Source organism: Mixophyes fleayi, chromosome 8, assembly GCF_038048845.1.
Source record: "Mixophyes fleayi isolate aMixFle1 chromosome 8, aMixFle1.hap1, whole genome shotgun sequence".
Classification (NCBI taxonomy): Eukaryota; Metazoa; Chordata; class Amphibia; order Anura; family Limnodynastidae; genus Mixophyes; species Mixophyes fleayi.
Window position 1 is genome coordinate 11,689,489 of NC_134409.1, and position 72,089 is coordinate 11,761,577.

General features: G+C 40.0%; 2 protein-coding genes and 1 long non-coding RNA gene across 3 annotated transcripts in view; all 3 read right to left on the reverse strand.

Annotated features, from left to right (window-relative positions):
* Positions 1 to 7,307: 7,307 nt before the first annotated feature.
* On the reverse strand, positions 7,308 to 14,455 carry LOC142100004 (uncharacterized). The gene is made up of 4 exons (XR_012678649.1): positions 14,280 to 14,455; positions 14,125 to 14,154; positions 11,722 to 11,818; positions 7,308 to 9,482 (listed from the first exon to the last, which is right to left on the reverse strand). It is a non-coding gene; the product is annotated as an uncharacterized LOC142100004 (long non-coding RNA).
* Positions 14,456 to 42,746: 28,291 nt separating this feature from the next.
* PTGER3 (prostaglandin E receptor 3) lies at positions 42,747 to 56,309 on the reverse strand. Its single transcript, XM_075181903.1, has 2 exons — positions 55,144 to 56,309; positions 42,747 to 43,408 (listed from the first exon to the last, which is right to left on the reverse strand). Exons 1-2 carry the CDS (start codon positions 55,993 to 55,995, stop codon positions 43,118 to 43,120), a joined length of 1,143 nt encoding a protein of 380 aa, XP_075038004.1. The 5' UTR covers positions 55,996 to 56,309; the 3' UTR covers positions 42,747 to 43,117.
* Positions 56,310 to 68,734: 12,425 nt separating this feature from the next.
* ZRANB2 (zinc finger RANBP2-type containing 2) overlaps positions 68,735 to 72,089 on the reverse strand; it is a 10,562-nt gene continuing 7,207 nt past the window's right edge. The window contains exons 8-10 of the mRNA XM_075181904.1: positions 70,900 to 70,974; positions 70,395 to 70,556; positions 68,735 to 69,872 (exon numbers count right to left, since the gene is read on the reverse strand). Coding sequence (XP_075038005.1) covers positions 69,806 to 69,872; positions 70,395 to 70,556; positions 70,900 to 70,974 — 304 coding nt within the window. The 3' untranslated portion in view covers positions 68,735 to 69,805. The remainder of the gene's footprint in view (positions 69,873 to 70,394; positions 70,557 to 70,899; positions 70,975 to 72,089) is intronic.

Below are 72,089 nucleotides of genomic sequence, written 5' to 3' on the forward strand. Positions count from 1 at the left end.
CGAGAACAGGAAGGGACAGATGCGTTCCACAGTGGAACGCAGGCACCTTCCTCTCCAACAATAACAAGCACGGACCACGAGAAACATCCTCTGATTTCAGCACACTGGGTACCCGGCTACCATCTCTATATACATCGAAACTGCAAGTACACAAAGTTAAATTTGAAAGCATCGCACCAATAACCATGTGATATATGTGGACAGTGATCTGAATATTTATATTGCACTAGCAGAGACCTAAAGAAATACCAATTCCCATCTACTGGACTTGTATGCTATGAACATTATTTTATTGAGATATCAGTGACTGTGTTATATCTGGATCAATGCAGCATTTATACCCACTGCCATTTACCTCCCAGTAGCTAGACTAGTCCAGGTCTATATACCTAGGTTTGTCTGATTTTTTATGTATGTTTAATTGATGCCATACCATATGTATGTATATAGAAATCAATGCCTCATAATATAAATACTGTGGATTATTTGGAGTATTTTATTTGTCTATATTAATGTATTTTTATGTATTTTAACCAGGATTCAATAAATTGTGATAAAACTAACATTAAATGTTATCCCACTAATTGAACCAAGCCTCTTGCTCACAGCCTAATACAAGATATAGAAAAATACGAATTGTATTCTAGATAAAAGAATACAAATTTTATTATTAGCGGTACACTTGGAATAATACATAAGTCAATGAGCGCTCAACTTTCAGTATATTATTAGATCGTAGAGAGGGATAACCTGTGTTAATGCTGCTCTTGCAACAGTAGGGGTAGAGCGCAACTCCTCCCCCCCCCTCCCCGTTTTTGCCAAACACTCCCGTTAAACACACTACCACACAGGTGTAGAGAGTCGCATCTGGGCTCTCTGAACCTGCGCGGTAGTGTGTTTTTTTACTTTGAGCAGAGCAGATGAGAGTAGGAGTTCCGGATATCCAACCGTCCAGAAGAGCATGAGCAGGTTAGTAACTAAGTGTGCAGTCAGCCTGTCATTTTAAAAGAGAAGGATGAGCACACTACATTCTTTATATACTACACTATGGTGCTAGCTGTCCTTCGTGGGCTGACCACTCTCCCTTTAGTGTCTGGTCTCGCCTCTATGATGGCTGGCCACACCCCCTCTGGTGGGCCCCTAGCGTTGCAGTCCCCCGGTGGGCCCTTCATGCCCCAGTCCGACACTGGTCATGCCATATGTTTGGTTGTGGGCTTATGTGGCTCGATGTCACCTACATCTTAATACTTGCAGTAGGCTAGCAAAACTTATGCATCCTAGTGACAGCACGATGCCAGCATATGTCAAGGATTGTAAAGAATTATTGAGAGGACATTTAGGAAGGGGGTAGTGTGCATGTGAAACATAACATCCTTTCTGACTCATGACACCCCTCCCCCTTCTTTCAAAGTTCAAGTTAATTTGAGTTTTAATTGTTAAAATAAAAAATCCTGGGCCCAGCGCTCACCTGCAAAGGTGGAGAGGTCGGTGGTTTGTGGGAGTTGATTGACATGGGTGGAGCTACCAGCAGTAAAGGAGCATCCGATACAGCCTCTGGCGCTGAAAACTACAGCTCCCAGCATGCCCAAGGTGCAAGCACAGAATGTAATGTAAAAACATGGCAAATTGTGGCAGAGCAGGTAGCAGGCACAGCTGATGCTGGGTCAGACACCGTACCAGGAGGGGTCATGGTGACCAATGTATGTATAGCTGGAGAGCCTGCTGGCGTGGGAGAAATGAACAGTGAAAGTGAGTACTATGTGCATAAGTGCAGCCAGATGGGCAGTGAGGGTGCACAGCACTTAGAACGTGCAGTAGATGTGATCTGTCCATCTGCTAGACAGAGCTACAAATCTGACCTTGTATCTGGGCTCCTGCACCTGAAGACTGCTGCTGACTGATCTATTCTGGCTTTTGCTCTGTGTCTAAGTTAGACAGAACCATACTCTTGAATTTCTAGCATGTTCTAGCTCCACCCCCAGACTTCCTAAATAAGCCCCTGATGCTTCCTCCTTGCATAATTATAGATCTCCTGAGAGTAGTCCAGTTGCTGCTGTTTGCTGCTACATTCTGCCTTTTGCTAAATTGTGGACCATAACCGACTTGTTCTCGACTTCGCCTCTGCTTCAACCTTTTGCTTTAATCATCATCATCATCATCACCATTTATTTATATAGCGCCACTAATTCCGAAGCGGTGTACAGAGAACTCACTCACATCAGTCCCTGCCCCATTGGGACAGTCTAAATTCCCTAACACACACACACACAGACAGACAGAGACATACAGACTGGGGTCAATTTGTTAGCAGCCAATTAACCTATCAGTATATTTTTGGAGTATGGGAGGAAACCGGAGCACCCGGAGGAAACCCACGCAAACACGGGGAGAACATACAAACTCCTCACAGTTAAGGCCATGGTCAGGAATTGAACTCATGACCCTAGTGCTTTAAGGCAGATGTGCTAACCACAACGCTTTAATCTGCTTAACTATGTGCCAACTGTGTACCATTCTTGCTTTCAGTCAACCTATATTGTAAAAACAACAAAGAGTATTGGGCGCTAAGGATCATAAATCAATAGTATGTAATGTTGGACCATAAATCAATAGTATGTAATGTTGGACAGATATCAACCTATATTGGCCTGCCTTCCTTTCCAGCCACTGAACTCCAATTCTGATTCTAGACTGTTACACAGAGCAAGCTGCACTTTTAACAAGTAGAGCTGCCAACCTTCTAGACAAGGCTGTCAGATTAATCACAAAGACTGCCAATCTAACAGGAAGAGCTGCAAGAGGGAATTATCAGGGCCAGAAGGGAATCTTTCAGAGAGTAAGCTGCTAGTGGTCCTGTACAAGCTACCAAAGAAGCAGAGGGCATCCAGTTCCAGCCCAGATGGGCAGATGTAGTCCAGATTCAACCCAGAGGAAGAGAGGGAGTCCAGGTCCAGGCCTGTGGGACAGAAGTAGTCCAGGTCCTGTTAGAGGAAGAGAAGAGGTTAGGTCGAGCCCAAGGATCCCAGGAGAGTCCAGAGGTGTGCAAAGTGCCTGTTTTGTCTCTTTGCAGTGTTGCTGCTGTTGCTGATACCACATCTATATTGACTTTTGGTAACGAAAGTCACTGGATGTCATTTTAAGGCTTTTATAGTTGTGTGTGTCTATGTTTATGTGTGTGGATATATAGATAGAATTTACAAATGTTTTTTATATCCTAAAATGTTTTAGCATTGTTTAAGGTTAAAAAAAATATAGCAGGTATTTTGCATTTCCATGTAGTGGCTTTTCAAGAACAACAAACTCGATGTTAACAGGATTCAAGTCCATTCACATCCTGTCTGAGAGTGCAGCAGAGTCCCCCCCCCAAAAAAAAATAAAAAAAAGGCCCATATGAGTAAACCCTTACAAGATCACTAAACATAAAATACATGTCTACATAAAAAAAGCTACTGGCCACAATTATAAATATACATGTAAATATTTCTCAGAAAAGTTAATCACAATGGAAAATAATTGAGATAAGGTTGTGAGCAAGGGGGTGATATTTTCCTATACACACCAGACTTCCTGTCCATTTGAAGGAAATTGTAGTCAGCCTTTCATCAACCTGATATAGATGATAACAGAGGTTAATAGTTTGTAGTATACTAAATAGTATAATAATAAACAATGTCGAACCTATCAAGTTCTGACAAAGTACAGGAACTTTTAGATGTAAGTAGAAAACTCGTATTTAAAGTTTATTGGTCCTTTAAAGGGAAATTATGCCAAACATACTTCAAAGAGGCTAATACAGTAGAGCAGTTTAAACATACTTTGGATAGACATAAGAATATCCTTATAAAGAATAAATGATCAAATAGAGTTTAAGGTACCATAGGTTAATAAAAAAAATGAGCAGACTAGATGGGCCAAACAGTTCTTATCTGTTGTCAAATTCTATGTTTCTATGTTTAAGAGAGCAGTATATATATATATAAACAGGGTGATTCAAAAGTCGCAGTACACCCTTTTATTTCAAAAACTCTACAGGAAATTGGGAAACCTGAATACTCCAGTAAGGTATGGGTGACGTGGTCTATCTTTTACGGTATGTACCAAACATGGGCGCCATCTTGAAATCGGCCAATTGGCCCAATTCCTGTAGAGTTTTTGAAATAAAAGGGTGTACTGCGACTTTTGAATCACCATATATATATATATATATATATATATATATATATATATATATATGGGGCCTGATTCATTAAGGATCTTAACTTAAGAAACTTCTTATTTAAGTCTCCTGGACAAAACCATGTTACAATGCAAGGGGTGCAAATTAGTATTCTGTTTTGCACATAAGTTAAATACTGACTGTTTTTTCATGTAGCACACAAATACTTGATAGCTTATTTGTACACTGAAATTTAAAGTTGATATTTGTGTGATACATGAAAAAACAGTCAGTATTTAACTTATGTGCAAAACAGAATACTAATTTGCACCCCTTGCATTGTAACATGGTTTTGTCCAGGAGACTTAAATAAGAAGTTTCTCAAATTAAGATCCTTAATGAATCAGGCCCATGGTCATCAATTAGGTATTTTTAACCAAATTGGAATCAATTAACAATGTGTGTTATCAGAATCTGTATGATCAAATCCTAAACCTTTTGAATCTGGTTTGGCCAAGCAGAATGGAAAAAACACTATCCATTAGTCATCAGCCAACCAGAGAATAGGAACTACTTGAAACTCTTTGCAATCTGGTTCTTCGCTATGCTGTGTGAAATTATCTTTCAGATCTGGTAGCTTAAAACAATCTAGAGCATCTACTTTATTAATTATTTAATTTTGCTCAAAATTATTTTTTATCTGCATTTAAAATCATGAGAAATGACAAAACCAACACATAGATATTAGAAGACACTGTACTGTTAAAAATAAATTAGTATTCATAAAGTATCAATGATGACATTGTGCAAAGACATTTTGACTGATTTATTGAAGGATACATATGTTATTATTATTTTTGTGATGACTATTGGCCATTATTTATATGTCATAGTAATAGAGCAGGAAGAAAGGGAGAAAATGATGTTGCAATCCTGTGATATTGCAAGAATAAAATGTATTTTTGTAGATAATAGAGTTTCCTTTCTTTAATTGTAACCTCGCACTTTAGCAAATGTCAATTACTTTGTTTATATCTGTAGATTTCAAATGCCAGATACTGCAACCATTTATTACATAAAATATAACAAATTGCTCTAATAAAGAGAGTTTTGTTTCAAGGGAAAACATAATAAAACATTCCGTTAAGGCTACATTTTCTATATGTTATGTTAAAAAAACTAATGTATCACTTTCCCCACTCTCAAACTCAAGAGTTACATTTAGTTTTAGATGACATAAACCTTTCTTGATTTTAGGATATCTTTATATATTATTGTGATGTTAAATACTCTTTTGTGTCAAAAGGCAAAAGTATTATAGGAGTGATATTTTATTGGCTAACCAAAAAAAATATTATATTTGCTATCTTTCAGAGCACAGAGGCCCCTTCATCAGGCTAGTTTACAAATGAATGACTGAGAAAAAGGCACAATATTTAAGAGCTGTTACATCAATAAATTTGTACAGGGGGGGAGTACATCATTAAGATAAGCTAAAGTAATGAAAAGGAGGTTTTCATTACGGATGGAAGAGCAAAAGTCCTACAAGTTCAAAGGTCTGGAGTCACTCTGCTGTGGGGTGTGAAGTGTGTCCATGTAGTGGGTCATAAATCCAGGTGTTAGATTGAGTCCTTTAGTCAATGACTGGAATGTTCTTATCTCGGTGGTGGAGAATGTGGCCGGGTAGCTTGGAGTTTGGCTTATTCCCATATTTTTCTCTCCCTGTCTTTTTTAAAAAGACCTTTCAGTATTAGGACTTCTAAATCAACCTGGTACCGCAATAATAATAAAAAAATATTTTTTGCTACTCATTTTTGTATATTATTAAAATATATAGATATGTTTTAAAATTAGAAAAAACAACTGTGCTATTTTTTGTGTTTGTAAAATCACATAAATTAGCCAAAATATTTCTGTGCAAACATGGAAAAAATATGATATGTGAACCTGATACGTTGCTTAATAAATAGAACAAATTATATGCATATTCAAAGTAAAGTATATGTGTATAACTGTAAAATGCCTAATTAAAAAATACCATTGTTGAAAACTGGTCAAAAAAAGTAGTGTGGTAAAAATAAATATATTTTTTTTAAAGGAGGAATAACACTCACAGTGAAAGCTAAAGGCCTTAAAAGAATACAGCAGGTGGGGCTGCGAGTACGTATTAAGTGTATCCGGACCGTTTTCCTAATTTCTGCAGTGCAGCAGGTATTTAAGATTTCAGTAGATAAGCTAGTCCCAGCAATTCATAATACTATTACCAATTTCTCAGGGATGGATGTTTTTAGTAACATATGGCCCCTTATATACTAATTACATAACAACGGTAACCAGGACATGCTTAACATAAAGGGCATCATTTAGAGTTCAGTGCAACTTGCAGCCTAAACATACACATAAAATATGGACCACAAGAATGTGCTCTTACTTGGTTATTTTGAGTTGCACGTATAAGATAAGATACTTGCAACTCAAAATATTGCGTTAGGATGTAGTCACATCAAAGTATGTTTAATGGAGATGTTGACTGGTGTCTTAACTGTGTATAAAAAAATAGACAATAGGTAAATAGATAAAAGCAGACACCCCCCAGCACCCCTGCACAACTCAACCAAGCCCCAGCTTGGTTACCACTATGCAAGGAGGCGAACAGCATCAGATCTTCCCACAAAGCCACTTCCAGCACCAAGCTACAACAGGCTATAAAAGTGGAAAAATAAATTAATGTTTTATACTATTTGAACATTGGGATCAGTTCACACATATACATAAGTAATTGCAGCATTTATAGGGGGGTATTCAATTGTTGCTTTTAACGCGCTAAAACAAAAAAAAAACGAGCGCTCTAAAAATATTAGCGTTAATACGGTAATTACTCCCTGAGCTGCGAGATGAAATTCAGCGAGTACACAACCGTATTAACGGTATTTACGCGCATATTACCGTATAAACTAATTTTTCGAGCGCTCATTTTTTTTGTTTTAGCGCGTTAAAAGCAACAATTGAATACCCCCCTTACAATGTTAAAAAAAAAAGTTAATTATAATTTGCAATAAGTTCTTTCTCCCTGGGCGGATGAAATAGTCTTTATTTTGATCCCTCAGGCAATGTTGACATCTGGATCTTTGGTCAATTAATCACATTAGTGACATTTTCCAAGACTGTAAATCTTTTACTTAATACTTATCTTATTATTAAGATATAGAACATTGATTGTGGTCTATCTCAGAATGTTAATCTGGGCCTGGTTCTCATAAGCATTGTTCACACTGCTTTGAACTTTACTTTCCACACCAGTCTGGTAACCTATTTATTACTCTGTTTACGTATCATCATCATCATCATCATCATTTATTTATATAGCGCCACTGATTCAGCAGCGCTGTACAGAGAACTCATTCACATCGGTCCCTGCCCCATTGAAGCTTACATTCTAAATTCCCTAACATACACACACAGACAGAGCGAGAGAGAGACTAGGGTCAATTTTGATAGCAGCCAATAAACCTATTAGTATGTTTTTGGAGTGTGGGAGGAAACCGGAGCACTCGGAGGAAACCCACGCAAACACAGGGAGAACATACAAACTCCACACAGATAAGGCCATTGTCGGGAATTGAACTCATGACCCCAGCGCTGTGAGGCAGAAGTGCTAACCACTTAGCCACCGTGCTGCCCATACGTATGACTTGTGGATACAACAAAAGGCTGTGTTTATACTAGATATATGTGCATATCTAGTTTTTATATAGAGAGATTAGGTTTCACAAGTAAAACATGAGATTGTAATTAATATTCAAAGTACACTATATAGACAAAAGTAAGTATTGTCTTGACCATTGACACTTGACCATTACACCAACAGGGACTGTAATGACATTGAATTCAAATACATATACATTAATATGGCGTTGCTCACCCTTTTGCAGTGATAACAGCTTCCACTCTTTTTGGAAGGCTTTTCACAAGATTTTGGAGTGTTTCTGTGGGAATTAGCGCCCATTCATTCTGTAGAGCATTTATGAGGTCAGGCACTGATGTTGGACGAGAAGGCCTGGCTCGCAATCTCCGTTCCAGTTCATCCCAAAGGTGTTCGATGGGGTTGAGGTCAGGGCTCTGTGCGGGCCAATCAGGTTCTTCCACACCGAACTCATAAAATCATGTCTTTGTAGTCCTTGCTTTGTGCACTGGGGCACAGTCATGTTGGAATAGAAATGGGCCTTCCCCAAACTGTTGCCACAAAGTTGGAAGCATAGCAATGTCCAAAATGACTTGGTATACTGAAGCATTAAGATTGCCCTTTACTGGAGATAAGGGGCCTAGCCCAAAACTCTGAAACACAGCCCCATACCCTTCTCCACCAACCTTCACAATTGACAACATGAAGTCAGGCAGGTAATGTTCTCCCAGCAACCCCCAAACCCAGACTTGTCCATCTGCTTGCCAAATAGAGAAGTGTGATTCGTCACTCCACAGAACATGTTTCCACTGCTCCACAGTCCAGTATCAGTGTGCTTTACGCCACTCCATCTGACGCTTGGCATTGATCTTGGTGATATGAGGCTTGCATGCAGCTGCTCGGCCATGGAAACCCATTTCATCAAGCTCCTGCTGAACAGTTTTTGTGCTTGCATTAATGCCAGTGAAAGTTTGGAACTCTTCAGCTATGGAAACAGCAGAGTGTTGGCGACTTTTACGCACCATGCGCCTTAGCAGTCGTTGACCTCACTCTGTGATTTTATGTGGTCTTCTGCTTCGTGGCTGATTTGCTGTTGTTCCTAAACGGTTCCACATTCTAATAATATCACTTACAGATAACCGTGAAATATCCATCAGTGATGAAATATCACGAACCGTCCTCTAGCAAACCGAAACGTCCAGGAGAAGAACAGGGAAAACAGACAATATGGGGTTAATTTGGGATTAACTATAAATTAAAATTGCAAACATATTTTCACATGTTAAAATACACACTTCGTACAATTTAAATTTTTACAAACCCAGTGCATGAAAGCAACTAACCGATGATTTAACGCGATAAATCTTATTTAATAACGATTATTTAAGAGATTGCAGCCATAACAAGACTGCTTAAAAAGATTTTCTAGTTCACACAAACTTTCTCACCCACTGATTAAATTTTTCCCAGCACATGATTATTTTCAAAGATTATTATAATAGACTTTCGCACGTACAGTTGAGCTTATGTTTATCTGTGGCCTTGTATGAAAAAATGGAATGTGGTGACCCAGCAAGACAGGAACATATAGACCACCTTCACCAGCCCCCGTGCGATGTCGGTCTTCAACAAACTTTGCTTATACTGCCAGAAAGGAAACAAGTCAGTAAAATGAATTTCTCTTGATGTGATCATGCTACAAAAAGTAATGTTGAAAAAAACAGTTTAATGGGAAAGAAAAAATTGCTGAATTTTCATAAAAATTACCAGTTAATATAAAAATTAAAGTTGCACTGGGAGCATTGATTCAATGTTTTATATGGCAGAAGAAGGTTATATTAGAAGCTCCGTTACAAGAGCATAAAATTCATGGCGAGATTGGCTCGCTGCCAGCGGAATCTTGTCCTTTATTCAATTACACAATACTATCTTCAATAATGTAAGCATTTAGCTATATGGAGCAGTCTTAATGTACACTGAGGACTAAGCATAGTTAGATCATTATCTCTGTAATGAAGAAAGAGCATCCACAAATACATTTTTAATCAGTTTATAATTGTTACTGTGCACAATATGATATTTATAGACAACAAAGAGCAGGGGGTAAATGTATGAACATGCGAGTTCTTCAACACCCGCGTGTTCAGCGTGTGGGGCAATTTAAATTTAAAGGGAAACTTCCCTTTACAATGCACCGCCGCTTGAAATTTAATCGCCGAACACGCTGAACACGCGGGTGTTGAAGAACCCGCATGTTCATACATTTACCCCAGAACTTAAACGTTACAACAGTTTGTGGACAGTGGATGCAAATGTACTTTTCACCTACAATAAAAATGTCCACGGCTGTATATTTTTCCCTCAAATGTGTGTAATAGGCTCATAGGGCTGATTCGTTAAGGAATGTAGACAAGAATTTGAGTAAGTTTTCTTACTTAAGTTTTCTGGACAAAACCATGTTGCAATGCAAGGGGTGTAAATTGGTTTATTATTTTGCACATAAGTTAAATACTAGCTGTTTTTTCATATAGCACACAAAAATCAACTTTAAATTTCAGTGTGCAAATAAGCTATCAATTATTTGTGTGCTACATGAAAAAACAGTCAGTATTTAACTTATGTGCAAAACAGAATACTAATTTATACCCCTTGCATTGTAACATGGTTTTATCCAGAAAACTTACTGAATATCTTACCTAAGTTCCTTAATGAATCAGGCCCATAGTATTTATAAATATAATCCCTACCAAATCATAAATAATTGTTTAGATACTCTGTCCATTAGAGTGTATCTAACAGGATACTGAATTTACACTGCCTGCATCTACAGGGGTCTAAGGGTATACAGTATTCTGTACATGCCAGTCCCCCCTGGACATCAACCCAATGTCAGCAGTTTAAAAACACTACCGGGAGTGGCAATTGAGAGTGTCTCCAACAATTAACGATAGCGTTGGGATTATATTAAGAAAATAGGCTCCTTTATCTGTTATACTAGTTTAGAGAGGAAAAAAGTCCAAAACTGTGTACTATTCCTCTGAAAGACAATGCTATTTCACAGTCCGTGGGATCAGCATACATGTGGTCTTTCAGATGTTACCCAAATAAAATGTCATCCAAAGTTGGACCCATATGGTGGATGGCTGTATCTGTATCCAATTTGGCCTTTTGCATGGGTGCCATGGTTAGGCCAAATGTCTGAAAACTGAGGGGTTCCCTTGGTGCAACTGGTCGATGACTGCGGTCACTGGCCAACTGCTTCATTGTCTGGAATCGATTGAAATCACGATAGATTTCAATTGTTCTCAATCATCTTCGGTGGTCAGTAGAGCACCAGATAGCAGTGACTTTGCTCCAGTTTGGCCTAAGTTGGTCTACAAAGTCACAACATGCGCTAACAGCGATTGGGGTCTATTTATCAAAGGAAGATAAGCCCTAAATCCTGGTGAAATTAGAGTTTTCTCAGGACTTAGGTCTTCTCCCTTATTATCAAAGCCCCAGCTGATAAAGTGTATAGCCGGTGCATATCCATCATCGGGGAGACCTCTGGTGCTTCCCCATCCTAAGTATGGTGAAGCTTATTTAGCAAGGAAAGCAGCGGTACAAGTACCGCCAGTGTCCTCCAGTTACTAATGCCATCTCAGGATGTCATTAGCTGGGCTTGACCACAAGACAAAATGCTTTAATATTAAAATAAATAATTTTTAATGTTTTCAAAAAAATATTATTTTTTTTTATTTTCTTCCAATTATTTTCTTTTTTTAACTGTGTTATTATTATTTTTTTATAGAATCTGGAGCCGGAAGCCCAAGACCAGGCTTCCAGTTCCAATACACATACCCAAGCCCAGTACTGGCGTAGCAAGCAGGAACATGCCTCTTACCTCTGCCATCTAGCATCACGGGCAGCATCGTTCTACTGCCAGGTGAGACATCATCTAATAACTTCCCAAAAAAATGATTTGCTGGCTCTGCGATACACTGCAATAGAAAATCTTGTTATCTGAGAGCTGTTAATAAATAGACCCAATAGTCCGGGGGGGGGGGGGGGGTTATGTATCAGAAAATCACTTATTTGATTTATATGAACTTTCTGGTGCACAAAATTGAGCAACAGGAGTAATTGTTTTCTAGAAATTTGCATACTTATACCTTACAATAGAGTGAAGTACAGAATGTTTAGTTCCTTGTTTATAAATTATAAAGACCTCAATTATCCCATCCAATTACATGGGGCCAATTGGCCAACATAGTGGTTTCATGGTCCCATAAAGACAAGGTTGATACTATTGCATTTTAAATTTCTTGCATAAGTTCTAACCTCTTTTACCTCTGTCCTGGTGCGTCACTTGGCTGTCACCGCATACATTTGTGTTTACTCAACCTCCAAGCGCTGTATTATTAATACTTTGTAGGTCAAAAACATAATATTGACCCTACTTTCAACCTGAACTTAATGATGAGTGATTTTTATTCTGGCATAGTTCTACCTGTTAATTAGTTCACTGATGTACTCACACATGTTGCCATCTACATTGCTTAGTATGTATACTGCACAGACTTGTCAGTTTACACATAATTTGTGTCCATTTTATCATATCTATTATGTATATTGCAGTGAATAACTTTGTAAGTGTAATTTACATTATACAAATAGAAACATGTTCTTTGTAACCCAGATATGTCTTTCAGTGCCTGTAGACATTCACTTGCCTGACATAACTGCAGTAGGTGTGGTTACAGCTTATCAGATTAAACGTCTCAGAACTTGTAACTATTATTATAAAGCCAAAAAATTATTGCTCTTATAAATGCCTGTTTTTCACTCAACTAAATACCACAGTTTTTGTTGTTACAGGTGGTTGTAATATACCTTATAGAGACAGAAATTTACCTCTCTTATAAATGTCTGGTTTTCATTCAATTGAATACCGCAGGATGTGTTGTTACAGGTTATTGTGATCACCTTAAAGAGTCAGAAATTTGTCTCTCTCATTTGCCCGTTTTTAACGGAAATAATTTCCGCTGAAGATATGGTCATAGAACATTGGAATATACATTGGAATATACTTTATAAAGTTTCTGTCCGTTTATATTAAACTCATTATTTCATTGTGATATACTTTAATGAAAACAATGAACCAAAAATCTCTCACTTATAACATTCACGTGTGGACCCATCTTCAAACCATATACATATCATGCTCATGGTGAACAAGACAATGTGTTAGTTAGAGATGCTCACTGAACCCCGTGAACTGGTTTTTGTTTTGGATCTGGATTAGCTTTGTGTTTTGGTTTTGGTTTTGGCAAAACCGCCCTCCTGTGTTTTGGTTTTGGATTTTTTTTGGAAAAATCCTAAAATATGCTAAAATCACATAATTTTGCTCTTTTTTTGTTCCTACATTATTATTAACCTCAATAACACTAATTTCAAGTCATTTGCAGTCAATTTTGAACACCTCAGAGGTCACAATATTATTTTCATACACCTTCGGACAAATACTGCAGCGACCTGGCTGGATGGTAAGCGACAGAGCAATGACACAAACACACGGCAGTTCCTAGCACATCTAGGAAACATTGGCACACAGCAGTGGCAGAAAAGAAATATGGTGCAAGATGGAATTGTCCTTGGGCCCTCCCTCCCACCGCTATGTTGGATCTTAAAAAGCAATCCAAAAATCGCGAGATCCGAGATCCGACGACGTAACGATGACATTTTGCCTCGTTTTCGATTACAAGATCGCGCGAAAGTACCGAGCTGGCTCAGCTCAAAACTCGAATCCCCTAAGTTCGGGTGTGTTCGGTACTCGAGGAACCGAGCCTGAGCATCTCTAGTTTTAGCTTGACCAGAAATTCAAAAGTCTTTGTTCACTCAAATAGACATACTGTATTCTAATCGTGACACTGTATTGCCTTATAAACACTTCTTTTTTTAGTCAAATAAACAGCACAACAGCTGTGGCTCAAATTATGTAATATACTTTATTGTGTGAGATAATTGTCTGTCTTATAAACATTCAAATGCAGTAGGTGTGGTTAAAGATTAATTTAATAGACTTTATTTTAATGGCAAAACTACTTTTCAGTCTTATAAATGCTTCTTTTACAGTCAAAAATATAGTGAACTAGGTGGTAATATTTGTGTGTGCATAATTAATATAAGCAGTATAAGCAAATTTGAGTTATTAACAAGATATATGCAACTAAATAAAATAATATGCAAAGCGTAAAAACAAAAGATAAAATTTAAACAGCAAAAGCTAAAAAAAAACAATGCTTACAAACACCCTCCATGGCTGGACAGGAACTCCCTGTAGAAAAAGCTGTTTTAACGTCTGGTTTGACCAAACCGTGTGCAAAATTCCCAGTTTTGTGATTCGAAATTTGCAAAAAATGATCACAAATATTTAAAGATTCGCTCAATTCTAATTATTACCTGCCAGAAATAAATATTATCTGATCCTTTAAATTGATCTTAATGATCATTTTAGGCTTCTCCACGGTTGTGTTGTTGTAGTTTTCACTGTGAAAATGTATTGTGGTTCACAGTTCTCCTAATTTCCTGGAAATGCTGCATTCAATTCTAACTATATGATATAAATATTGCCTGTGACACAGAGATACTGGAGTATTGTAGTTGGAGAACACTTGAGTGTTCCTGTGTTTTAAGATTACAGACCCACGCCCTGTTCTGGATAATTACAATACAGAATACTAGACGTAACATGTCCTATACTCTATTCTCCTGCACAATCACTTGGTCATTTCATTTCTATACTTAATTAAACGTGAAAGAAAGAGAACTCGACAACCAAAACTAACATCTGTGGATGTTTCAGACTGAATGTTTGTTAAAATGTTTCTCTTTAGAAATGGCACTGAGAAATCCATCATTATTTAATTCAGCTGCCCAGAACACTTCACCACTCAGAAACTCATTCTGTATCCACAAACCCAACCCCTCCGGCAGAGATTAATCTGTCAATGTTCAACTGCAGTATTCCGACAAGGTCAGGGGCATTGTTGGGAGCGCATAGGTTAAGAATGTATCATCTTGTAATTGTTTTGAGTCAGACATTGATATAGATCAATGCGGTTACAAAATATTCTAAAAATGCCCATTAAATTCCTTCTGCTGTAATCACAAGTGCCTTTCTGGCAGGTATTCCCATGTAGTTACAGACTCAGAGCACTGGTTACCATATTGCCTGAGATAACTGTTATTATTTAGAAAGTAAATGGTCCACATAAGAATGATCGACCTGCCTGGCGGCTAATGTATCTCTGTAAATAATAAAGAAATTAATTACTTGCCTGTAAGTTCCATTGCCATATAAAAGCACGATCCTGTGGGCTGATTTCATAAATCAAATCCAAGGTGACTTCTAATATCTGTAATAATTTACTACTGAACAGTAATGATTACTGAAATCATGACAGAAGTCATGAGTGATAATTTTAGACAGTGCTTGGCTGCTCTCCAACTCTTCCTATCCCCATAATATACATGGGCAATGCTGCTTGCACTATTGTTAGGTGCACGCAGTTCTCCATTTTCAAGCAGAACCGTGTGAAGCAGGGGCAGGATCCAGCTACCTCAATTATACAGTGACCCAGGCTTGGAGGGGGGGGGGGGTTTCGTAGTGCCTGGAAACCCCCCTCGGTTTGCCTATGGAGATATATATAGAATTCAGTTTGAGATGTTCACCCTCACTTACATTGCTCTCACTAAGCTTCTCCCCTGTAAATCTCTGACCTCATCATGATATATACCCCAGCCTGACCTCTCCGCTCCCTTTCTGACCTTCGTCACTCATAACCTCCTCCCTCTCCGGTCTCCAGGACTTCTCCCACCGATGGAACTCCACGCCTCGTCCTTTCAGGCTCTCTCCCAACCTGCAATTCTTTACACGCTCCCTCAATACTCACCGACCCTACATCCTATGTCCACTTCCTCTACTTCCCCCGTCCACCACATCCACTCGTGTTCTATCTGTACCTACTGTGGGTAGCTCTCATGGGTAGGGTCCTCTCCACCCTATGTCTCATGTCTGTCCACCTTGTAAGACCCTGATATCATGTTTTAATCTTCATTTTCTGTGCTAGCTCATGACTATCTATGTGTGTGCCATTATGCTTAATTGTATTTATGTATCTGTTATAATAATTATTATATTCATATATGTCTTACCTGTAAGACCATTGTCCACCACTACAGAGTCTATGGTGCCCTAAAATAAAGGATGAGGGTGATATAACGAATATCTAGAGGAGTTGTTTTGTGTTTTAACAGTGAGCTCAGAAGGGGGTTTGTGATCGATATCAGTTCCAAATTTGCACCCATCAATGACAACTTGCTCTTCTTTGTCCATTCATATATTATTCATTTTAGCAAAGTGGTGTTTTTTGCGTTTTTGTTTGTTTTGTCATCTGGCACAATACAACTCCAACAACCGTGTCTATACCCAAAGGCATTTACAGGATTAACAACCTGTCCTCTTAATGAAGAAGAATGGAGTGGAAAGTTAATAATTAATTCACTTTTAGAAAACCCTATGAATGGTAGGAATACCAAGTCCGTGTGATTACTTTACCCAGCAGGCAACAAAGAGTTAAACTACCATTATCTTGTAAGTGCGTAAACTGTGTAATTAAGGAAACCACGATATTTGTTCCTGTTTAAAAATGTGTTTCTGTTTAAATTTGGGCTCTGAAACATCACAGATAATCTGTCATTTGTGTTCTGTGGAATGTTTAGAGCATCAAAGAGATAGGACAAGAAGCGACAATGGTACATTCTAGTTCACACTCTTCTTTTCTTTCTAAGAATGTTCCTAGTGAATCAAAACAGAACAACATTTATTTACGTTGCTCAATAAGTTAAACTTGACCAAAATATGTAACCTCAGTGATGGCAGTCCCCAGTTTTCCATAAATTGCTGGATTTTTCCTGGGGTAGCAGAATTACCAAATTGCAGACACTTAACTTTAAGTGCTCCCCGGTGGCTGAGAGCAGTTTAAGTATCTGTAACAGTGGCTGTTGGTATGTTGGAGCAAGTCCAAGCAAAGATGAAACCTCACTATCTGCCAATGTGACTAGAGGAACATGACTTACAGCAAACACAAAGAACGGATGATGCTTAAAGGGTTAGTAAAGATGAGCAAAATCGATGCAAAATTTAGCGCAGTCCATGTTTTAAAGGGATGTAAAGTTCCAGCTTCACGGTTTTCAAGTTCCACTTCTGTGTCACCATTTCTTGGAAAACTTTACCAAACTGTATTTGTAAATTCACATTATATAGGAATAGAGCTGGGAGGGAAAGAGTCAATTCAATCTGCTGTGTGGAAAACATGTCAAATTCATCGCCATGGATCAAACTGGGCGAACCATCAATCGGGTTTTTTTTACATTTTTGCTCATATTTCCCTGTGATAGACTGCAGGAGGTTGAAAAGGTGCAGATAATTGGACCAATTTCATCATCATCATTTATTTATATTACGCCACTAAGATCCGCAGCTCTGTACAGAGAACTCACTCACATCATTCCCTGCCCCATTGGAGCTTACAGTCTAAATTCCCTAACACACAGACAGACAGAGACTAGGGTCAATTTTGATGGCAGTTAATTAACCTACCAGTATGTTTTTGGAGTGTGGGAGGAAACCGGAGCACCCAGAGGGAACCCACGCAAACATGGGGAGAACATACAAACTCCACACAGTTAAGGTCATGGTCGGGAATTGAACTCATGACCCCAGTGCTGTGAGGCAGAAGTGCTAACCACTGAGCCACCGTGCTGCCTATATGGATGTCTCAGCTAACCCTTTAATGTGCTGCCTCCCCCCTGAGACATCAGAACCCCCATTCCATATCTCCTGAAGCCAGGTCCTGTGGAAAAATAACAATTATCAGTCATGCTTTACACACGAGAGAGTGGACAACGCCTTTATAGGTTCATTCTTCACAGATTCTTCTAACATCCCCATTAACCTGACCACATACCTTGTGGTCCTGACACTCGGCTCGAAGGAGATAGGATCACAAAATTGCGGATGGAAGCTGTCTAAGATCTATATGTTCAGGGATCAGGCTGAATGACCTGATTCATTTCAGCGTTACTGGGGGGCTATTAGTAGGGTATGAAGATGACCCTCCACACAGACCGCTAGTGGTCATCTTCCAACTGCATTTGTCATCATGTCCGATATTGATCCTATCAACTTTTATGGGATCATTATCAAACATCAATGTCATTTACTGGCCGCTCTTGTGATGATACGAGGACAGCTGCCTGATATTACAGCATACATGGCTGGTATGTCTGCCCATAATGGACACTGAGATGTAATTCAAAGTCTTTGGAAATAAAACATATGGTACAGTACTTGGGGTATATTTACTAAACTGCGGGTTTGAAAAAGTGGAGATGCTGCCTATAGCAACCAATCAGATTCTAGCTGTCATTTTGTATATTGTACTTAATAAATGATAGCTAGAGTCTGATTGGTTGCTATAGGCAACATCTCCACTTTTTCAAACCTGCAGTTTAGTAAATATACCCCATAGTTTTTGGGGTAGATTTATCCAATCTTCTAAAAATAGGAAATGTAGAGGTGTTGCCCATAGCAACCAATCAAATTCTATCTATCATATAAGTAGTGCATCCAATAAAATGATAGCTAGAATCTGATTGGTTGCTATGGGCAACACCTCCACTTTTCCTTTTTGAGATATCTACCCCTTTGTGTGTATAAGTGAAACACAATTGCAGTGAAACAGATGGAACCTTGAGAACAGGCTGCGATTTTCATAGGTAAAATCCCTAAAGTATCTTGCTGGGGACTTGTATTACAGCTTTGCTGTTTTGTTTCTATTTTAATCACAGAGACTAAACTACTATTGTGATTATTGTGTGCTGCCTTTCTGTATTACATAGAACATCAAAAAGCAACTTCTAAAGGCAGAGCTAAACAGAAAATGCAAATTGACTTGTTTAAACTTATCAGAAAAGAAGTATTTTGAGAAAAGCAGTGACTTTGGGGGCAGCATTTTCCTGTCTGCACATCCATACTGGTTGATAACAGTGGAAAATAGCTTGCACTGAGAAACTTCTGCAACATTGGCAAGCAGAACACAAGCAAATAAATATCTGTCTTTCTCTTTATTATGTTTTTTTTTGTTAATTATCTTTTATATTATTCTGTGCACTTTTTTTTAAACAAGATTCATCTGCGTCTGATTCCATATTTCCTTGATGATTTAGTGCTCAGCAGAGAGGTTTATTTCTTCCAGGTGCTAAAATTACAACTTAATTATGCAACTTAAAGTCCAGACTCAGTTAGCAGAAGTTTTTAAGATTTAGTATTTGGTGCATGGCAAATTTTATTATCTAATTACTGAAGCACGGGGTGAAATGAGCTATATCACCCAGTAAAGTTTATCTCACAATACATGTGTCAAAAGCGTACATCTGTGTGGTGCGCGCCGATATTGAAAGACAAATCCCAGCCTGCGTGTTAGTGATTTTCTGCTCCTGTTTAATAGATACGCGGAATTTACAGCAGAAGGAGAACTGGGCTGAACAAGTCTGCAAAGCTCCGATGATAATACAATTTCAAGACCCCTGGGCTGCCAGGAAAACTGTTGAAAGAAGGAGTTGAATTACTGCTCTGTGTGGGTGAAAACATTGTTCATAAAAGAATATAGGCTGAGATTTCTGTTCCACACCACTGATCGCTGTGAATACTGTTTTAACTGAATGTGATACTAGAAGCCGGGCTGCAGGTCTATGTATTGGGCAGTGCAGTTGTAACCACAGCAAGTAGCGCCTAACATCATATTCTTAAAAACAAGCTTGCAGTCTCCTGATTAACAGAACTACTGAGCAGAAGTTGGTGGGTTTGCACACAAAGGCATAATCATTTATGTCAAACCAAGAACCAATGACCAATTTACATATTTTTCTTGGCTAAGAGAGCTTTTGAATTATATTAGCTTTTGGTAAATAAGACCTATGGAATATCTTTTTGCTGTTGTTCGTGACAGAGGAAGGGTGGGAGTACTCAATTTACTTTTACTTACATTATATGCACATTTGGCCAGCACAGTGGCCTAGTGGTTAGCATTTCTGCCTCACAGCGCTGGGGTCATGAGTTCGATTTCCGACCATGGCCTTATCTGTGTGGAGTTTGTATGTTCTCCCCGTGTTTGCGTGGGTTTCCTCCGGGTGCTCCGGTTTCCTCCCACACTCCCAAAACATACTGGTAGGTTAATTGGCTGCTATCAAAATTGACCCTATTCTCTCTCTCTCTCTTTCTGTGTCTGTGTGTGTCTATATTAGGGAATTTAGACTGTAAGCTCCAATGGGGCAGGGACTGATATGAATGAGTTTTCTGTACAGCGCTGCAGTATTAGTGGCGCTATATAAATAAATTGTGATGATGATGATTATAGCTGCTTTGGGGGTTGAGTTGTACTTTAAGTAATCAGACAACTGAAAATATCTCCATACTTTTGTTTTGATATAAATTATGAAGTCATCAAACTATACATTCAGTTCTTACAGCGACCACACTGAGCCAGTAGTAATAAGAAGATTTGAAGCAACTCACGGGAACAAATGCGCTCCATCTGTGCGGCACATTCTTCTGGATACGCTATCATTGGGTAAACTCAGACATCCAAGAGCAGAGCGTCTTCACTCCAGTCCTCACTCATCCCCAACAGCGCATGTTTTCAGGATTTCTTTAATCATGCACAGGTGGCTTTTTTTACTTGGCTGGGTCAGTAATTATTCTACCTGATCCACAGACAGAAATCCTCAAAACATGAGCTATTAGGGGTGTGAGGACAGGAGTTAAGAAACACTGTCCTAAAGCGACAACAATTTGTGTTGCCTTAAGTACTGAATGAGCGCCCCCATTATTTCACTCCTTTAGAGATTTGCTTAATCTCGCCACCCCTGTATTGAGCGCTGCCACCCCGAGGATTTAACATCCCTTCTTCATTGGCTGACATTAAAGAAGAGGTTGAGAGCTTAATAATTTAAATTAACTTGAGTGTGCCCTGGACACTTCATAACTTCCTGGTGATGCTCAGGGGCACCAAGAGGTGGGTGAGGGTGGTACAAAGTACCGGGGCTTGGACCTACCTGGGTGCCCTGGTCTGTCTGTGTAGTGGGAGGAGCCACCAACCTGGTGGGGTCGCGCCCCCTTTGGTGGCAATGGAAGGGCAACAAGAATTTTGTGTACTGGGGTCCGAAATTCCTCTTGGTGTCTCTGGTAATGCTTCTGTGGTCCCTACGTGTCAGTGAGTGCCCACTCCCAACCATACTTGCCTACTCTACCGAAATGCTCGGAAGTCCCCCGTAGATCTACCTGCCCCTCGGGAGGGCAGACCTTTCACCTGGGAGCAGGATTTGTAGGAAGATTCTACCAGCCCTGTTTATATGGTAGGCTGTAGAGTTCATTGTTTCCTTAACTAGAATTCAGAGCATGATACTGTTAAGATAGATAACACCTACAGTAAATACATTTTCACCCCCATTGAGGCTCATCAGTGCAGGACATTTGGGGGCTCATTTACAGTTAAGAAAAATAAAGGCGCAAGTTTGCACCTTGGCAAAACCATGTTGCACTGCAGGGGGAGGAGCATATAAAATGTGCGGATAGGTTTAGAGTTGGGAGGGGGCATGTCCTAGCTCGACTCTAAATTGCAGTGTAAAATTAAAGGCTGCCCAGTATTTGTGTGCTATATGCAGAAATAAATAAATGGTTTTGTACAACTTATATTGCAAAATAGTTTGTCAAGGAGCAAATCTGCTTTTTTTTTTTTTTTGCATTGTTTCGAATTCTAATTCTAAACAGGCTCCTGAAGTTTTACTGCAGAAGTCACAGAGTATAAAATTAAAACAAAAATAAATTTCATTATTTTATTACTCTAAGAGTTTCAGTATTTCAAGATGACACAAGCAATTACTAAGATTATAATGTCTCAGTTCTTAGTTCTTACCCAATACTTTAGATGATTCAATATTTAAAGGGCAGGTAAAGACTTGAAGGGGTAAAGACATTGTTAGGCAATGATGACTATAAATTAAGAAACATAATTATAGGTCTATTGTGCAATTGTAACAAGACTAACAACTAATTGCACTCTGAAGTTTTACTTGATAGAAGTTTGAAAGATTTGTGATAATTACTTTGTAGCCCTCATGCACAAAAATGTCGATGGGCGGATAAATAATGACGTTACCATAAGGCAGTAATGTGATTTCCCTGTCACTGACAGATTAGGGTTCTGGCCATTTATCATTTAAAATAGTTTTATCTGCTAAGGAATAATTTGTCACAGAACCACCAGTTGTATAGATTAGGGGCTAGATTTACTAAGCTGCGGGTTTGAAAAAGTGGGGATGTTGCCTATAGCAACCAATCAGATTCTAGCTGTCATTTTGTAGAATGTACTAAATAAATGAAAGCTAGAATCTAATTGGTTGCTATAGGCAACATCCTCACTTTTTCAAACACGCAGTTTAGTAAATCTAGCCCTAGGTTTCATTTGGGAGCCGTGTTTTGTTTTGGAATGTTGGATATAATTTAGCTTTTCTCATGTAATATTAATACACAAAAGAACAACGTGATGAATAGACCTAATGGGTCTCACTCATCATCATCATCATCATCAACATTTATTTATATAGCACCAGCAGATTCCGTAGCGCTTTACAATTGGGAACAAACATTAATAAGACAATACTGGGTAATACATACAGACAGAGAGGTAAGAGAACCTTGCTCGAAAGCTTACAATCTATATGACAATGGGAGTTAGAAACACAAGGGCATGTGCTACATCATATTGCACAATGGACCAGCCAGACTGCAGAGGTAAAAGTACTGAGTGGGCTATATGTGTACCAATGTTGGTCAGAGGGTTGTTGTCTTGCGTTAGCTGTGTAGAGGGTGGTAATAGGGTAATCTAGGGAAATTAAGATGATGGTTGAGGAATATCATAACCTTGTCTGAAGAGGTGGGTTTTCAGTGAACGCTTGAAGGTTTGAAGACTAGAGGAAAGTCTTACTGTGCATGGGAGGGAATTCCACAAAGTAGGTGCAGCCCAGAAAAAATCCTGTAACCGAGAATGGGAGGATGTGATGAGAGTGGAGGAGAGACGTAGATCTTGTGCAGAACGGAGGTGTCAAGTAGTGAGATATTTCGAGACAAGTGAGGAAATGTATGTCGGTGCAGTTTTGTTGATGGCCTTGTATGTTAGTAGAAGAATTTTATATTGGATTCGTTGAAATACAGGCAGCCAATGTAGAGACTGACAGAGTGGCTCAGCAGAGGAATAACGGTTTGTAAGGAAAATCAGTCTAGCCGCTGCGTGCAAAATAGATTGTAGGGGTTCAAGTCTGACTTTGGGAAGACCAGTAAGGAGGGAATTGCAATAGTCGATGCAGGAGATGATGAGTGCATGAATTAATGTTTTTGCGGTGTCTTGTGTTAGATATGTGCGTATTCTGGAAATGTTCTTTAGGTGTATGTAACATGATTTAGATATAAAGTTGATGTGGGGAATAAACGACAGTTGTGAATCAAGGATTACACCTAGGCAACGAGCTTGCGGGGTGGGATTTATGGTCATGTTATCGACAGAAATAGAAATGTCAGGCAGGAAGCGTCTGTTTTTGGGTGGGAAAATTATTAATTCAGTTTTTAAAAGATTGAGTTTGAATTGGCGAGAAGACATCCAAGATGAAATGGCAGAAAGACAGTCAGTAACGCGAGACAACACAGATGGTGAAAGATCAGGAGAGGATAGATAAATTTGTGTATCATCCGCATAGAGATGATACTGAAATCCAAAGGAGCTTATTAGTTTTCCAAGAGAAGAACTCCAACTGATAAAGGAAGCGGAGCAGAGGTGGATCCAGAGAAATTAACACTGAAAGAGCGATTAGATAGGTAGGACTCAGACATGAATGTGTTTCATATGGGTACCGGCTCGTAGGAGTTTTAAAGTAGAGTCACTTACTTAAACGATAAAGTAAATATATTAAAGGACAGTAAAGGAAAGCAAGAAAGAGGATTGATCAGCGGACTAAGATGGTAGCGTCTGAGGGGGTGGAAAACGATTTATGCGGACTGAGGAGGTTATGCCAATGGTCCTGAATTAGGAGGGACATCCCTATTCACTGATCGCAAAAGTAGTGGGACTTGACAGGAAAGTGGGTGGATATTTGCACAAATTTCCCCGTTGGGGCATGGGGCTTGATTTGTCCCGTTTTTGGGATTCTTCATGTTAGGAGATATTTGTTATGTGCTAAGTGTGGATAAGGCAGGGGCAGACCTAGACTTTATGTTTAGGAGGGGCGATTTTGCATAATCATGCCCCTCCTTTACTCTGATTGGCTGGCCCGCGTTAAACCCTGCCTTCCGCTCGTGATTGGTCCCTCCCCCTCCCGGTTTGTTTGGTGGCTGGAACCACTCTGGTTGGGCCGCATTTTGCCCCGCCTTCCACTCAATATTAGCCCCGTCCCCTCCCGTTTTGATCGGCGTCTGGGACCTAGCTTTCTGATGCTAGAGGTGGCGAATGCCCCGATTGCCCCCCTCCGGGATCCGCCACTGGGATAAGGGGGTCTATGCAGAGTGGACATTGGCCAGTTTTTCTAGCGTATATTGCGTGAAATCACTCTGCGCATGCCAAGGAAGTGATCGCATGCGCCTGTACAGATGCAGGTCTGGGACTTACACCCTCCTAAAACTGGAGAGGTGGGATGGGGGAGGGAGCATGCAAACCTAGGCTGACTGCAGTAAGCGTAGCTCATGCAGAAACTCATATATATACCTGTTATAAGACAGAGGCAAACACTCGCTGATGAAGATTACGTGGCGCAAACCGATGCTGATGTAGAACCGCGTACCGAGAAACGGGCATAGGTGGAAAGACGCTACGTAATTTACCGCCATTTTGCCACCACTTCTGCATCGGCCTCTAGGTGCACAAGTCTGCCTAGTATTACAATGAAGTGACAACAGGATTATTTAAATGACATGAAAGGGTGGATAGGGAGAATTCACAGGGGGCGTTCAGCCTTTAGCACTTGAATTGTCCTCCGCTTCTGTGGTGCCAGAGATCGGACCTCATCCCTAAACTTATAATAAGAGAGTGCGTCACCAGGCGCCTCTTCCACCAATGGAATAAAATATTGACAGTAAATACAAGGGCGGCACATGATAAAGACCTGGGGGTAAATGTATCAAGCTGAGAGTTTCCGGCGGGTTCAAAAAGTGGAGATGTTGCCTATAGCAGCCAATCAGATTCTAGCTGTCATTTTGTAGAATGTACTAAATAAATGATAGCTAGAATCTGATTGGTTGCTATAGGCAACATCTCCACTTTTCAAACCCGCCGGAAACTCTCGGCTTGATACATTTACCCCCTGATGTCCCCTCAATCTAATGATTAATATAAGATATAAAACCAAGCAGTATTGTAGAATAAAAGCAGAAAAGCCGACATGGTCCTGAAGGGCTAGTAGGAAGGATTTTGATGTTTTTACTGTTTTCAACAAGTGCATTTTCCTGAGCATCAGACAACCCACAAAACTTGGTTCATATTTTGCTATGTGTCCCGGTAAATGCCTAACTTCTCGGTAGGAGTTACTTTTGGCTTTTGTTAATAAGTAACCTCATTATTATTGTACTTTATTGAAATTGTGAAACTTGCAATTATCTCAACGTATTATTCCAAAGATAAAAACATGGAAGAATCTGATGAAATATCCTCGAAGTCCCCGTCCAATGGTGAATAGGTCACAGACCTCCTTTAGTTACGTGTCATACATTCAAATGCTTGAAATTCTAGTTAAAGTGATTCGTGGTTTTGTTGTTCAATGAAATGTTTTTGTGAGATAACGTGTTTTTTTTCCTCCAATCAAAACAATTTCTTTCCTGTGTTCCAGATAAAATCATTTTACAGAGCAACGGGTGTGAGGCCGGATCTTGTCAGTACTCCATGAAGAGGTGTTGGTACAGGCATAATTATCATTAACCACTAATTAGCATACTGTAAATATCAATCAAGGGATTACATAAAAGGTAGGTGAATTGAGGACTTCCTGTGTTCTTATTTTAAATGCAACCAGTTTTAACATGTCACCATAACTGGTTCTCCAAACGTATTCTGGTATATCAAAACATTTCTCTTCCCCATTATCCACTTAACCATCTATCTCTTCTTTAATCGATCCAAAAGGCTGCCCATGGCCCACTTCGAGCCCCCTGCCTTTCCTGGCTGGGATCCGCCACTGAGGTCCGGAATCAAGTCTAAGTTACCAGAGAAGTCTGAGATAATTGGATAAGAGCAGATGGTAGCCAGGAAAGGCAGGGGGCTCGAAGTGGGCCATGGGCAGCCTTGTGCTGCCCCTTCAGCAGCACAAGTCCTTTAAATTTGTATCCAAGACGACGATCAAAACGGGCGGAGGTGGTGTGGCCAATCGCGGGTGGTGGGCCAATCAGAATAAAGGAGGGGCGTGGTTATGCAAAATTGCCCCCCCCCAAAAAAAAAAAAAATTACGTCTAGGTCCACCCTCCGGTCGGGGAGATAACTTTGTGGAGATCTATGTTATCGCCCCATGTTTATCAGGGATTTTTCACCCACGATAGAGTTTTTTTTCCTTTCATCCGATACATCAAAGTGTTAGCGGCTGTAATAATACCCTGGTATGGACCCTGGCTCATTAAGAGCCGTTGATTTTGCATGTTGAAGCAAATTTAACAATATTCTTGATGGAACCTTTTGTAGATGTATAAAGGTTTGTAAATATTTTTTTAATTTTTTTTTATAAATACATTTTATATATTTTTAAACTTATTAAAAAATAAGTGAAACTCAAATCCAAAAGCTGGCAAAACTAGCCCGCGCCTGCGCACATCTGCATCGCTGGGCCCGGCAAAGTGGTCATTTAACCCTTACCACTCCGAGATAGTATTTCCGTGGCAGCTGATTGGCGATAACTGTTCTTTTAAGCGTCGTGATAATCAGTGAGAAAAAAAAAAATCAGTCTTATGGCTGTGTTCTGGATCCTAATGTTAAGAGACCCCTATATCCCAAAAATCATAACATTTACTTTTTAAAATGCACTAAAATAAAAACCGACCAACATCAATCCTAAGGGATATCATACTTGTCAACTTCAGGAAGTTGGCGTCCGGGAGATGTAGGGGGGAGCAAATGCGGCATTTTACAGCAGGGGGCGGAGCCAAAATGCAGCGATTCCCTGAGAAACACGTTATTTTGGCTCTAATTCTGCCCACTTCACTAGGAAGTGGGCAGATGCGGGAGACTTTCCTACTCTCCCGGGAGTCCGGGAGACCTACCTGGACAAGTGACTGCACGGATATGCAGAGAGGTAACCAGTTACAACCTGTATATATGGATAAGGATACTGCTCGGTATACACAACCTGCATAAGACTGTTGTACAACCTGACTGCTGCTGCAGCCATTAACCCTGTGAGTACCTGCATTGCTATTTCCAGGGTTCAATAAACCAACAAATTGGTTAAATTTAAACGTCGGTGGACTAGCATCAATATCCAACACCGCTGACACCTTACAGACACCAAAGGTTCTGCCAATAATTCTTGCACATGACTGTTTACGTACTGATAGTAGTCAGTGACTTGTAGTGCGGGACAGACTTTCACAAATATATGGCAGAGAGAACAACTTCAGAGAAATGTTTTGCTTAGACAAAGCTGTTGTGACATTTTATTGCAAAATTAAGACAATACCATGCCACAAGCTAAAATATCATCAGGAGGATCTATATCAGAAAAATCTATTTTTTTATTCAACCTATGAAAACAGCGCATTTATCATTTACAGATGTAAGCTCATGAAAATATGCAATATATATTATAAAGGTTAAAATACATACTGTGATTTAAACAAGGGACAATAACAGATTCGCCTAGCTGAGAAATTTGTGATGTACTTTAGTCTACTTGGCAGGGTAATTAGTTTAGTCACTGCATGGGCTCATCACAGTAAATTGCAATGGAAAGCCAGAAACGCGTTGGGTCATTGTACTGGACAGTGTAATAGCAGAGGACAGGTGATAAAGGACATTAAAGTATATTTGCCGTTTTACTTGAAGCAAGAACTAAAGCAGAATGGGTAAATTAAGTATTCAAGACAGATTCAAATTGTACTTGGCACTGTTCCTCAATCTCTTGAACGCTTCAAAATTCACTGGTGACCCTGCTCGGATCTCCCATAATTGTGAAAAGAAAAAAAATGAGACATCCTTTTGACCTGAATATGAGATAATACTATCCAACCCTAACATCTTTATAGGTCTCCAAGAAGGTGAAACAGTTATTGGAACCTCTTCCAAAGTACTTTAAATTATGGGAAAATAATTATGCGAGTTAATGATTTTGGGCGGAAATAAAGACTGTTTGGGGAAGACCGGATACGTGGGCACCCTAAACATGGTGTAAAGAGGTGACTTTAATCAATTTCAAATCCATGTTTGGAAAAATAAAAGCAGACTGCTAACATGACCTCTCCCAGAATACTCTTCCTTTTGAAGTTACCTGGGCTGAATTCATTCATTCAAGGAAAGGATGTCTCCTTTAAACATTGGTTTTGCTCAAGTATTTTCAATAGGAAAACAAGTGTATTTTCACCTATACCTTCTGTAACACGTATGAACGTTCTCATGAACTTCTACCCTCAGTTACCACCGAAAGACGGATATTTACAAACATTGTTTTTTTAAAGGTGCAAATTTTCACTAAAACAACAGCAACCAATCAGATGTTTCCTTGTATTGCTTAACTTGCACTGGACAGATAAAAGCTCATTTCTGATTGGTTACTATGGTTTTTAGTCAGATTTGCCCCTTTGATGAATGTTGTAAAATAAATAACCATCATTGACTTTAAGTGCTGTATAAAAGAAAACATATGAGGGTGTAGATTTACTAAAGCTTCTGAAAAGCAAAAGTGAAGGTGTTGCCCATAGCAACCAATCAGATTCTATCTATCATTTTCTAGACTGTACAAGATACATGATAGCTAAAATCTGATTGGTTGCTATGGGCAACACCTCCACTTTTGCTTTTTAGAGGGGGGTTAGTAAATCTGCCCCTAGGTCTCATTCATTTAAGGCATAAGAGAAAGTGTGTGTGCGATAGATAAGAAGGATCTAAGAGTTAAGGTTTTACAAATGTGCTGATTATGACAGATAATGCATTCTGCTGATCTAAACTTGTTTTTGCAAGAACTTATCAGACAATAACTTATATAACTACATTTGTATCTAAACTCATGATTTTCTTTATGTAACCATAACAGCACAATAACATGTTGTTCTGTCCCCAATTACAATACTTTGAGATTTTCTGTCCTTGCAACTAGATTCCTATATAAACTAAAAGCCAGTTGTCAGCGCTTGTGCTCCCCACGGCATAACTGTTTGTGTCTGGTATTATGAAAACATAATGGATTCGTTTATTTTTTGATCATGTACAGTAAAAGCAGGTACACGGTGTTGCTCTATAATTAGAGGTGGATCCAGCCACAGATACACCTGTAAGGGCTAAAAGCATACTTACCAACTTTATGGAGTTGTCTTTCGGGAGCCTGCCAGGGGAGGTGGGCGTGAGGGGGCGGGGCGCCAAAATCACGTCATTTTGGCTGGGGGATGCTGCAAACTCAGGAAGGGGGATTGGGGGGGGGGGTGAACAGTGTGTGGCACTACCCCCTGCAAAATGCAACAACCAGCACGATGCCAGGTTGGATCAATCGCCCTATAGCAGGCTTAGCTAACCCGTGGCACTCCAGGTGTTGTGAAACTACAAGTCCCAGCATACCCTTCCAGCAACAAGCTGCTATATATTGGCAAAGCATGCTGGGGCTTGTAGTTTCACAATTCCTGGGGCCTGATTCATTAAGGAACTTAAATTAAGAAGTTTCTTATTTAAGTCTCCTGGACAAAATCATGTTACAATGCAAGGGGTGCAAACTAGTTTTCTGTTTTGCACATAAGTTAAATACTGACTGTTTTTTCATGCAGCACACAAATATCAACTTTACATTTCAGTGTTCAAATAAGCTATCAAGTATTTGTGTGCTACATGAAAAAACAGTCAGTATTTAACTTATGTGCAAAACATAAAACTAGTTTCCACCCCTTGCATTGTAACTTGGTTTTGTCTAGCAGACTTAAATAAGAAACTTCTTAATTTAAGTTTCTTAATAAATCAGGCCCCTGGAGTGCCACAGGTTAGCCAAGCCTGCCCTATAACATGGAAACCCGCAGGGTGGAGTCCCCCTGTCATAATGTGATATAGCCCCATTCCAGTTTAGCATCCTTGAGATAATAAACAGTTAAATGTAAGAAATCAGTATTTCTGTATGTGCATCTACTCCTACCTCCCAAGTCCCCTGCAGCCGGACATGGGGTGTGGCTACATCGATAAGGGCGTGGTCACAACCCTGTGGGGACGTGGTTCACACCCTCAAGGGGTTAACTAGCTCTGTAAAGGGCTAGTCATATTTTTAAAAGCAAAAGATACAGACTTATCTCTTCCATGAGCTTACATTACAGATAAGAGCTTATCCATTACATCCCTCTGTGAAATATTCAAATTGGGATTTAGGTTAACTTGGCTTTTAGCAAAATCTTTTGTTAAGAGATTTGTAGATGAATCCTTAAAAGAGGATTAGGTGCATCTTAGGTTAGGTACACACTCAAGAAATTTCCGACCGACGTGTTATCTCAAACGATTGAACCTACGACTGAAGGTCCGATCAGTCTGATGATTCATCCATACACACTGACATGATTTACCTTCAGATCTATGCTCTTCACCTGGTCCTTCATCTGGTCCTCTAGTCTTCAGAGAATGACAGCACAATATTCATTCATTCATTCTTGTCACATTGTCACACTGATTAAAACCGCCTTGTTATAGCTATCCACATGTCCTAACGAATCGCCTTAGATTCATTTATTTAGATTCTCCCATGACTGTGAAAATGGCTGACCCTTCACAATATTAAAGTAATAAGTGTAACGGCACAGCATTCGATTCTAATAGTCTAGTTTAGAAGTAGACTACACCAAATGAGCTCACCCTCTGACATTAGGTGTTAGGGACATTGACATTTCTCTGAAGTGACAATACCGGGAAATGAATCCAATTCTGTAGCACGTTTCCATCCTACAGTTTCTCTACATTTACTAATACTGTCTAATAAGACTGACTAGCAAGGCTTCCACATTGTACACTAATTTATTCTGCCGTAAAAAACACTTTCAGATATTGCTTCCATTATTGCAAATACGTGTTTGAATTTTTATTACCAGTGCTATTTAAATATTCAATTTTCCTCAACCAAAATATTTAATTCCAGCCTTATGCATTTTTTTCTTTCGTGGCCGCTTCTTGCGATTTGGTTCTTCATATATGTTATGTCTATTTCCTATTCTTCACATGAATTAATTGTCACTTCTTGATATTTCTCAGTGGAGCCCAGGGGGTAAATGTATCAAGCTGAGAGTTTTCCAGCGGGTTTGAATAGTGGAGATGTTGCCTATAGCATCCAATCAAATTCTAGCTGTCATTTTGTAGAATGTACTAAATAAATGATAACTAGAATGTGATTGGTTTTTCAAATCCGCCGAAAAACTCTCAGCTTGATACATTTACCCCCAGGTGTTAAGAAAAACACAACAGACATGAAGAGAAACTGGTGCACAGAAAATATGCGGTGTTGCCCATAGCAACCAGATTCTGAGTCAGTGATTGGCAATCTAACACACACTTTGGGTGCCTCCCGGTGCGATCCTCTAACCTTCAAAAGGGCCGCGCATTACCAATAACCTCAGTAATAGACATAATTATCTGATATATTTTTCATTAGCACCAGTGTTTATAAATGTTGTCCAAGTATATAAGCTTTTAAGAGTCCTGAGATACACATGTTGTTACTTCAGTCTCTTTGAAATTCTCAGTGACACAAAAATAAGTTATCCTGAGCAGTACTGTGCTGTCTGTAGCTACCTTAGAATGGTTCCAGCGGTGGGATGCTGAGAATAAAAGTACCAGAGCTATGCCAGTCATTCATGTCAGCACCCTACAGCACACCACAGTCATTCATGTCAGCACCCTACAGCACACCACAGTCATTCATGTCAGCACCCTACAGCACACCACCGTCATTCATGTCAGCACCCTACAGCACACCACAGTCATTCATGTCAGCACCCTACAGCACACCACAGTCATTCATGTCAGCACCCTACAGCACACCACAGTCATTCATGTCAGCACCCTACAGCACACCACAGTCATTCATGTCAGCACCCTACAGCACACCACAGTCATTCATGTCAGCACCCTACAGCACACCACAGTCATTCATGTCAGCACCCTACAGCACACCACAGTCATTCATGTCAGCACCCTACAGCACACCACAGTCATTTTAGAGAAAATAGCAGAATGGGACATCCAAAATATGTGTTGTGTATATGCTAATGAGTGACTGTGGTTTATTTGAGTAATATGTAAATGATGATGCAGAAATTGTTCATAGGTTAAATAACATAAAAGTGTAATTACTCTCTGTAACATCATAACTACAAAATGCAGAGGGGTGGGGGGGGTTTCACAGTAGTAACTTCAAAAAGTCAAAATTACAAAAGGTTACACTTGTATTTACAATAACATAACTTACAAATCACAGAGTCACACAATATCACATGCTTCAATAAGTAAAATAAAGCAAAACTTGCAGACACTTCCAATTGCTTTTACCTGTTATTTTGAAAACAGACATTACTTAAAAGTAGAGATGCTCAGGCTCGGTTCTACGAGAACCGAGTTCACCCGAACTTAGCAGATCCAAGTACCGAGCCGGCACCCTCGGAATTGAAAATGAGGCAAAACCTCATTGTTACGTTGTCGGATCTCGCGAGTTTTTGATTCTAATAGTACGCACTCCACGACGATCCAGCGCCATTTCACAAAGAGACACAGAAGGGGGAGCACGGTTCTTGGCAGTCTCTAGTGCAGTTGGGCAGCGTCATAGCTAGAAAAGAAAGAGAAGGGGTAGCAGTGTTCTCTAAAGTTTCCAGTGACATTCAACTGAGTTATAGCTCACACAGAAACAGAAGAGCACCATTGCTAATTGTCATTGCTGAAATAGATACAATAGGGCTGGAAGTCTTGTACTAAATCTGCAGTCACATTGTACTGTGTTATCTAACTAACACACAATCAGGACAGCTCCATTGCTAATTGTCATTGCTGAAATATAAATAATAGGACTGACAGTGTTCTTTAAAATCTGCAGTTACATTGTATTGTGCCATAGCTCACCCAGAAATAGTAGAGGTGGCAGTGTTTAGTGCTGAAACAGAAATTCAAATAATAGGGCTGGCAGTGTTCTTAAAAGTCTCCAGTGATATTCTACTGTGCCATAGCTCATACAGAAACAGGAGGGGTGGCAGTGTCCTTGTCACTGTCCAGACTTCAGTCACATTGTTGTCACTCTCCAGTCTCAGTCATGACTTTATTATTATTATTATTAATTTTTATTTATAAGGCGCCACAAGGTGTCCGTAGCGCCGTATAGGGACAAACAAATTACAATACAATGGGAGACAGCACAGTACAGTAAATAGTAAGCACAGTAACTCAATAAGCTCAATGCACAGCTAGAGAGGGCGGGGAAGGGGGAGGGAGGATCCGCAAACGACTCGGCCTAAGTAGGAGGGCGCGGAAGACAGGGAGACCCCCAGGGGGGAGGAGGGAGCGAGAGTGGACGTGGGGTGGAGGACCCTCGAGGAGGAGGGCTAAGTAGCTGGAGAGCAGAGTTAGAAGTGGTGGAAACAGGAGGAGAGATGGCCCTGCTCAGAGGAGCGTACAATCTAAGGGATGATATAATGATGATACTTATCGCTCTATTTCATGTGCTAAAGTCTATGTTCAAGTGCATAGTGGTTTTAAGGCAGGGAAACAAAAATGTAAATAAAAAGCTTGTACCTTTTTTAAAGAAAAAAAATACGTCTCTAATAAAGGTGAAAGTTTACTGTAGAAAAACATAAAAGTGCCAACATGGCATTCTACTCAAAATATTACCAAGCATACCAGCATCAGCTAGCTCCCTTCTCTCAGCTAGATCTCAGCACCTGCAATCTACACTGTCATCATATTTACCATCATCAGTGTGTACATCATCCTCAAACAATACTAATTCATCCCCGCTGGAATCCACCATCACAGAAGTCTGTGTACTTTGATGTAATTGCCGGTAATGGCCTTCCTCATGGAATTTGTAGTTCATTTTACGGCAGAGTTGTCACGATTTTTGGGCAATTCTTTTACACAAGACCAAATGTCAAAATGTTGTGCAGACTCATCTGTATCACCACTGGGTGTCTTGGGAAAGCTAAGTTTTTTTCCCAGCAGCAATTTCCATAGAAAGTGAAGGAGCAGATGTCATTCTGTCATGTACCACTTGAGTTGTCAAGTTGCTGACCAGGAGCTCATTGCATCTCTTGAGATCTGTTGAAAGAAAGAGAAGACATAGCTCTTAAACCTAGGATCAAGCACAGCTGCCAAAATGTAATAAACCGATTTCAAGATGCTGATAACTCTTGGATCCTGGCGAAGCGAATAAAGTACTTAATCTACAATTCCAACATAATTAGCGGGATTGCTTAGTTTCAATTCCTCCTTCAATTTCTCTAGCTGCTTTTCAAAAAGTGTAATTAGGGGAATCACTTGACTCAAGCTAACAGTGTCTGCACTCTCTTCACAGGTGACTACTTCGAGTGGTTTCAGCATCTTGCACAACACGGAAAGTGTTCTCCACTGCGCTGGACTAAAGTACGTTCTTCCTAAATTCTATTCTTCTTGAAGCTGCTGCATTTTCCTTCATGCTGTTGCAGAATGCCAAAAATTCCCCTAAATTTTTCGGGACACAGACAGTATCTCCTGCATGTCATTGTCATTTTTTAAAAAGTTCTGTACCACCAAGTTGATTATGTGAGCAAAACAGGGAATGTGATGTAATTCCCCCCCGCTTTAATGCTCTAACAATATTGGTGGCGTTATCAGAAATTACATATCCTCAGAAGAGTTCAAGCAGAATAAGCCATGTTGCAATGACATCCTTTAGTTTTTCAAAAAGGTTGTCAGCGGTATTACCTCTGACCTGAGCCTTGTCTTGTCCTTTTGTCGCGGGGGCGGGACCAAAATGACACGATTCACTGCGAATCACGTCATTTTGACGAGTAAGTTGCAGTATGCGGGATACTTGCCTGCGCTCCCGGGAGTCTGGAAGACCTACCAGGATTTCAGGAGTCTCCCGGACATTCCGGGAGAGTTGGTAAGTGTGGTCTTGTCTCTGATAACCACCTCTCACTCCCGCCTACAAGGCTTCTCCCGTGCTGCTCCCAACATATGGAATTCCCTACCACGCTCAATCAGATTTTCCCACAGCCTTCAAATCTTTAGATGCTCTTTGAAAACCCATCTCTATTTTAGAGGTGACCTTATCCTCGATAACATTATTCACACTAATGCACCCTCACAACTGTCCCAATCTCCACTGTGAGCCACACTCGCTCCTCTTGTTTCAGCTGTGCCCTCTTCCCTTTAGAATGTAAGCTCTCTAATGAGCAGGGTCCTCCATACCCATTTTTTTCATGTCTCCATTCCATTTGTCTGCCTTGTCTGTTCTTGTTTTACGTATGTCCTGTTTTATGTATGTCCTTGTCTTCCCTACTGTACAGCGCTGTGGAGAACTGTGGCGCCTTACAAATATATAATAATAATAATATGCCTAAAACATGTGAAGCAGATGATACACAGAGTAGCTGCCTCTGAAAGATTTGGTGTTGTTTGTTAGATGTTGCTGCTGTTCCTGCTGCTGAAGGCCATTTACCAACCCAGTGGGCTGTCACAGTCATATAATCTTTAGTTTTCCCAGTTCCGCTTGTCCCCATAACTGTGGTTAAGTGTACAGTGGGTAGAATCGCATTTTGCAGCCCAATAATTTTCTTTTTTGCAACCTCTTGGTACAGGTGAGGAATTGCTTGTCTAGTAAAATGGTGTCTTATTCCTGCTGCATTAATGATTGATATTGGACACAGATCTAATACTAGTATAGTCGCTATGGTGCCTGTGATCCGATGTGTGACTGGTTGACAGTTCCCATACTTGCTTCCTCTTGCAAACGATTGTTTAACAGTCAATTGTTGTAAACTACTAGTAGTCTTCTTCTTGGTCTGCTTCTGGGTTTAAGATCCACCCCCAGCAGCAGGAGCAGCAGCAGTGGGCTCAAGGATTCTTCTGAGGAGTCTTGGATAGGGCAGGAGTCATCTCGCCTTAGCAACTTGGATGCAGGACTAACTCCGATCACTTTTGAGGATATTGATGATGTGTTGGAGGTGTAGATTGCAGGTGCTGGGATCTAGCTGAGAGAAGGGAGGTAGCTGATGCTGGACTGCCTGTTGTTATTTTTTAGCATAAGTTTCTGATTTTCACAAAAGATTTCCATGAATTTGCTACAAATGGCGTAACATGGATGAGGTTCCTAGATGGTTAAGGTCCCTCCCTCTACTGACTGTGGCTTTACAATGCTACAAATGCTAGACAACTGTTGTCAGGATTTGTGTAAAAATAATTCCACATATAAAGGTGGATTTTTTGGTCTTATGCCCAGGCATGACAATGACCTTCTTCTTATCACTGGCAAGAACTGCTTCCACTGGTGCATGACTTACCACAGTAGAGTTCATTAACAGTACTGTTTGCTTAGGTGCCTGAAGCCCATTGTTAGCTTGTTTTGTGGGGGCCCAAACAAACCAAGCACTTTAGCCATAAAAGTTGCACTCCTTGTCGCTGGAGCACTTACTTTGTTAAACTGTGCATGTCTTTTTCAATATATTACATAAGGGTGGGTGGGTGGGCCCAAGGACAATTCCATCTTGCACCACTTTTCTTTTCTGCCACTGCTGTGTGGCAATGTTTCCTAGATGTGCTATGAACTGCCGTGTGTTTGAGTCATTGCTCTGTCACTTAGCATCCAGCCAGCTCGCTGCAGTCTTTGTCCGAAAGTGTATGAAAATAATATTGTGACCTGTGAGGTGTTCAAAATTGACTGCAAATTACTGGAAATTAGTGTTGTTGAGGTTAATAATGATGTAGGAACAAAAAAAGAGCAAAATTATGTTACTTTAACATATTTTAGCTATTTTTTCTAAAAAAACAGATCCAAAACCAAAACCAAAACACGCAAGGGTGGTTTTGCCAATACCAAAACACAAAGTCAATCCAGATCCAAAACCGAAACCAAAATCAAAACATGGGGATCAGTGAACATCTCTACTTAAAACACACGATTTGTAATGCTATAACTCTAATTCTTTGGCAGGTTCAGAAAAGTGATAAACACAAACAAATCAATTAATTCCCTTATGCCCTAGGTTCCTTTCAGTATCTTGGGAACACACAAAGCAAGATACAAGTCTACTAACACAAGATAGTGAGGGATATAAAAAAAAAAGTGATACGGCTTACCTTCAACAGTCTGGCGAACCCCCAATTATTAAAGTGAAAATAATTGATTGTCCGATCCAGTTGCTTAAAGGGAAATGAAATACATTTATTAATAAAACTCTAGTTTAAAATTGAATTATGCAGTGCGGCTAATGTTAGCTCAGAGTTTCATTACTGAACCCTGTAACCATAGTAAGTCAGACTGAAGTTTTATACTATTTGAACAATGGGATCAATTCACACATATAGATAAGTAATTACAGTGTTTATACAATGTTCCACAAAGAAGTTAATTAGAATATGCAATAAGTTCTGTCTCTTTGAGAGGATGAAATGACATCTTTGTTTTGGTCCCTCGGGCGATGTTGATATCTGGATCTTTGGTCAATTAATCACTGGTAAATCTTAAATAGAAATATTACAATTAGTGAAGTCATTTCAGGGGGTAAATGTATGAACGTGCGGGTTCTTCAACACCCACGTGTTCAGCGTGTTCGGCAATTAAATTTCAAGCGGCGCTGCATTGTAAAGGGAAACTTCCCTTTACAATGCAGCGCCGCTTGAAATTTAATCGCCGAACACGCTGAACACGTGGGTGTTAAAGAACCTGCACGTTCATACATTTACCCCCTAGTCTTAAATTAATAAGGATTTAACAACAAATATGATAGTGACATTTTACAAGACTCTAAACCTTTTACTTTGCACATATATTATTATTATTATTATTATTAAGATATTGAACATAGATTTCAGTCTCTCAGAATGCTGATCAGGGCCTGGTTCCCATAAAGATTGGAGACTGGATTTGGTCCGTCATGATGACAAATCCCTCGATGTGAACGGGGTGAATGTGAGGTGATTGTGATTGGCTGACCTTGAATAGTAGAATATTGCAGTCAGATCAAAGATCAAATCATATTACAATGATGTATTCCAATTATACTGGGTGGACAACATAAAATGTGGAATTATTAATGGTTACCTGATTTAGCCAAGTGACAAAGTCATATATTTTGCTACTTACTTACATGTTTGATGCTACAGTTTTGAAGCAGACAAGTTTTATAAATACCAATTTAATATGTTTTAACACTAACAGAGCAGAGATGAAATTTGTAGAGTTTTTTTGTGAATCTAATGGCTTCCTGAACCTGATAGAATTCATTGATATGAAATAAAAATCGTGTGTGTTTGTACAAGCATTGTATTACTGGATGTGCAGACTATGCAGTAATCTTATGTCTTTGTAAGAGATATAACTAGACTTTCTGAGATTTTCACAGCTTTCTCTTACTAACACCAAGTGCTCGACTAATCCAGACCACCCAGCAGCGAACACAGAAAATATATACAATCTGCATTAAGTTCTCTTCTCTTCCACTGCACAGATAGAGGAGGTCATTCACAAAGACCAAGAGGGCCAGAGGGCAGCACAGAATCCAATTTAGTGCATCCGCGCACCTCCATCCGTGCAAGTGCGCCCAGATTTCCGTTAACTGGCATGGGTCCACAGGACAAGATGTTGGCAACTGTGGAGCAGTGGATCTTTACACTGACTGGTGGAAGGTGTTCAGAGGAGTGAGGGCGTTTTATGCCAAATGCAAAATAGGCACCTCGTGTCGTCTTTTTTGGTGGAGTGGTGCAGAAACAAGATTTCATTTTGCAGAAAGAAATTCTTTCAATGAAATTCAGAGATGGAGAGTGCACACTTTGCCTAAGGGCGCAAAGCCTGCTCACTTCACAAACACACTTGTAGTTTGCATGGATTGGGAGCTGTTGGAGAAAGGGTCTCATCCTGCACGTTTAATGGGACGTACTTTGCACATTCCAGCCACACCTCCCAACGTTTAGATTTTGCCGTGCGTGCACAAGAAAGGTGCGTGGTTACACTAAACAGCGTTTATAAAGGAGCAAAGGTTTGTATAGGAATGGAACAGAGTTAGGGCAGAGGGAGCCCATACCTCGTACAGTACAGAGTAGGTGTACTGATGCACTCAGTTTTGCAGAGCAGTGCAAAAACTACATTTTCTTTTTGCAGAGCAAGGCTATTGTAAACAGGAGGATAGACTGCATTTAGGGTGATTCCCTAAGTGACTAATAGCTGCAACAGCTTGGGGAGAGTCCTTGACTTCAAAGCTGTGTGCAGGAAAGGCTAAACTCAGTTATAAAGCATAGATCATGTTAAAATTCAGACTGAATTCATGTTTATATTTCGCGCAGGACTGGCCAGAAGACTTTGACGTGAGTTGCTCAGCTTAACATGCATTGCAATGTGTGGAACTAACATTCCCTGTTTTGTAGTACAGAGTACAGCATGAAGCAGCTAGAAAAGCATTAATAATATATTTGGCGAGTGCAGAGGATCAATGTCTTTTTGTTTGCACTCAGAGTAATGTCACGAAACACTTCTCACACAAAAAAGTGGCACGTAATTAAAAGCGGTCCAGATGTCCCCTTCAGCCTCATGATTAATCTAAACCATAAAGGGGACTAAACAGAGCAGTACTTTAGGAGAAAAGTTTAATCCAATGTATGGAGTGGTTCTAAAGTAATGGGGGGTTTAGCAATTCTTGATCATCCGAGGGCTGGGAATATGCAGTCCTATGTCGTCTGCCTGAACCCACGTCTGACGCCAATACTTTCAACTGAGTAGTGCAAAAAGCATCTTTTTGTTTTGTCCTTGCAAATTTATGTTTTGTAACATTTCTGATCCATACTTTTTGTTCACACTTTGGTAGTGCCTATGGTGCACTTGTACATATGGTTAATTGATTCTTATTTAAACATGTGAATACAATTGTCTTTTATGTATTTATTTGTTGGAAATATTGATGATTGTAATCAATTAGCCAATATTTAATCGCGCCTGATTAGTACTGTGAATTTATTTAATTGGTTAATGCCTAATCATGTGATTCATATATGGTATTACACTTTGATTTTATGAAGACATTGTTAATGGATACACTTAGCTAATACTGTGTCATGTGATTACAATGTTTGATTTCATTGGCATCCGTGTGTGTAATCTGGTTATGTATGCTTTTTATGTTGAGCTGAAGTGTGGTTTATGAAATCAGAGAACTGATTGGTATAAAGAGTAAATCAATTTTGTTAGATTAAAAAACATCACACATAAAAAACAACAGACTATAGCAACTTTGGAAACTAGACAGTAAAAGATCTCAGCACCTTCAATAAACCTTACATTACGGAACCGTATGGCAGAGGAACGGTAAAGGATTTAACCATTGGTGGCCACCGGTATTAGTAATACTAATTATTACAGGGGATTAAAGCATTTGTCGTTCCTTCACTCTTCTGATTTATGAGCTTCTGAATATGTTTGAGTCTAAAGGACTCAGACCACCTATTATCATTTTGGGGATCGCAAAACCTAATCGGATCAATACATGTGATGTAGAGCTCCTAATGACGATCATTAACCATTTAACCACGGTCAGTCCACTGTCATTCTGCAATAGCGGAAGGACCGAACGTGGTACCTAGCAAGAAGGGTAAGATGAAATGGTAGCTGCTAACAGCTAAGGGTTAAAATTAAGAAGCGGATCTCTATACCAAAGAGCTTACAGTCTAAACTGGTAATAGGACAAAGAGTCCTAGAATGGACTGCAGGATTAATCTATACACCTATTCTTGAAGTTTAACAATGAAGTTGTGACAAGTGATAAGGATTAAAACTGAATGATGAACTTTACCACTGTATGACAGAGGAGGATGTTAACGATTGCAGTCTAGTACCCCCACCACAAGCTGACAACTATCAAAATTACACGTGAGAGTAAATGTATTTTGTGAGCCTGCAATGCAGGAAAATTTATTGCAGGGTTTGTTTTTAACATGCTGCAGAAATCAGCGACCATATGGCTTCCATTCTCCATATGCCCAGAGCCCATTTTATGCCACCTAAAAGCAAAACCATCATCAGGTGGGTTTCAGAGCCAGTACATGGCCTGGTGAAGGCATACTAATGTGGTTCACTGCAGTGTAGGTTTTTAAAGCGATTATACAGTATAATAAATTATAGTTTAAACAGATTCACGTGTTCTTTAATTGTATTTTTATTTTTTTTTACATATTTTTTAAATGTTCATATTTTTAAACAATATCTTTTATCTTTCCTGCCTTATTTTCGTTAGCTAGTATGTTCATGTAATATTGAGCACAGGTTTTTTTTTCTTTAAAAAGTGTTTCCCTAACACACGTTTTCCAAGTCACAGGTGAAGTACTTACCTGTGGATCTGTTACAATGTATCAGGCAGCAATGAATACACCTGTGCTCCAGCAAGGTGATATGGAAAACATGCCCTGTTAGGGCTCTCTGAGCATCAGGTTTGTGAAACACTGGCTTAAAGTATATTTTAAACTCTTCATTATAATATTTTTATGAGTAGAACTATTTTGGCTAAACCCAGCATCCCATGTGAGTGTTCAATGTGGTACTCCTCAGTCTATTGGTACCTCTGAATTTCCTTTATCCATACCATAGGAGCCAACTTTTTAGAAAAAATGATTAGGGGTGCTCAAATTACCCCATATAATTTAAATGCATAGACATGGCTAGTGGCCGTGGAAGCAGAAATATTGGGGGTACTCCAGCACCCAAAGAGCCATACTATCAGCCACATGAATTAGCGAAAAGATCTATAAGTGGCTCTGGTAAGAACTCAGGGCCTGATTCATTAAGGATCTTAAATGAAGAGGTATCTTATTTCAGTCTCCTGGACAAAACCATGTTACAATGCAAGGGGTGCAAACTACTTTTCTATTTTGCACATAAGTTAAATACTGACTGTTTTTTCATGTAGCACACAAATACTTGATAGCTTATAGACACTGAAATTTAAAGTTGATATTTGTGTGCTGCATGAAAAAACAGTCAGTATTTAACTTATGTGCAAAACGGAAAACTAGTTTGCACCCCTTGCATTGTAACATGGTTTTGTCTAGGAGACTGAAATAAGATACCTATTCCTTTAAGATCCTTAATGAATCAGGCCCTAAGTTTGGTTTTGAAAACTTTTTTTTTATTGATGCCGAGTTTTATTGTAAGCAGGGAATTTAATCACAATGACTGCTGAGAATGCCAAACTCATTTTCTAGGCAGGTGTAACTCATGTCTTTTGAGGCTGCCAATGTTATCCTCTAAAACATTTTCTATTATATTTCAATCGTTCACCCTCTAACCCCCCCTCCTCCCCCCGCAGCTCCGTGACTGTTTGTACAGACTACAAAGAAATATTTGAATAGGAAACATTCTCTTCCTGTATATTAAATACACCGAAGCTCAGTCTGACAATCTGTTTTATTTCCCTGCATTTGCTCTTTATAAGACTTTGTCATGCACACTTCTGGGAACAGTGCTCTGTTGTCGTACATACTGAATAGATGCTCGTCTAGCATGCTACATAATTGCGCGTCGGGTGCCTTGACATAACATATCCTTCAGTAGACAGAGGCGTAAGGTATAGAATTTCATTGCAGTTCTATTTATATATGTACATTCTAGATATTTGGCACAAAGGATAAATAAAAATCCGTTTAGCAGCTTTATATTCCATCTCTGGAACGGTGGCCCAGCTGGGCGCGTTTCACATTAAAACTTTGAAATTCTTTTTTTTTTTACTTTCTCAAGTTTTCGGCATGCACGGTCTTTGTTTACGCAAAGCCCTCTGGTTTTCTTGTTTCTGTAGTCAGAATGATGACCTGTTCCTTGTGTCCGTCGTTGGAACAGTTTGACACTGCGTTGGCTACTTGGCAAAACTTTCTGAGTAGGATTTGTCTGAGCAAAAGGTAAACCCAGGGGTCCAGTATTTGGTTGAGCGAGGCCAGGCGGACGGCGGTTAAGAAGGAATTACAGTCTTTCTGTAGCTCAGGGTCTTTTGCTGCCAATGTCGGCCCACAGCGATCGAGTGAGGTGTGATTGAAGATCATCTTTAGCATAAGCACCTGGAGAAAGATAAAGAAACAGACATTTTTTAGCTTAATAATGTGGTTAAAAGAAAAAACATTTAATATATTAGTGAATAATGAAATGTGATATTATAGAATATGATATCACATATTAGAGCATTAGTCCTACTTGCCCACTCTCCTAGGAATATCCGGGAGACTCAAGAATTTCAGATAGATCTCCCAGATTCCCGAGAGGTGGGAAGAATGGGGGCCTCCGTGACGTGAATCGCATCATTTTTGGTCCACCCCATGTAATTGTAGGATCTGCATACAATGAGGTGCCCTTTACGCTCAGATGCAGGCTTAAATGTTTTGATCAAAATATGAACCAATATCTCATGTTTTCATTTTGCTAGATACACAAGTTTACTTGTCCACAAGAGGACAAGTAAAGACAACAGCTGCCTTTTTGTTTTCAATACATATAGGACATTTATATTACCAAGCAGCCGGTACCATGTATGATAGGGGACTAAACAAGTAGGGGCCTATTTCTTCTCTTACATTGTTTAAAAATATTTCCTTGTGTTGTCTTGGCACATGTCTATCAGGCCTATTTAAGGACTTTTTGGGAGGTGAGTGCATCTGACTTTACCTGCATTTTAATGGTGTTTGAAGCATATTACTCGGTGCAGGACCTGCATACAATGAGGTGCCCTTGATGCTGGGATGCAGGCTTAAATGTTTTGATCAAAATATGAACCAATACCTCATGTTTTCATTTTGCTAGATACACACAGATATGCAGCGTTGAGGACAAGCGCCGACAACAACTTTTTGTTTTGTATACAAAATGACGCAGGGACCCCCTCCACACCCGCAACTAGTGGGTGTGGGGAAAAAGTAGTCATGTATGGTATTAGTGACTTCTGCTAGAGTTAAAAGGACTCAAATCTAAAAAAATGAATTATTCTTAGGGGAATGTATATGGCATAAAGGGCCAGCGCTTCCATTAGGCAGTTTTCCAAGGTGTCAATGCTTAGGGACACCGGACACTATAATCGTCCTGATCGGCCAAAGCGAAGGCTGGCAATATAAGTAAGCGTCCGAAGAGGCGTATCTGTACATGTGATCGCCTCCAAGCCCCCTCCCCAAAATGAAATACACCCCTGCATCGCTGCTGTGAACCGAGGCTGTCTTGTTAAATCAGAAGGGGGAAGTGGAGGGGCTCATTTTTTTTACAAGAAAAATGCTCCGACGCCGAGAACTTTTGCACAATTGGAGATATCTGTAGATTTGAAATAAAAACGCATCTAAATTCATTTGTCTATTATACAATAATCCTTGTAGTGTGTGTATATATATATATAATTATTATCACCATTTATTTATATAGCGCCACTAATTCCGCAGCGCTGTACAGAGAACTCACTCACATCAGTCCCTGCCCCATTGGAGCTTACAGTCTAAATTCCCTAAAACACACACACACTAGGGTCAATTTAGTTAGCAGCCAATTAACCTACCAGTATGTTTTTGGAGTGTTGGAGGAAACCGGAGCACCCGGAGGAAACCCACGCAAACACGGGGAGAACATACAAACTCCTCACAGATAAGACCATGGTCGGGAATCGAACTCATGACGCCAGTGCTGAGAGGCAGAAGTGCTAACCACTGAGCCACCGTGCTGCCTAAAAAGTATATACTTTTAATTATTGTATATTTACTAGCTTAGTCGTGCTGTGAGTATTTCATAATTGTTTTGCCTATAAATGTACCTGTCAGTCTGTTTTACACCTCTAACATGATACAGCCTGATTACAGTCCTAATTGCAGTCATAAAACCATGCGGTTGCCAACTGTACCCGACTTCCAGATGCTGTGCCAGGTTTTAGTGATTGGAAATGTCCCTGTCTTTAATTATTGACCAAAAATTCCTCTATTTCTTCTTCTCAGATGGAATTCTTACCATTTATTTTCTGGGCTTAATAAGTTGATACTTATTGAAGAGGAATATTCAAAATTAAAAAAAAAGTATGTTTACTCCAGTTAAGCAAATAGGACATAGTGAGGATTGTATCGCTGAAGGTTTCTGGACGCGGTGTAACGTGAGATGTGATTAGAGGCTGCAAAGTGTTTTAGAATGTTTTTTTACCTTATGATGAAACTTGGATCATTATGTGTTGTTTTGTTGTATGTGAACCATAATGACTTTTATTTTACCTGTTGTATAGTAACGACACCATATAAAGGATAGTAACATTTTGAGAGGGAGCTCCTGTTTCTCCGTCACAATGGGTAACAGGGGCAAACGCAGGACTTGCAGAGAGGGGTTTGCCAGTGGGCGTGACCAGCAAGCTTCGGGTGTGGCTACAATTTTATAAGCGCTTGGCTGCTCTCCAACTCTTCCTATTTCCATCATATACAGGGGCAATGCTGTCTGCACTACTGTTAGGTGCACACAGCTGTCGCTTTTCGATCAGAGCTGTATGAAGCGGGACATACCTCCCAACTGTCCCTACAGTCAGGACAAAGTCCTGATTGAGTGTGTCAGACCAGTTGACAGACTGTCCTGCTCTCTCCTACCTGTTCTTGCTGCTTTCAATACTTGTTGGGGAGAGATGGCTGTGAACAGTGCAGACAGAAACGATCTGCACACAAGCTGCAAAGTGGCTGGTCCTGGGGCAGGGTCCAGCCACCTCAAGCATACAGTACCCCAGGCTGGGAAGGGGGGTTTCCAGGCACACAGTTTGCCTATGGGTAAGATTAGGTTAATCTGGAGAGAACGGGAGAATACACCCATCTATTAATGAATTTCAGATGAGAAAGTTCATTAAGAATTCTCTGATTGGCTGTGAAATGATAGGATAGGGCGATCTTCACGCTCCTATAATGTCTGCCTTGAAGAAGGATTAAGCGAAACGCGCGTCGGTGGCATGTCTGTGGTTTTGTGAAAGAGTCTGAATAATATGTAAGATTCCTCGTTAAACGAGAGATACATACTTCATATAGGGACCCAATAAGCTTGATTGATTATAACTTCAGCTGACAACTTTGAATGAATCTCTCACTGATTGTAATACAGAGCTCGATATCCAGTAAGCGGAGTCAGGCTGGGCTGGGGGGCAGGGAGCATCTGCCCCGCGGGCCGGTCCCACGGTGGGCTACCTTGGGCTGTGTCACTGGGCCACCTGCATTTTTGTTTTATTGTAAAATGTTCCTAATAAGCTGCTGAATTGAGTCTTGTCCCCTGGGCTAAAATTTTCCATCTCTCCCCTGCCAGTAAGACACATAAAACAAGTAAACACGTGGATAAATAATGACTTCTGAATTATGAGCATATGAAGATGTTCTGTGTTAGATCTGAAGAAGAATTAGGTTACAAAAATGGCTAAATGACAAGAATAATGTGGAATAGTCAGCAAAATCTACGAATTTGATATTGTGATGTTCCTGGAAATGCTTATTTGGCTATATACTGAAAATCATAACCACAGAATCTGTTTTAATCGCTAAATTCTACTTCTGACAACTTTTACTGTCTAACTTTATATCATTTTTATATATCGCTGCTTTAACACTTATCTCAGTTGACTCACACATATGTGTATAGTTTTAATGATTTACTAATAAAAGTCACATTTTATAAACAGTACAGGTAGTACTTTCACATACAATGACTCTTCTTTTCTCTCCTTTTTGAATGTAGACATATTAGTCTTGAGGAAAGACATCTTCCCCTAGGTATAAGTATCAACTAATAGTGATACTTTGATCATTTAAGATTAAATATTGTCACAATGATATTGGAGATATCTTTACTAAGCTTGTTCTGGAAGAAATCATCATAATTAGACTGGTGCCGTATTTTCTTTTTCTTCTTTATTTCTAACCCTTTTATGTATTAATGTTTTAGAATGTTGCCAACTACGAAATATCATTGTTGAGAAATATACGTTAAAAACCGGACTTTGCCCCTCCCTCTTTATGTCATAAATCTCTTATTTAAATGATCTGCTAGGATAGGCCGAAGTCCCTATGACACAGACGTCATGTGATCATTTAGAGCATTCTCCTGTCCCTACATTGGCTGTTCACACTATAATCACCCCCCCCACCCCAATTTTTACCCAGGTAAATTATAAGCCCCAACCCCAACCTGCACAGCCAGTCCCCCAATTCACACTACCCCACCCCAATCTACCCAATCACGCCCACTTTCTGGTGAACCACACCCACTTTCCAACCAGCCATGCCCACTTTTTATCCCTGGAAGCCCCACCCCTTTCGGGATCCATGCATCTGGACTGTACCACTGAAACACGGGACAGATGGGTGGTATGCTCTTATTAATACTTATAGCTGCCCAGAAAATGACCAACTACATGTAGAAATGAGTGAATAGAGAAGAAACCAAACCAGTCTGACAAACAGTAAATGTAACATGTTCAGTTATATGTTGTCTGCACAGAGATCTGTTTAAGATACAGTTGTGTTTAGGTGACAGATACTATATAACCCCCTAAGAGCAAGTGGTATCACCCTGTAGGTATACGCCATGACAGTGAAGGGCAATGCCCACTCACCATCAGCGCACTTTTTTTGCAGAGGTAAAAGGAAGAACGCTCTGATCACTTAGAAACAAACCTCTGTGTAAATCTTTTCTCCCCGTTCGGGCAATGCGCCAACATATGATAATGTCGCAGATTATCCAGCGCAAATAATAGAGGGAGACCGAGGATGGGGAGGCTCTATAAGAGCCTCAATATCCCCTGTCTTGGCTTCTACAGAAACAGGGGTACTCTCGTGTGAAAAAATGGGAGTCCCCTCTTTAAACAGTGATACACCCCCAATATGTATATTGTCTGCGGTCACTTGTGATCACAGGTAATTTAGCCACTACTCTACAGAAAATAAAAGAGACAGTATACATACAAATATGCATAACAAAAACTCTGTTATATACCCAATATCCAAACTTGGATTTATATATAAAAAAAAACATTTTTCCGCTATTTCACACATTGGGAAACTATTGTGTAACCCTGTTTTGGGTTATAAAGACAAAGTCTGAAAAAAACACAATACAATTTCTGCACTGCACAGAGAAATGAGTCATGTTGATTTTGGAATGTGACAAGCACAAAAATGCTCAAATATGCAACTGGTTTAATCATGTTTACTTTTGACTAATTATTAGCTTTTTCTGACCCCCTCACTCATCGGGGAAATGTGCAAATATCTTGTATGATGAAGGAACCAGCGGGGAATTCTAAAAAAAATATTGGCGGTCAACAAACATCAATGTATACCACCCAAAAGGTCTGTGCCCGGCAGCGGGACAGGGGAGTGGCACGTTGCAAAGGCTGTTTGCCCCAGAGTGCTGGCTAGTGCTAAAAAGCACTAGGTGGCCCATTACATACCCCCTTCTCCCAACATTCCTACCCAGGGGACAAATATGTACCTGGGCAGGACAATGCCCTAATTCGGGACTGTCCCACTGAAATCAGATAAGTTGGGAGCTATGCCAATGTTCAGTGGAGCAGTGCATGTGTGTTTAAAAGAATAAATTACAAAAATAAATAAATGAATGTTAAAAATAAATTAAGAAAGAAAAATAAATAAATGTGTGTATATGAATATTGTTATTTATTATAAACCAAACAAACAAACTTGTATATAATACTGAATATTCCACCCATTACTGTAAATTATTTCAAATATTTTTTTGATATCATGCTTTTACAAGGAACAACTCTTTGGGGTAAATGTTTCAAGCTGCAGTTTTGAAACATACATGCTTACATCGAGTTCCTCTCTGCAGAGCAATAAATCATTTTTATGTGCCGAAGCTTGTACAAGTTACATAGAATTCTGGTGACAGGTCAGATATACTTGTGTGATTATATGGAGTCGTTCTGTAATATGTTTACAAAATGTGTCACTACAGAAGAATAGTGTTTGCTTCCATCGTACAAAATAAACCACAAAATAATAGTACAAACACTACAGGTTTAGAAATAACACAAAAAAAATCAAACCTTTATTCTGCGTATATAATATAATATACAATGACAATACAAATAATATATGTACTTAGGATAATGTACCTTTTACTCTTAGTAATAAGGATATTTCAAGTCAAAAAGGGTAAAATGTATCAGCGGGTTTGAAAAAGTGTAGATGTTGCCTATAGCAACCAATCAGGATCTAGTTATCATTTATTTAGTACATTCTACAGAATGACAGCTAGAATCTGATTGGTTGCTACAGGCAACATCTACACTTTTTCAAACCCGCTGATACATTTAACCCTTTTTGACTTGAAATATCCTTATTACTAAGAGTAAAAGGTACATTATCCTAAGTACATATATTATTTGTATTGTCATTGTATATTATATTATATACGCAGAATAAAGGTTTGATTTTTTTGTGTATTTTCTAAACCTGTAGTGTTTGTACTATTATTTTGTGGTTTATTTTGTACGATGGAAGCAAACACTATTCTTCTGTAGTGACACATTTTGTAAACATATTACAGAACGACTCCATATAATCACACAAGTATATCTGACCTGTCACCAGAGTTCTATGTAACTTGTACAAGCTTCGGCACATAAAAATGATTTATTGCTCTGCAGAGAAGAACTCGATGTAAGCATGTATGGGAACAGCATTTCTGTCTGACCCTGCTTCATATCACATCTGTGCGCGATACAATGTTGATCTGAGATTTTATCCCCATTGAGGAGATTTGGAAGAATAATCGCTAGTATTAAAGGCTAACTCCAATTTTTAGAGCCTTCTCCGTTAGGGGATTAAGGGCCTCGTGCAGGATGTTACAGTTCTACAAGTGCCAGCATGACCTGGCAGCCGTGGGCATGCTGGCACTAGTAGTACTACAAACGCTAGCATACCCATACACTTTAAGGTGGATAGGGTATGATGAGATCAATATTGGCCCATGGACAAAAGATTGTCTTTCACTTGAATTTTACTTAACCCAACACCCAGCAGTGCGGGATTATCCTTGGTGCTATCACATTGGGCTGGTTTATCCTAGGGGGGGGGGGCAGCTTTTTGTTTGTGTGCCCGACTCCTCTGCTAATTGGCCCATGTCTGGTTGTTACTATGGCAGGGGGGCCTACTGCTGGCATCTGCATTTTTTGGGGGGGGCCCAATACTTATTTATCCCCCAGATTGTGCCCATACCCGGTCTAGGCTGGCAGCACTAGTTACGGTTTGGCTTTTAGATGGGTAACAGGTGGAGGGGGGCTATATTTTTTATTTCTTCCCCCGGGATCTCCCTGAAGCCAAGGAGGAAAAGTTGAGAAGTATGACATAAAGGCGCTCTGTAGATGTGTTCATCTATTACTTAAATAACATGCACCCCAACATGTCTGTCCCTGGCAGAGGGCGTGGCCACGGTACAATGGGGGTGTGGCCATAACATACCCCTGTGCTGGACAGTGGGACAGAGCCCTAAAATCAGAACTGTCCCGCTGAAGTCGGGGGAGTTGGAAGTATGATATACTGTCACTACAGGAAATATAAAACAAAATGGGATTTAAGATTTGCTTTAAAATGAAACACTTTTTCGTTTTGTTCACAGATACGTACTCACACTTCATCACACTACTTATAGACTAAACACAAAAGCATGGCTTACAATACCAGACAGCAATAACATAGCATAGAAACCCAATAGACAAGTCAAGGAAGGCGTTTTATACATACGGAACTATATCGGACCCAATTTTCTCAGGAAAGTCTCAATTCCCATTGCCAAAATGACTCATTATGAAAGGAGGGTGGTCTGGTATGAAATGGGTGGGTGGGTTGACGTCTGGTGGGGTTAGACACAGACACGGCCAAGTTTGGTCTGGTTTTTATATTGGGAATGTTGAAACATAAACCTATATTCCAGACCCGGGATGAATCAGAGGTACAAAAGGATTTAATTCTCAAAAATATGAAAGTGTGAGTTCAGAGAGTACTATGGTGAGTGTACGTTGTACTGTTTCAATATCCACTATAACTCATTCACTCAGTTCTGCTGTACTATCTGCACGTTTGTTTGAATCCTGCATTACGTCTCCCAAGAGAACTATGACCTTTGAGGCAGCTTTTCCCTTTTCACCTTACGTAATATCTTCAGGCTGGAACGTTCTTTGTAGAGCTGGGGATTTCATCCCAGCACACGGCCCCTCTCCTCGGATGTCACTGGAATGTATTTAAATATTTGCCCACAGCGCCCCAGTAAGATCACACGATTGTGTCCTTCATAAAATAACTTTCAAAGTAAATATTGAAGTTTTAAAAACTTCCCAAACCCCATATAACAATGTCATAAAAAGCTGTATATTTTTTTAAAAAGGCTGCAGATTAAGTAAAGGGAGTGTGTAGTTTAGGACGTCGTCTTACCTCCCAATGATCCCAAAAGGGGCTGCTCCCACCTCCCTCCTCTCTCTTAATAAACATCCTTGAATTACCATAAATTGTCACATGCACAGAGGCATCTCGCGCCATGTCGAGCGAGGATATATCTCCTAACTTCCTGTAAATCGGGACTAACACGCGGAATCAGGGGATGGCAGGGAAGTCCGCTCATATCGAAGCTGTCCCACCTGAATCGGGATAAGGGTACTTATTAGCCTGGATCCTAACACTGCAACCCATTGATTTAAACACCACAGTCGGAAACATTTTTCCAGTCCTCCAGCCTTTGTGCCTCATACCTCAGAGGCATCACTAACTCCGAGGGACTTGGTTACATTCTCAGGGATATTGGTTCAGCCCATAAAATGGCTGCTTCCACTGTAGGCATGCCACATGTTCACTAGCCAGTTGTTTTGTGTGTGTTGCTTGGATGGGATCAAATGCATTTTATAGACACAGTAAAGCATTACTTCTTGGATAATTGTGCGTAAAGGAGAACTCCGCCCGTAACCGAAAATTCACTTTTGGTGGAACTCAAGTAAGTTAAACAATAATACTAATAATACTTATCTGGGGTCTGGTGCTTCTCCCAATCCAGGGGAATCCTCAGAGGCGAAACTAGAAAGTTGTGGGCCCCGATGCAGGGAGGAGGGGTCCCCGACGCTCTGCATCTGCCATGCAGCGGGCCCCATTATCTCCATGGGTTCCGGTGCACGGTACCTGCCGCACCAATGGTAGTTCCGCCACTGGGACCCCTGATTTCTATAAGAGTTCACCAACGCGGTCCTTTGCGCATTCTGCGTTGGGAGTGTTCTCAATGCCCCTCCCCCATTAACACGTCCCAGGTGAGTAACATTCTGTATTATTGTTTAACTTAATAAGCCCAGTTATCCTATCAGCATGTAAGCACATGTGTTGCTGATTTTAAAGAGCACAATCTATCATTTAAAGCAAGTTGCTATTTGACAGGAGGCAATGAAGAGTAAGCTCATTATTTAATTTCTGACATAGTAATGTCTTGTCACATAAATCTGCTGAGATGATCTTATTGGATACTTGTACTGAATCCTGTTTAGAAAATAGACATGAAGTTGTTGTACAGAACTTAAACTCTCCTCTTACAGGAACATGCGGCATCTCAGACTCAGTCACGATAACAGCCTATGAATAAGTTATGAGTTAAAAGTATGTCAGAGAGTGAATTACTTAAAAGCAGGAATTCCTTCTGGTTTAAAGGGAATCTCTTGTCCTCTGTAAATATTTCCTTCCAGCGGGATTTAAACATCAGAAAGTAGCGCTGTCTGGCTTTTACACAAATTGGTGCACAGATAACTGAAAATATAAGCAACCAATGCAGTACTGATGTCAATTTACATGGCAATCTAAAAATAGCACTTTCCAAGGGGGAAAATACTACCAAAAAATGTCCTGTAACTCACAGTGACGAGATTGAAACCATCATGTTTGAGGTACGGTTTAAAAAATGAAAGCAAATCTCTGATTGGTTGGTTACTGTGGGTTACAGCACCTCTGTACTGCAGTTACCTGCGCAGGAATTTTTTTTATAAATATCTCACAATGAACCTTAGGAAAAAATGCCTTCATTGTGTGCCTCGTGCCTCAGTGAGCTCCCTGAATGTTAGGTAATTGATAAGCGGCATTTGCCAGGGATCTTCTACGTTGAATAAGATTGTGGTCTCTTTGTCTAAGTATTTCCTACCTGTCTGTATGTCCCACCCAACTTTCCTATGACCCGTTCATTTCACCTTCATAGTGCATACTTCCTAACTGTCCTGATTTAGGTGGGACAGTCCCTATTTTAGGGGACTGTGCCATCATCCCCTGAGATAAAAGGTTGCAGAGGGGACATTTTTAGAGCCAATTAGAGGGACTCCGGGTTTGCACCAGCTCAGAGCTGCTGGTCTTTGGGTCTCCTCCTGTATACATTTAATGGGACGTGCTGTGAGCTTTGATGTTGCTCTTCAGCAGAGAATACATTCTCAGGCACATAGAGCCTGATTATCCAATAGGCTGACTAGGCTGCAGCCTAGGGCGTGAGACTTTTGGAGAGTGCAACATTTTTTGGGTCGCAAAATTGTGGCAGGGAGAGGTATAAACTGAAATTCATTTTAAAATATAACAGAACAGTTGTTCGTCAAAGTAAAAAAAAAAACATGAAAGAAAAATGTAATGAGGTTTAATCTAAACATATTCCCATTGGTAAGTGCTGAAGACAATGAGTCACCCTCGATGGGCACTAAGCGAGTAGAAGAGACAAGGATGGAGACAGACACAGGTGTGACAAGCGCCCTCCACACTATCACCTTCAGTAGTGCTCATTCATCCCCCCATTCTGTCATACAGATCTGATTTTAATTTAAAAAAAACTGAGTGACATAGATTGCCTTGTATAGTTACTAAACTGCGGGTTTGAAAAAGTGGAGATGTTGCCTATAGCAACCAATCAGATTCTAATTATGATTTATTTACTACATTCTACACAATGACAGCTGGAATCTGATTGGTTGCTATAGGCAACATCTCCACTTTTTCAAAGCCCCAGTTTAGTAAATATACCCCCAAATATTAGAATAGTTAGATGGACTGTGTGCCAGGTGATGTAATTATCAGATGTGACTGGATACTTTGCAGACAGTATAAAAAGCACTTTTCTATACAGTGTGGTAATAACAAACTAGGATAACCCCAAAATCACTCTGCAATTCATCCAGTTTAAAAAGAAACGGGAGCGAACTCTATGTGATATCTGTAAATGCTCAACTTCTGCAACTCAATCTGTCAATTACAATAAACCAAAGTCTTTGATACATATCAGGAAAAAACTTTCTTCATGTCAATATAAGTGCTGAATTAACAGAATACAGTATCAGTGTTGCCATGAAAGACTGGTTATTTCAGTGTAACACTGTGCTATAGAGGAGTCATTTATAGGTTGTAAAAAGCACTCTGTTCCTTCTTGTACTGAGCCTGAACAAAGAGCCTAAGTGATGGTAAATGGCTCATTTAATGTAGTCTGTAACAATCAGTGATCAGTTCTCCACAGGCAGTAACTGTTTACTGAGTCACAGTCTGCTAGGCTGGAGGATTAATGCAGAAGGCGCTGATATAGGCAATGGGGGGTAAATAGCTCAATTACTTGGAGTGATACCTGTCAATCACTTGTGACAAGATGCAAGCAGTGCAGTGTGCCTAGGTGCACTAAAAGCAAAACAGATGGAAGCAACCTGTAGCTCTCCGGGTGTTGTGGAACTACAAGTCCCAGCATGACACAGCACCTGGAGAGGTACAAGGTTGCTAATACTTATGCAAGGATGAAATCAGCCTACCAGCAGTGGTGACCAGCAGACAATCAGCACACACATGATGCCCATGAGCTGGATCATGGTCTCCATCGTAATCCTCTCCCACTGTTTGCTGAGCTGGGAGGATGAGGTCCGGTTCTTGCACCGGCTCACCAGAGCTTTTATGGTCGCCAGGTTGCAGGTGAAGGTGGTGGCCAGGGACAGGAGACCCAGACAGGCAAAAGTGGCTGCAAAGACGATGTTTCTGGGAGTCTTGTGATCTGTGCTGATGAAGCACCAGGTGCCCGGCCACTGAATGCTGTACTGCCCCAGTCCAACCACGGGCATCAGGGCAAAGCTCAGAACTGCCCCCCAGATGGACAGCAGCACTGTAATGGTGGCTTTGGTCCTCATGTTGCTGCTGTACCAGTGGGGAGACCTGATGGCCAGTGTCCTCTCAATGGCCATGGCGCTGCCAATGAACAAGGGGCACAGCCCAAACATGGCCATGCAGAGCCCAAAGAAAGTGCACAGGTGCCCAGAGGAGTCCACCCGGCTCCACTGCCGGTTGGCCAGGTAGACTGAGATGACAATGGGGCTGGTGAGGAGCTGCCCCGTGAAGTCAGTGAGTGCCAGGGATCCAATGCACAGCAGAAAGGATTGTTTCCTTTTACTCTCCTTCTTCCTGTAGGACTTGTAGATCAGGGACATGGCCAGTGCGTTGCCCACCAGCCCAGTGATCATCATGGACAAGGGGAAAGCCACAGACACGGAGCCCCCACACTCCTCCGCCCCGGTGAGGTTACCCCGGCTCCTCTCTCTCAGCACGTTGGACATGTTGGGGTCCCACATGCTCCCAGAGGTGTAATTGCTACAAGGGTCCGGGGCGCGCTCCATGCTGGGTCCGGGGCTGCTCCAGGCGCAGCGCTCTTCTCCCACTCATGTCTGTAGCAGGACACCTGCTGCAGTGCCACTGCCTGGGGGTGCACAGCCCTTTATAAGCAGCAGGGGGCGTCACCCACTGACGCGTCACATTCATTCATCTTGCAGAAGACACAAAGTGGGCACTCAGAGCATTGGCATCAGCGTGTGGCCATCAGCTTGGCACTGAGAGAGAGAGGAGCAGAGGAAGGCAGGACGTGGATGACAGAGGCAAAGAAGGTTTTGCAATAGTCTCTGTGTATTTGTGAATAGCTTTAAAGTCAAGGACTGAAGTATCCAAACTGGATCTAAAGTATAGATTTGTATGGATAAACTCCTCCTTTATCTCTCGTAGTGTCTGACAACTAAATGTGTAACACCCATGTTACATAGCGCCCTGCCTTATTACAGTATAATAATTAACAGTAGCCACATATTAGTAGTCAAGGGCTGGGTGGCAGGGGGGCATCTGCTCATGGTCATGTTCGAAAGTGGATACCTTGGACTGGGCCATCGGGCTACCTGCATTTGTTTTCCATTAAAATGTTTTTAATAATTTGCTGAACTTAGTCTCCCCCCCCCCCCTAAAATTTGCCACAGCCAGCCCCTGATAATAGTTTAAGAGGGAAAGTAGCATATTATTTAACTGTCTCCACCTTAAAATGATGCCACCACTGAATATGTGAGTATAAACTAATGCAAATATTTGTGGTTTAGGAATACAAATTGTATCTATTACATGTTTCATATTATTTTAGAGATTCTGTTACTCCTATATTAATATTGCTAGTGCGCCACCTAGTGTCCCAACTTGTTCATCACTTTTGTCTGTCTGAAGCGAACGAAAAGATTTCGTCAAAAAAATAACTTTGATAATGTAAAACTTGTCAGTTTGCAAAGAGTCCATAAAAAACCTGCTATTTTGAAACATAAAGCAATACGATATAAAAAAAAATAATAAAATCATTGTCCATATGCCCATAGATTGTAAGCTTGCGAGCAGGGTTCTCTTACCTCTCTGTCTGTATGTATTACCCAGTATTGTTTTATTAATGTTTGTTCCCAATTGTAAAGCGCTACGGAAATTTGCTGGCGCTATATAAATAAATGTTGATGATGATGTTGATGATGATGATGATTGGAGTTAGACCGTAGTATTATGCACTACACATTACAGCCAAGAGTTAATATGAATATATTTGTACACGTTCCCTCCCTGAACATAGCAAAACAAATGCAACGTTTTGAAAAGAGGGGGTTCATTGTCGCAGGTGTCATAAGATTGGTTGTGAGCCCCTCATGGTAATAGCACAACAGATCGTAAAATGCACATTACCCACTAAAAAAAATAATTGTTGCTTCTGCTGAAAAAAATTGCTAAATATTGAGTTTTCTAACCTATCAACCTGTAAGCTAGAGGTTTAATCTGAAGTATCATGTGAGTGTGAAAAAACTATTCGTCTGAACTGTCCTCTTCCAACTCCCCTTGTAATACATCCAGACACATCTGTTGTTGTTTTTCTACTCTGTTCCAACAATGCTGCAAAACAGATAATACGAGAGCTCTAGAGCTGATGCTACAAATGCTTTATTTCAACCATAAGCAGCAGCAGAAACGTTAATAACAATGTTTGCAAATCACCTTATTATAATCTGCAGAAGCTCTAGTGGGACAGGGGCTGATGCGAATGATTAAATATTCTCTTAAAAGCGCTGCGTAATATTTTAGCGCTATGTAAATAAAAATTAAAAGTTAATGATCTGCCACGAGATGCACAAGTAGAAAGAGACAACATTTATGACCATCTAGTCAGCTGTCTCTTCTACCAGTGCATCCCATCCTTTCTTTCCGCCGGCGAAGCACACTTTTCATTCCAGCTGCCGATCCCTCTGATAGTAAGGATGAACAAACACATGCTGTAGGATCACTACTATGTACAAGTGTGATGATACCCCGGACCGCTGTGGATCGGTAAAAGTAATTAGTCGCTTTAATCGAACCCTCTTACTAGAGCATAAAATAATATTTTCTGCTCTGCCGAGGAGGAAAGCATTTTCCTAGTGTCTCCAAATAAGATTTACAGTTCATCGCAGTTTGTAGGACATTACTGGTGGACTGGTATGGGATCTAGTATCTTGCCTACTGTGGCTCTCAGATAAGCTTTTATTCACTGTTTATTTCATATGTGTTTGTGTGGTTTTGGCACTAGAACATTCAACAATACATTCCTCTGCAAGAGGCATCCTGGCCACAGTTATTACAGCTGGAAACGCTGCAGGTGCCCTGGAAGGCTGCCATGTTGTTGTAAGAGGCGGTGATGTCATAGAGAGCTCCAAGTAGAGACAGGCAAGTTCACACACACATATGTCCCAGCATACCCTACCAGCTCCAATCGAGGGGGGGTTCGTAGTGCCTGGAAACCCCCCTCCAACCCTGGGGCACTGTATAATTGAGGTGGCTGGACCCTGCTCCCGCTTCACACGGCTCTGCTTGAAAAGGGAGAGCTGCGTGCACCTAACAGTAGTGCACGCATCATTGCCCATGTATATTATAAGGATAGGAAGAGTTGGAGAGCAGCCAAGCACTGTCTAATATTATAGCCACGCTCCCATGCCTTGTTGGTCACGCCCACTGGTGGCGTGGTGTGGAAACCCCCCTCTACAAATCCTGTGTTTGCCCCTGCAGCTATCAGCTGACAAAGCATGCTGGGACTGGTAGTTTCACAACCCCTGGAGAGCCACAGGTTATCCAGGTCTGATATTTAGTATGTGTGTGTTTCTACACAGTAACCCACACATTTCCGTTTCTATTTTTTCCATTATGTAATTTGTACTTTCGCTGTTGATTTTACAATCTCCTCAGACAGTAAACATGAACCGAGAAGTGAAAATAACCACCGTCCGTTCATTCGTGTAAACATTTCACTAGAGATACTGTTTACTGCGTCCTTCCCCGTGCCAGGCTCTGCCGGCGGCTCCTATTGTGAGCAGCTGAAATGTCCTTCAGCCTTGTCTGAAAAGGACAACACAATAGTGACTGCAGGTAGATGAAGTACAGGGCTTAGACACAGATGGAGACAGACGTTTCTTGGCCTGAACCGGTACTCTAGGAACTTGTGATATCACTGAAGCATGAGGCATTGTGGGTCATTGATGTCACTGGTTTCTAGTGAGTTGATTGGCTGCATTCTCGTGACAAAATGGCTGCATGGAGTGTAGCCGATGGGTGCACATATAATAAAAACAACAGACAAAAATACCCCTAAAGCCTTACCCGCTTTCTATTCAATTAACATATACCGGCGGAGCTGGCTCTTAGTGACGCAACTTGCGTTATCAGGCTCCACCCCCTACTAAGGAAAGCCATGATTCTCATATTTAATAGAAGGGAGCGGAGGCACAATGATATCACCATGCCAAGTCGCCAAGTATAGTATTCTGCCATTGTTGGACCCTTTCAAAGCCTTTACATGTGGTCCCTGGTTAATTATTCATTACAGAATAAATGTGGATTATTATTTGCTTGAAAGCTACAATGCCTAACACCTCCAGTATAATATCATACTCATGGCCAGGATAGTGTAATATGTGGTATTATACAGTTTCATATTAAGCACACCTTAAGTCTAAAAAGTAAATTTTTTTGGTGGTCTTTTAAGGTCTTTAAATTAGTTACATGTGGAATTATGATGCTATTTAAAACAGTCTTTGCTGTACATTTCTGTAAATAAAAGTGATACGTTTTTAATGATAACACTGAAGAGTGACTGATAACTGTACAATGCAGAGATCAGGTAATGAATGTGCTTACAGTCATTACTCACTGTCTACATTAGACGTGACCTTAAGATTAGTGACATCTATGAAAACATGTTACACATAATTAAATTTAGATCAATCTTTATGACGTGTTCTGCCAGTCTGACAACAAAGAAATAAAGACTGAAATTTATGACAAATCATGGTCACATAACAGGGATATAATATATGGAAACAAAGGGTAAAGTCCCACTAGATCTATCAATTAATGTAATTGTTCATGTTGACCCCAGATGTTAAAGTTATATAATATTGGTAATATCCTATCAGTTTATTTTAATAATTTTTTATAGTCAGGGAGAGGTGCTCCCACAATAGAAATTCACGGAAGAGAGAGCGAGTGTTACATTGTGGCACACAAACACTAAGCAGTCTGAATTGTATTACATATAATTAGAATAGTTTTAAAAAACGCAACTTTATTTCTCTATATTAAATTGTGGACTTATATTATCTCAACAACGAGAGTGTTTCAGCGATTTTAATTAAAATATGCAATGTGTAGTGAGTTAAAAGCCGTACTTTGTGAGTAATATTATTATTATTATAGTACCTTGTAATATGCTCTCAAGATAAAGATCAGTGTGGGCTAATTATAGCTGTAGTGGGAACCTTGGTAATTATTGATTAAAAAGCTGTTGTGCTCTTGGATCATTAAGTTATTGGATATTTGTGGAGTGTTGTGTTAGTGTTTTAGCAGATTAATCCCAAACTAGACTGGACCAACAGTGAACCACAACTGTTTTTCATAAGTAACGAATCTCTAGGTTATAAGTAGTTAGCAGTAGGCAATTAAGAACAAACAGAGTAATTAAACAAAGCTAGGTATTACAGCAAGCTTATAATCTACAAGTTAACCCGTGCATGATACTCATGCATTCTAGTCAAATCAAGCTACTTAAGGTGTTAAAAAGGTTCTTGTCATGCATTTGGGGCTAGGCCAGGCCTCCTCAGGGGAAGAGCGTTACTTCCCAACGTAAGCGCCCTTTTTTAACGTGGTTTTGTCCACATGTCACCACCTCATCATTCTTCTCCATCACCTCATCCTTCATCTACATCGCCACATCCTTAATCTCCATCGTCTTACTGTTCTATAACCTCTCGATACACAATGTTTCTGCTAAACACCTTATCGCTGTGCTCAATCAGTCTTCCTTGAAGGGCAGTATTCATAACCTGCACTTTCACATCAGTGCTTCTCCGTACTCGTGAAAATGCGACATACAATTGTCCATGACCAAACACAGGCTCTGGTAAATAAATACCCACACAGTCAAGAGTTTGAGCCCTCAACTGGTAAATTTAGCCTTTACTACCCCTCCCACGGGGGGAAGGGGGGATGATGGAAGTTAACTGACTTCACTATTATAATTTTTTTGTCAAATAATGTCAGTATACCAAATTTCAGGTCAATTGGATGAGCCCTTTCTGAGAAAATAGTTTTTTCCACACACACACACACGCCGCTAGGCTTATATATATTAGATAAGAAAAATAAGTTTAATTCATAGGGTCAAGTGCCATATTGGTCATATTGCAATGGGAAAAAGTGCTGTGTGAGGTTACATGATCCAGCCACACAACAAGGCTAGTTTGGAGGTCAGTAGGTTGAGAATAGAAAAAGGAATGAATTTTAGTTTTGCGTGAACTGTGTAGAGTGTCGGTGATTGGGTAGAAAACTTTAGGCAGGTTAACAATGTGGTTTGGGAATTTGATAAACTAGTCTAAAGTGCAGTTTTCAGGGACCACTTGAAGGTTTGGAGACTGGGGGAAAGTCTTGAGGGAATAAACTGAGTGCGTTCTAAAGTCCTTTAACCGGGAACGGGTGCAGTTTTGTTAATTCAGTATAACAACCAATGTAGGGACTGGGAGAGGAGCAGGAGTAGAAGAACGTTTTGCAAGGAAACTAATTTTACCTACAGTTTGAAAATAGTTTCTAAGGGTGAAAGTTTGGATAAGGGAACACCTATAAGAAGGGAATTTCTATAGTCCGTACAGGAGACTACAAGTGTATGAATTACAGTGTTTGCAGTCTATTGCGAGAGATGTGTGCATATTCTGGAGATGTTTCTTAGATGAATGTAGCAGGATTTGGAGACAGGTTAGATTTGGAGAACAAAAGGACATTTTTGAGTTAAGGATATCAACTAAGCAATAGGTCTTGCGAAGAAGAGATTATTGTTGTGTCATCAACAGAAATAAAGATGTCAGGTAAATGTCTTCTGTTGGCTGGTGGGAAAATTATTAGCGGTTTGTTGAAGGAACCGGAATGGATAGATAAATTTGGGTGTCATTTACATAGAGTCAATACTGAAAAATAAAGGTGTCTGTTAGTTTGTCCAGAGAGGTATTATAGAGAATGGGATCAAATGAAGAGAAGGTACCAGAGGAGGTAGGAAAGGAATTGGCCAGATTGTTGCTCAGGGAAGATTACACCATTTAATAACATCTTCTCAATCTGGTCCTTGATGTAGGAAGCAAGACCTTGAGCAGTAATGGAGAATGTTGTAATGCCATAGAGGTATGGTAAACATGATGGGGTTTGATAGGAACTATAAACAAAAGGAACAATTGAGAAATAAAATGAGCAGTCAGTGAGGCAACGGATGAAGCAGATGAAGATCATTAATTGTAGTCCTCAGATGTTGAATGTTTGGCCATATAGAACCAACAGCTGATTTAGGAGATCCAGCAGCCGATTCCGATTGGTTCTGCTGTTAATGCTGCTTTAATGTAAATTGGCTTCTGACAAAATTAACCCTGGTGTATGTCCGTGTGGTAGGGAATACAGGGGACAGGGACTGATGTGAAGGATTGCCTGTTCTCTGTAATATTTATCTATACAAACTGTTAATAAATGTCGGTGCCGACGTTAAGTCTACGGTTGATGTGGGTGCTGGAGTTGTTTGGTCAACTACATTTCCAATTAAGACAAGTCAACCATACAGTTTAGTATAGATCATTTTCTTAATTTAGTTTTATTACTGTTTTTTTTGTTGTTTACATTTATTTGTATATTGTATCAAATATCATTGAATATTTACTTGCACAAATGAAATATGTATGCTGTAATATCCTCAGGCACCCGTGCCCTGATAGGATGTTTAGTAAGACACACATAGTTGTTACTTTGCGATGAATAAAAGATGTAATAAGTAGATATGTATCGTACATTATCAGAGGGACAACGGTGCACGGTCTCCATGTAGAAATATGAGTCATTGCTTCTTCATACCTTTCCTCTTATAGAATAACTTTTCGCTTTGATTGCTCCCTTTTCTCAGAAATGCACGTTTTAGGGAGGGTTCACCAGGTGGAGAGAGATAAAACATTGTGAGAACAAAATACAGCTTGTGGGCCAGATGGCTAGTAAGATAAAGGAGTTGTTTTCTATGTAATGCACTGTACTATTGATAGTGACAGGTCTGTTTTATTCTTGACTTTATGACATTGCAAACATCAGACTGAATTCACATTAGATGATTTTAATATTAACCAGCTGTTCTGTGCTTCACAGAAGTATCCACTGTTCTGACGACAATTGGGATTTACCTTTAGTCTTTTACTTTGGTTTCTCTCTTAAGTACACGGCCCTCTGGTCTGACCACGCTTAAAAGGAAGCCAGGAATGAGCAGACCAGCTACCTCCTTTCATCCTAGATCCCCTCTTTCCTGCGAGCTATCTGCACTCAAAGAACAAAGCCTCCTGGCAATGAGCATAGTTCAGTAGACTAGACGGCCCCCTGCTGACTCAGGGCGTTTACATAGAATGCTTTGCAGGTTTAAGCCCATCTAATATATAAAAGCCTAGCGGCGTGTGTGTGTGTGTGTGTGGCGATGAAGATGATAAGAACCTTTTTAACACCTTAAGTAGCTTGATTTGACTAGAATGCATGAGTATCATGCACAGGTTAACTTGTACTATATACTTGTCAACTATAGCTTTCTCCCCACCAGCATCACCTGGAGGGGAGTGCAGGTGGCAAAGTGTGTGTGGGGGGGGAGATGGTGACCTTATTACCTCACTAAGTCTCACCGGGATCGCATCTGCGCTTCCAGGAGGGCACCCAAAATTCAGGGCCTTCCCAGAGAGTAGGCAAGTATCCCGTACTATTTGTCTCCTCTCTCTACACCATCTCTGCAATTTTGATGTTACCATTTGGAGACAAATCTTAATGTGTTTGATTCCCTCCTCCAAAAATAACATGGTTTGGAAAAGTTAGGAGAGGAAGAGCAACTAGGAACAGGAAGGAAACAAATGAACAGAGCTGGGTTTCATCTGGAGTGAGCAAGTCGTGTTGAGTCGCTGTAGACTAATAAAATGAAACTCCAAAAAAAATCCAAGTGGATTGAATGGTATTACAGGGTGGTTCAGCCTCATAAACTCATCCAAGGGGACCATCCATGTGGCAACGGTGGTAGGTTAACCAAATACTATGAATAGTGGCGGTTCATGAAGTTAGCGTTCTTCCAATTGGATGCAATTAGACAATAGCTGCATTCAAGAGATGTCTGATCAACTTTTGGATAGGATGCAGGGTATCCAGGATTCATCTAGGTAGAAGGGAAAACAGTGGGAAATCCGGCATTTGCCCATCTGATACTGATTTAATGAGGCTATGAACTTTTTCCCAGTAGAATTTTAGTTAGCTATATACACATGGTTTGAGTACAACTACAATCCCAGCTCCAGTGGTGGCCCCATCAAATTTTCCACTCTCTAACATAGAATTAAACAGGCCAACAAACATGGGGACCAAGGATCCACTAAACTTTTTATAGTAAAGGGCTGTAAACCAGTCAGGTACTGGAACTTTTTGATGTTTAAGAGCATCAGAAATCTCTGCTGATGATATCTCCTTGTTCAGAAAGGTAGCCTGCTCGCTCGTAAGCTTGGGGAGATATCAAGATTGAAGAAAATATTTTATGGCACGTCTTAAGTTGTGCATCTGCTAATGCAGGTGGGAGGTTGCAGAGATGCACTATAGTCTCGAAAATAATAGTTCGACAAGTTCTTTATGCTTGTGCATAATCAATTCATTTGATGGTGAAATATGTTAATTTATACATCCACGCCTCCATAATGACATAGGTGAGGTTGTGCTCACTTCATGTAGTGGCCCAAGAATCCTAATCTACATAGACCTTACATTCACTAATTCAGAATTATTAGGTAAGGAGAATTTCGCAATCTCTTTGAGGACAAGGCATATTAATTACATAACTGCACGTCTGAAGAGTGATTTAACTAGAAGAGCACAGCTGATCACTAATCTACAAGAATCCTGATTCGGTAAATACAGGCAGCCATTTCCCAGTCCTGTGACCCAGGCGGTACTGCATCTATGTCCACAAAGATAATCTGCACATGAAGCAGTGGACAATTGGAAAAACAAACACATACTACATACTATACCTATGCCTCTTAGAAGCCAAAGAAACAGAACACCCCCAAGTGCAATCATCTGGTAGAACACAAATTACACGATTCAGACACCCATGGAAACATTATTGCCGACATGTCCGACAGCTCCTGGCAAACAGCGTCATCCCAGAACATTGCAGGAATTATAGTTACCAACCAATATCAACGTTACAGGGAAACTGGGAAAACAGGTCCTATAAATAGCTTCCATCATATTAAGTAGGTGAGACTCCGATGCTTTCCTAAAATTAGCTATAGAATATAAGGTTACTTGCCAATGCCCAACTATAAACCCACCCGGCAAAGTGAACTTTTGTTTCTACGTGATATGTTCACTCAACTTTTTGTACATCTTTTCAAAGATCTAAGCACAGGGATTCCACAAGACATGATATGCATGTATCGTACATTGACATTTTAAGATTTAAATGTAGCCAAAGAACCCATGCTTGCAGAAACAGCAATGCTTATAGAAGAGTATACGAAGGACTTAATGAAAACCAGGAAATTAGTAAAGGTCTGGAAGGATACTGCAGAAGAACAACACAAGATGAGCACCTCGTTAGATTTCATATACAGGAGAATATACCTTCCGACCCTGCAGTTTCACCAAAAGGTGAAAACAGGGGAGTGTACAATGTTTTCTTCTACAGTATGGACCCCAAACAGACCTACTCCACACACCTGTCCAATATTGGCACCAGGAGAAAACCTAAGCAACCCAGCGGACTTGTGAGCACGCACACCAGCCACAAAGGGAAACTGGTGGATGTGCAATCACATATACCAGGACTGTTCCAACTGCGCAGCTTGTGCAAAAATACCAGTTAGTCCTTTATCGGGGATCTCTTCCAAAACAGGTCCAATTTAGGCATCCTAAAGGATCCGACGCCAATATCCAACCTCATATTGGACTCCACAGAAAAGCCCATCAAGATGGGGAACGTGGAAATCTTGGTTACCAATGTAAAGCATAATGTAAACCAAGTCAGGTATTAGTGGGTGTATTTTTATAACCAAAGAGGGGTGCATGTATTGGAGGACGGGTAGCCCAAAGCATTAGTAATTTAAATACAGAATGATTTTACACTCAAAATGTGGTATTATCCATTGTCTGATAACATTATTGCAACAGACATAATATGGGTGGATTCTGGATATAAAATACTGCTTTATATGAAGAGGACCAAGAACAAAACGCTATGAACCACTGAAGAACACCATCTACGACCTAACACAGGCACAAATAAGAAAATGAGGGTAATGTCAACATTCTTGTCCAGAGGTCCAACATACTTTAAAGCTGATAAAAAAAAAAAAGGGGCATACACCAGTTTGCACATGCCAAACAGTAGGAGCATGCATCAGCCCCATTGTGTAGACAGCCAGAGGTGTGGCTCCATGTCAATCATGACTGACATAAAGGCTTCCCCGAAACCCTACTACAGGAGGCAATCCTGAATAGGTCAGTGGACACCATCCTAAGAATTAGGATTGCTCAAAGCTCAAAAGGCATAATGGAGACCCAGGTAGAGGGGATGGTCAACTTAGACCTTGCCCCAGCAGTATACAGGTGTTTCAAAAACAAAACATGTTTCCCAGAGAATCCATTTGAGGCGCGTAGGAAAGCTTGGTTTCTTTCCAGCTACAAGTGTCCCGGACACAACGATTTGAAAGATTTAAAGGACTACATCCACGGACACAATCAAAGTCCCTATCTTATACAGCTGGAAGCCCAGATCCATCTCTTCGAGGCTATGATTTATGAACTTGATCAGTTTGTTACAATAGGATTCCCTTGCTCATTAGACTTGTCAGTTTCTATACATTAAAAATGTGTAATGAGTTTTCAAACAACAGGGGGATTGTAAAGGAATCATTGCAGTGGGCATGATTGTAAGCAGCACAAGATTCCCAACAAAGATTGTCAAACACATGCACACAAGATCTGCATATGTACAATTACATGGTGCATAGATGGCATCAGGTCGGCATGAGGTGCGTACACACACAGCAGCAGTCTGTTTCTCTATCGAGTAACACACTATCCCACACACACACTCCTGGCCTCAGTTTCTTACCAGAATAACTAATATAAACTACTTCATAAAAATAATAGACAATGGGCATAAGGTACAAGCTGCATAGACATTCAATCGTCCGCTTTCTACAAAAAGAAAAATTAATTCTGTGCATAAAACCTCTTTACCATAAAGAAAGCCCATTATCCATTTTATCAGTTCTGCAGATGACTTAAAAGAGAAGAAATCACAGAACTATTTTAATTGTTTTATAGCCAAAATCAAGATTACCAGGAATCAGGATCTAAATGAATGCAAGGTTAAAGCGTAATTACAAAAGTACAGGACTGGTTCTTTATAATGTCCTAACCTAACCACCGGTAATAGTCATTGTTGAGTATGAAAAAGCTGACAAGAATGACAGCAACATTAAAATGCAGAATTTAGTAATCGCGACATGAAAAAACAATGTAGAGTTACTGAAATAGTTGCACAAAACATTTCCGGCGAGGTCGCTATAAAGCGCAGACAGCCGAACAAGCCGGTACGGTGATGGTCGTTACTTAAAAGGGCAACAGTTACATTGCTGGTATTAAGGGGGCAAGGCCAGGACCCAGTGCCTGTACCACGTGAAAGCCTTAGTAATAAAACAAAACCTATTATACAGGCACCGGGAGTCCTCGTATTGCCTTACACGTCGCGAATACTAAATTCTGCATTTTAATGTCGTTGTCATTCTTGTCGGCATTTTGTTACTCACACTTTTATACCAAACCTCTATCAACGAGGCATTTCCTGTTAATGGAATGATGTATATTTAAAGACTTATGCAGTATATAGTTAAACAGGATTAGCCATACTAAATCATAAGCTTGTACAAGGTTAATTGGTGTTTAAATGTCCAACGTACTGTGAAACTATACCAGAGATCACCAAGGAATTTAGATACCATATCTACAGAGGATCCTGTTTGTGCTTATGAAGGTAGAGGACATGACAATGCAGTAGCTGCTCTAGAGACCCGCTGAGACTCAGATAAGGCAATACCACAGTCTTCAGCTGGGATATACAATAGCTTGTATGAGTCTCACTATAACATTTATAAAGTTTAATATACAGCACCAAATAATGTGGTAATTCGGTTTAAAAATATAAGGACAACAGTGAACTCTTTCTCCTGTTCACTCTCAATATGATATTGAGGTAAAGGGATCCAGAAGTCTTTTCTTGTGAAGGTGGAGGGAGGGGAGGGGAGGGGAGGGGAGGGGAGGGGGGAGGGGGGGGAGTCGAGGGTCTCTGATCTAGATAACCATAAAAGGGACACTTGTAAAACACATTTCTTTTATTTCCTGAAACCTTGTGGAGGCAACAACTTTTTATTTTTTAAACCATTATATAAGATCTAGCGAATCACTAACATTAAAAAGGAAAAGGCAGCACGACAAAGGAAATCGATAGAAAAATAAAATACACCCACAAAGCGCATGTACTTTATTCCACATGTTGCATTCTCAGTTTTTGCTGCTGTTGAGAATTCGCCATAAAGCACAAAACAAAGGGTGGTGCATGAGTCAGTATTTTCTTTTATTTTCCACACTTTCTACAGATAATCATCCTAAATTAAAACTACACTTTAGCCAAATCTGACAAAATCATAATCAAGAGAGTTAATTCAATTGTGGCATTTCCTAAATAATTGTTGAAACGCTCACCCTTTTGAAATACAAAGATGGATAAACTATCGATTACCTATAGTATCTTGCAAGAGGTTTTGCACATATTTAAATAGTAGCTTTAAGGAAGCGATAGGCACAAATACAATTACTCTGAGTGACAGATTACATTCAAGAGAAGATGTAACACATAGAAATACAGCTCTCTGCAAGTTAGAGCAACAGAGGAGCCTGACCCACTAAAACAGGGGTAGGGGACAGTTTGTAAATCTGAGTAATAAAATTGCCAAGCTCGGGTATTTTGTTTTAGAGATCTGCAGAGATTGTGTAATACCAATACCTAATACTTACCTTGTAACCACTGAAATATAGGTTTTTATTTTGTAAAAAGTGAAAGACTCGTTCACAATTCCTTTTTTTGCTCAAATACCTGTCTGCATTTTAAGCCATAATGATTGCAAGAGAGATATGGAGAACATTCACATTTCATGCTGTAAGGTTTTAGAAGTAAACACATGTATACATTAAAAAAAAAAAAAATCCCCAAAAACTTGAGGACAAGTTACAATATATGTTTAAAACAAAAGTCGAAGCCATTTTATTGCCGTGTATGGTGTTCTGCTCCATACAATGTGATGGAGGGAACGTAGTATTGAACTTATGGCTTAAAATGCTACTTTTGGATTGAGTTGTGTGGTTGCAGCGGAAGCACACGGTCATGCACCTCTACTACAGCCGGTCACTAAACGCCATTCATGACTTTGTTTTGTTTTGTTTTTCCTCCCCTTCCACTCCTCTGTATTAATCCTCCATCAGTTATACACTGGATTGGATGCTATGCCTAATTATCTATTTCTTTTTGAAACTTGACGATCGAGAGCCAGAATGAGAAGACCCAGTAGGAGACACTCTGCGTCTGGAAAACAGAAATTGAACAGTAGTTTTTGTTAATGTCTTGCCAATTATTACTCATCTACCCTTTTATATACAAATATGAAGTGAAAGCATCAATATGCTGTAGCCAACCCAACAGGGGCACTTTCATTTGATCACTTATACTGTTGTAACAATGTTACTTACAACACAACTGTTATTTTATAATCACACAGTAGTACCCAATAGCAGAGCTGGGCACCCTACGTTAATCTGGCTACACACAAGCTACTGACATCTAGTGGTGATTAGCCAAACTGCAGGAATTAAGGGAGAAGTACTTTACTAATAACCATAGTACCTAGGTTATTCGTTTTATGACAATGTATAGGTGTTATACAATTAAAAAAAAATAAAAAAAAATACCTCTTAATAGCTATTTTTCTTTCAAAATAAAAAAAGGATACATATGTCCTTATATTTCTGAGTTAATTTTCCCACATTTCAATTTATTTCAATAAAAAAAAAAAAAAAATACCCCTTCTAAATCTACAGTAACCCAAACCTTTCGGTTGACCGTGATCTTGATCTCTTTTTTTTGCGTTCAGGGGACGAAGATCTGGAGCGACTTCTTTTCTTTCCCCTCTCTGAGGACGATGAGGATCGAGAACTGGCGTAAGATCTTTTTCTCGGGGAAGCAGACCCCCGTTGGGATCTGGAGCTGGATCTTTAGCGATTGAAAATGAAGAGGATTTAATGCAGGAATGAATAGAACACTTGTGCAGCAACAATAAGCACATAATAAACATAGTTAAAGCATTGTTTGCAATATCACACTAGGCCGTGCTGAAATACAAACATTAACGCTTTCGGGGAACTTGTGAATGCCTTGTGTACTTAAAACTATTACAAGATATAGTATTTTTTCCCCCACTACTTGCGACCAAGACTCATTCATAAAGAAAAGATTGGAGTATGATAAATGTACAATATAACATCACAGAAAAATAAAGATAACAAGGTCCTGAACCAGTTCTCTCGCTGTGACAGAGAATGGTACCACTATTCACCTTGATTTTGAACCACGAGAACGTTCTCTTGAACTGGAGCCAGATCTGGAACTGGTAGAAGATCTTGAGCGGGATCTGAAACAACACGATGCATATTTTTCCAGCTCTAATGGTCAATACAAACATTTGTAATCATTTACACATCAGATGGTTTTATACTGGTAATAAAGCAGTTCTAAATAGATAAAGGTTTAAAGGACCACAAGCTGATTAATCTGACAAAGCTTCCTGTAAGATTCAATTCAGATATATAAAACCACACAACATAAATTAACGTATAAATCTGTATGTAACGGTCCTGTTAGAAGAGCTGACTCTATATGCCTGCAGCTAGGTCATCTGGGTGTATAGAAAATAACTACAGCCTCACCATACAAATCTCTTATAATCCCGATTCTCTACATCTGTAAATGCTATTCGTAGCACTTTCATAAAATTAAATACATCAACTTGCATATGAGGTCTACCGCTCCATTCTTTACAAGTGTAATAATCCTAGTTATACTATATTATAAAGATTTAGTAATTTTATCAGCCATAAGGTTACTCTGTGTTCTCCCCAGCACCTATTTCCTGGCTTCTCCACCCGGCTGTTTTTACTTGCTACCTGGCTCTTGAAGCTCAACAGAGTCCTATTATAGTAGAATAAACCATTAGTTCTCCTATTGTAACAGGCACTATGTGAGCACTACAGCCAGCAGTGTGTGTGTTAGACCACTGACCACCAGTCTGACCAGTCCTGGCAGGTGTGGGCAATAACCTTCAACATTTTTTAATATTACTACAACTGCCCCCACCTGGCTACTATTTAATGCCACCCAGCTTGCAATTTTTTCTGGGGAGAACACTGGTTACTTATTTGCTGCAAATGAAATAGTTTACTATAACAAATTGTACAGTATTAGAAAATGCAATATAAAAAGGTGAGTGTTAAAACACACGCAATCCTTTCTAGAGAATACTACTATGATATGCTACTACATCAAAGAAACACAGAACACAGAATTTGATGGAAGGAGAAAACCTGAAGATCCATAATTTTTTAGGTGGAAGAAGTGTTGGGTTAAACTATTATGAACCTCTCACCCCAAATTTTACCAATAAATTTGTACTATGCATGCTTGGATTCTGTTACTGATAAAAGCCCCCACCTGTAAGAAAACCAACCCGAATTATAATAAAAGCAATAC

What these genes read in the sequence shown, in the direction of transcription:
- PTGER3 (XM_075181903.1), bottom strand. Translation starts at nt 55,995, where the DNA reads ATGGAGCGCGCCCCGGACCCTTGTAGCAATTACACCTCTGGGAGCATG. An exon ending in TCTGCTGGTCACCACTGCTG is followed by an intron (nt 43,409 to 55,143) that starts GTAGGCTGATTT and finishes ATCTTTCTCCAG; the next exon opens with GTGCTTATGCTAAAGATGAT.